The following is a 72,089-nucleotide window of genomic DNA, read 5'->3' as shown; positions in this document are numbered from 1 at the left end:
GGGCTTAAATTTACTTTGAGTGTTAGACTTAAAGAAAACTTTTATAAAATGATGTATCGGTGGTATATGTCTCCTGACAAATTAGCTAAAATGAGTACAGGTAAGTCAAACAAATGTTGGAAATGTGAGAAACAAGAAGGAACATTTTATCATCTTGGGTAGACTTACCATAAAGCTAAAAAAATTTGGATTCAAATTCATATGATAATACAAAAAATATTAAAGACTACTATACAGTTTAAACTGGAAGCCTTTTTGTTGGGATTAATGAATAAACAGTTGGAAAACCAGCATCATATTTTATTTTTATATATGATTACAGCAGCTATGCTTTTGTATGCGCAAAAATGGAAAAGTAAAGAATTGCCTTCAACTGAGGACTGGACTATGAAAATGAGTTAGCAGAGATGGCCAAGCTTACAGCTTTGATCGGAGATAAGACATTGTCTACTTTTTTGGCTAACTGGAAACCCCTTATTGACTTTCTGCATGAAATGAGGAATAGTAATTTGATGATCTGTGGTTTTCATTTTTAAGAAGATAAATCTGGGAAAAAATAAATAGAATGAGGCAGTAGTGGAAAAGGAAATCTTGGGGAGATTAAAATTTAAAGTATGATGTTTGCTAAAACAAGGTAAGTGTTGTAGAGAAAAATAGAAATAAAATATGTATTGTTTTCCTTTATTTTTAATTTCTGGGGTTGTTTTGTATGCTTCTTTTACTATCTCTTCCTTTTATTTCTTTGCCCTTTATATTGGACTTTTAACTCTATTTTTAAAAAAAAAAGACTAACCAATTTATTCATAGCATAAGCTTTCGGGAGCCACAGCTCTCTTTGTCAGATGCTGTGGTATACAAAATTCATAACCTTGTTGGACTTCTGAGCTATCTGATTGGACACTGTGGGAAATAGGATGCTGGAACATTGGTATGATCCATCATGGACTCCTGCTCTTATGTTCTTATGCTCATTGTGCATGAAATAGCAGCATCTGGAGTGCACCATTGTTTCTCTCTAGCAAGGGAAAAAATGCATGCAACATTTTATCCTTTGTATTGTCGAAGGCTTTCACGGCTGGAGAACGATGGTTGTTGTGGGTTTTCCGGGCTGTATTGCCGTGGTCTTGGCATTGTAGTTCCTGACGTTTCACCAGCAGCTGTGGCTGGCATCTTCAGAGGTGTAGCACCAAAAGACAGAGATCTCTCAGTGTCACTGTGCGTACACTCAGTGTACTGTGACACTGAGAGATCTCTGTCTTTTGGTGCTACACCTCTGAAGATGCCAGCCACAGCTGCTGGCGAAACATCAGGAACTACAACAGGAACTACCACAGCAATACAGCCCGGAAAACCCACAACAACCATTTTATCCTTTCTCCCACATTTTCTCCTTTATGCCATAATGTTAAATTGAATAAAGTGATTACCAGTAAAATGGAACAGTTTATTAATGAAGGCAATTTAAAGCAAGTGTTCATAAACACTTCGCAGTATAATTTGGCATTTGTTTTTAACAATTGCCATGTGTATTGCTCACGTCCACTATATATCTGTAGTACCAAGCATAAAAGCTGGCTAGCTTCATGAGGCAATATAAATTCATATGTTGTTAAAATCTCAAGTGTAGAGGATAGAACTGAGATTCAATTTAAAATGAATATTAATGTCCAAGATTATATTGTTCAAGTGAATGCGGAAGTCTACGACTACAGAGACCAACCTGACACTGTAGGACAGAAAAAAAAAACTACTACTCACACCATGACAGATGCTTGATATAAATCTTAAACCAGTTGTAATGGCTTTCGACAGCTTGAGAAACTCTTCGTCATCAATAGAAAAACGGTATCCAAAAGCCACAGCACAAATCACATTGCAGACGGAATTTTTGATGTGTAGCGAAGGGTCAAAGGGCTGTCCTGAAAATAAAATTATGTGCAGCCGTATCAACTTCTATTCTGCCTTTTTGGTTAACACTAAGAATGAATTAAAGAGCCAATGTCATGGAGCTGATAAGAGGACTGCATTTTGGATGCTCAGATATTAAGCTTATAGTGACCTTAGGGAAGCAGCTTTTTACAGTATAACCTATCTCATGGCATTTTATAAGGATAAAATGGGGTTAGGGGGTTCTGTGTCCCATTCTGAGCTCTCAGGAGAAAACAGCATTGTACAAACATGGTCCCTCCTTACATATACCTTGGAGGATGCTTTGATCAGTGAAGAACCAACTATCGGTGGGCCTTTTTGGTCCTGGCTCCAACTTGGTGGAATTCTCTATCTATTGAAACCAGGGCCCAGCAGGATTTGTTATCTTTCTGCTGGGTCTGTAAGACAGAGATGCTCCACCAGGTATATGGTTAAGGCTGGGCCAGGCCTCTGCCAGCCGTGTAGGAGGAGGAGGTGGATGAGTCAACCCTCCTTATCAAATCTGTCCATCACCCTGTGCGTGTAGTTTTAAAACGAACTAAGCAGCGACTGCTGCCACTGGGGGAAGCTATCTATTGTAATTTTGTATCAGACTGGATGATTTTATAATGCTTTTATATGCTTCCATGGATCCATGTTTAATTATGCACTGTGTTTTAAATGATCTGCCCTGAGCCTGCTTGCAGGGAGGACAGGATAGAAGCTGAACAAAATAAATAAATAAATAAATAAATAAATAAATAAATAAATAAATAAATAAAATACAAAGAGTTCAAGTTTCTACTTTTTTTTAAAGTTCCAGCATACAGTACTTTGCTGAAGAATACATGAGATGCAGGGGCAGGGCCAGGGTTTCTGGCACTCGAGGCTGCCCCTATGCATGAGGGCCCCGGACTGTGTGATGATGTCACTGTGTGTGACGTCATCACACAGCAAGCTGGCCCCATTGGCCAGCGGGCAGCTGAGATGGGGCGCGGAGGCTGCCCACGCTCCCAGTTGGGCACGGCAGGTGGCTAGGGAGGTGCACGTGGGTCCTCCCAGCCCTCCTGCTCCATTGTTCCGCACGCTGCCCTGGACGTCTGCTGCGTCTGGCCCATGGCTGCTGTACCCGGCCGGGGGCATGTGTTGGTGGCGGCAGCAGCACGGGGCGGGAGGGCTGGCAGGCTGCAGCAGCTGTGAGCCAGGCACAGCAGGCAGGTGGGGCAGTGCGTGAGCAGCTTCCCATCCCTCCTGCTCAACCACCAGTGCTGCTGCTGCCAGCTCCGCGGCCCACGCCTCTGCCCCCCAGCGCCCCCTCCAGCAACCCCTCGGGTGCCTCAGCGCTCGAGGTGGGGGCCTGCCTCAGTGGGCGTGCCAGCCCTGACCAGATGATAGCAATGACAATACTTCCTTTGAAACTAGAATTCACTTAACATATTAATGATGGATAAAAAAATTCTCCTTTTTAGGTTACTTTTAAGATTAAAAAGGTACAGCCGGCTGGAGAGGCACTGGGAGAATTTTTTAAAAAGAAGAAAAGTTATTTTATATTTGATAAACACTTCAAGCAGATTATTTCCATTCCAATGGAAAGGTGCATAATCACTCCGATATCTACATGTCCTAGAATAAAAAGGTTCCGATCTGGATCATCCAGGTAGCTTGATTTCGTCAGATATTGGAAGAATTTGGATGGGAGACCACTAAGCAAGGTAAGGGTTGCTACTCAGAGGCAGGTAATGGCAAACCAACTCTGAGCATCTCTTGCCTTGAAAACCCCCACAGGGTGGCCATCAGTCAACTGCGACTTGATGACATGCATGTAGGGTCAAAATAGAGTAGAATGTCTTTAGAAGAAACAGAAGCACTGAACGCATGGTTCAGATTCTTTGTATAGGGCCTGTTTTCTGGAAGATCTTTCTGCTCTCCTCCTTAATTGTGATTTTACTAGGAAACTTTCTAAAATTAAATGTGGAATGGGAGCACATGCAGTTTGCTCCAACTTCTACTTTATTTGCATCTTCTTCCTCCTCACTGTTGACACACATTGACAAAACTGGAAAAAACCTTAATGTGATTGTTAAGTTTGCCAGTTCTGCACCAGAAAATGGCATGAGATTTATGAGGATAGCGCTTGAGGAGGAGGGAGTTTTGGGGACTGATGTGATGTAACTTCTGGGTAACTCTCTAGGAATCCTCTCAATCTCTATGGTTTCTATGGGAAATTCATACAATGTCAACATTTCACTCAATTTTTTTCTTCTGCTTCTCAAATTATCAAGGGTGGGGGAGTGAGACGGGGGCAGGAGATTTCCCACTGCCATTGTGAAAATGGTAAGTCTTATGATTAACAACAACAACAACAACAACAAACATTTGATTTATATACCATCCATCAGGACAATTTAATGGCCACTCAGAGCAGTTTACAAAGTATGACATTATTATCCCCACAACAAAACACCCTGTGAGATGGGTGGGGCTGAGAGAGCTCCAGAGAACCGTGACCAGCCCAAGGTCACCCAGCTGGCTTCAAGTGGAGGAGTGGAGAATCAAACCTGGCTCTCCAGATTAGAGTCCTGCACTCTTAACCACTACACCAAACTGGCTGGATTGTACATATTCCTCAGAGTTCTTTTTTTTTATGCATCAGTAAAAGTTCAGCTGATTCTAGTTGCAATTATATCACACAATCAGATATCACATTAAGATTGCTTTTGCAATGTTTTATTGATGCATATACATGCATTGGTAATGTGGAAGGGGAAAGACATAAATAAATTGAAAGAACATAAAACTAAAACTATAAACTGCAGCAAACTGTAAGTGTATACCGCTTGCTGCAAAATTCAGAGATAGGAATCAAACACTGGAGAATTCTTAATGCATCAGACAAATAACACTAGGAGATCTGGTATTCCAGTGTCTGGGGAGAAACTGGGTATCTGGATTTGGAATTTGGAACTATCCCTAATTCAGATGGCATTTATAGATGTATAGATGATTTAATGTATGTGAAACAGATCAGATTTATAGATGACTTATTGCATGAAAAACAGATCAAGGGGAGTGTATTAAGCACATGGTTTTTCAAGGAGGAATTACCAATTTCTGTGCTGAGGGAGTGATTGTATCACATTCTTTATTAGACCATGATGGTTTCCCCATTGCTGGCACAGCTGCCCATACAGCACAACAGCAATGGAGATTTCACACGGCAGATTTCCCCTCGGTTTCTGCACTCCAGTGCCCCTGCAATGTTCATCTCCTTCCTTCAGTGCTTTACCCTTCTATCTCCACAATGGAAAGCACTAGAAAGTCAGTTTGGTGTAGTGGTTAAGAGCGCAGGACTCTAATCTGGAGAGCCAGGTTTGATTCCCCACTCCTCCACTTGAAGCCAGCTGGGTGACCTTGGGTCAGTCACAGCTCTCTCAGAGCTCTCTCAGCCCCACCCACCTTACAGGGTGTTTTGTTGTGGGGATAATAATGGCATACTTTGTAAACCACTCTGAGTTGGCATTAAGTTGTCCTGAAGGGTGGTATATAAATTGAATGTTGTTGTTGTTGTTATTGTTGTTGTTGTTATTGGGAAAATGAAAGCTGAGAATCCAGAGTGTATTACACATTATTATACTAATAAATGAGATTCAGTTACCAATTCTAAAAAAAACAAAAAGCCCCCAGCTGCTATCCTGGCTTTACTCTGATCTTCCCCAAAACTTCACAGCAAAGCAGGTCTGACGAAAATTGGAGAAAAGCAAGGAAAACCCTCAGAGGTACAAATATTATAATCAAATGAATTAATTCATGCATTCAACAAATAATGAAAAACAAGCAGACCACATTAAGATTGCTCCAGCCTGGGATATGGGTCAGCTACATTTCATACCCTTTGCACGTGCAAAAGTCTCAACAAGCTGGCAGGCCTCGTCTTCTATTTGGCGCTCCATGCCTTTCTTCCCCAGTCCCAGCTTCCGCATGATTATTTGCCCCAACTTCCGCTGCTGCTTCCAGGTGTGGCCATTTGAAAACACAATACCTGAGAACATAAAGAAACAAGGCGGCATAAGTACTCACAAGAATTCAGTAGACATCATCTGGTTTGAGCCACACAGGTACACATATCCACATGTTAACATGGCCGTTGTAGGAAAATTCCAGTGTAACACCACTGTTGCCTGAGTAACCCCATGAGATAATTGGTTTAGACCAGTAGGGCAGGGTTAGAATCTGGAACCCAGCAGCTGAGGAACAGGCTGGCTGCTGGGACCTTGATAACACTTTGCATACTCTTATCTAGTGTTCCCAGGTGCCCACCGGTGGCGGGCAAACTCCAGTATGTCCTAGGAGTAGAAAGTATGCCTGTAGTTTTAAGAGAAGTGCATCCTGGAAGTTGTAGTGCCTCACCCCACAGGGAGTTGTACTGCCTTACTCCATATGTTTGGCAGGCATTCAGAGCCCACCAAAACTTGTTAGGGCCATTTTCTCTTTTGTTCTTTCACATCTGGACAGGGAGATGAGTAAGTCATTGCTTTTTTTCACCGCATACACTGAGTCTACAAAGCCCTATGATGGACCTTTATCCATGAAAGATTCACTCTCTCCTATCATTATTGAGTAGAACTGGGTGAGGAGATTAGAGATGGGCATGAACCGGAAAAAAACCGAACAATGCAGTTCGTGGTTCGTCAAATTTTATAAACCACAAACTTTCACGAACCTGCCCCTGGTTCGCGAACTGGTTCATTTGGTTCATGAAAACGTCACATCCAGGTCAGAAAATAATCACTTCCGGGTCAGCAGAAGCTCTACAGGAAGTCCATCCCCTGTTGCCTAGGAAACTGATTGATTGGCACCAGGCTGTCTGCAGTCACGAACCAAAAAATGAAGCAAACAAACCAGCCTAAAGTTCATGGAGGTTTGTCAGAAATGGGATCTGATGAACCGCAGTTCATGAACCACGAACCGGCCTGGTCCGTGCTTAATTTTGGTTCATATTTTGGTTTGTGCCCATCTCTAGTAAAGAATCCTTGTATGTATGAAGTTACTGCCACATAACTAATCATATGGACCTTGATATAAACCCAGCAGACAAAGGAAGTAAGGGTCTTTGGAGTAGAATTAAGTTCTGAAGAGATATTTAAAAGTGGAAGTCTTGCTAATCTGAAAGACAGAAGTGGCCATTCCGTGCATAAGGAGCAATGTCAGATGGCAGAAAGGTCAAACTGGAGGGGTGAGGAGGAAACAAGAGCAGATTGGTGGATGTGGAATATGGGTGAAACTATTTTTATATAGATCTTAGTGAACTGACTGAAGTTTTTTGTTTAAGCTACCTTGTTTTTATTGTATTTATTACCTTCTGTGATCAGCTCTGAGCCCACGTGAGGGGAGAGAAGAATATAAATTGAATAAAATAAAATAAAAGTGAGTGGAGAGAGAGATCGGGAAAGAGTGGGTACAACAGCATGGAACTGGCTGGTCCACATATAAGGGAGAATTCAAATGTACATCAAATCAGGAGACTCTCTGCTTTGGAAAGCAAAACTAATCCCATGGAACTCAGGAGGAATATTTTAGGCTAATTTAAAGCAAAATATTGTATTGCCGTGGTCTTGGCATTGTAGTTCCTGACGTTTCGCCAGCAGCTGTGGCTGGCATCTTCAGAGGTGTAGCACCAAAAGACAGAGATCTCTCAGTGTCACAGTGTGGAAAAGATGTAGGTCATTTGTATCTACTCAGGAGGGGTGGGGTTGAGCTGAGTCATTCTGTAAGAGTTTCCCAGGGTGTGGAATGCTAATGGCGGGAGGCTTCACTGTATCCTGAGGAGGTTCTTTTGCATATGGATTGGTGCTTGATGTGCTAATCTTCTCTGCAGGGCTATTGTCGGGTGTGGAGTGTTTTGTTGGCCTGGTGTTTTTCAGAACTGGAGCCCATGCTCTGTTCATTCTTAAGGTTTCTTCTTTCCTGTTGAAGTTTTGCTTATGCTTGTGAATTTCAATGGCTTCCCTGTGCAGTCTGACAAAGTAGTTGGAAGTGTTGTCCAGTATTTTGGTGTCCTGGAATAAGATACTATGCCCTGTTTGAGTTAGGCTATGTTCAGCCACTGCTGATTTTTCAGGCTGTCCAAGTCTGCAGTGTCTTTCATGTTCTTTTATTCTTGTCTGGATGCTACGCTTTGTGGTCCCGATGTAAACTTGTCCACAGCTGCAGGGTATACGGTATACTCCTGCAGAGGTGAGGGGGTCTCTGCTGTCTTTTGCTGATCGTAGCATCTGTTGTATTTTTCGGGTGGGTCTGAATACTGCTTGAAGGTTATGCTTTTTCATAAGCTTTCCCATCTGATCAGTAATTCCTTTGATATATGGCAAAAACACTTTTCCTGTAGGTGACTGTTTTTCCTTGGTTGTTTGATTCATCCTGGGTTTGATTGCTCTTCGGATTTCATTTCTGGAGTAGCCATTTGCCTGAAGTGCGTGGTTTAGATGATTAATTTCCTCATTGAGAAAGCGCGGCTCACATATCCGTCTTGCACGATCCACTAATGTTTTCATTATGCCTCTTTTCTGTCGGGGGTGGTGATTGGAGTTTTTGTGTAAGTACCGATCAGTGTGAGTTGGTTTCCTGTAGACCTTGTGACCTAACTGAAAGTTTGCTTTGCGGATGACCGAGGTATCCAGGAATGAGAGTTTTCCCTCACTTTCTTTCTCCATTGTGAATTGTATGTTCAGGTGGATGTTGTTGAGATGATTCAAAAACTCCATCAATTCTTCCTCCCCATGGCTCCAAATGATGAATGTATCATCCACAAACCGGAACCATACACTGGGTTTGTGGGGTGCTGATTCTAGAGCTGTTTTTTCAAAATGTTCCATGTAGAAGTTTGCTATAACTGGGCTGAGTGGGCTCCCCATGGCCACCCCATCCATCTGTTCATAGAATTCGTTGTCCCATTGGAAGTAACTGGTTGTCAGACAATGATGGAATAAGGCTGTTACATCCTCTGGGAAAATCTGATTAATCAGTGCAATAGTGTCTTTTACTGGAACCTTGGTAATAAGGAAATAAGAGGAGAGACAGCCAGGATTCTACGAAAGGCAAAGCTTCCCACCAGCAATATAACACGCAAGGAGAGAAATGCCATCAAGACCCTCAATGCAGATCCAGACATCATCATTCTACCAGCTGATAAAGGCAATGCTACAGTGATCTTGAAAACGGAGGAATACAAAAAGAAGATTAAGGAACTCCTGGACCCCTCCACCTACAAAAAACTAAAACGAGATCCCACTTGCAAAATCACCAGGCTAACAAATGCGCTGATCAAGAATTCCTCACTACATCCCGGCACGCACAGCAAACTATGCAAGACTGAAGCACAGCCACCTAGACTATATGGACTCCCCAAAATACATAAAGATTCAGTCCCACTCCGACCCATTGTGAGTGCCATTGGTTCACCGACATATGAATTAGCTAGACATCTGGCAGATCTCCTGCAGGACCACATCGGGAAAACCTCGTCTTACATCAAAGATTCAGCAGATTTCACCAACAAAATCAGTTCTCTGAAACTCAATCCACAAGACATACTTGTCAGTTTTGATGTTGTATCCCTGTTTACCAAGGTTCCAGTAAAAGACACTATTGCACTGATTAATCAGATTTTCAGTTTTGTGGCTAATGGCATAGCTGATAAATGCCGGACAATTCTAATTTCCAGAACTTAAGGGCCATTTCACTCCAGTCTAAAAATAGCATGATACTCACAGAAGGCTGCTGGCTTCCTTGCATGATTTTTGACACAAAAATGGAGGCAGGCAGTGATGATGGCACTTTCGCGGCTGTCTGCCTCCATTTTTTAAATGGACGGCATCAAAAATCATGCGAGGAAGCCGGCAGCCTTCTGTGAGTGTTGCAGTATTTTTAGTCTGTGGGGAAACGGCCCTTATGGGGAAGAGAACGCTCCAACTGACTGAGACTTCCGGAACTTTCTTTTGCTTGATGATCTTCCAGGATTTCTCTGGGGAGGAGCCAACTACCGTCTTTTATTCTTCACCCCTCCCCTAAAAAATGCTTACCTTTTTCTTTTGTGATAACTCTAAGGAAAGGAGTCATTGGTCGCTCAGAGAAGCTTTCTGATTGGTTTATCAGCCCTTCTTTTACTGCTTGGAATCCAGAAAGAAAAACCACGGGCTTAGGCCCCATCCAGATTGTGTAAATATTACCATATTCTTCTGCCATCTGCCATTAAAAGAAACAAGGGCCACGTTACATTCAAACAGGGTTACCAGCCTCCAGGTGGGACCTGAAGTTCTCCTGGGATTACAAATGATCTCCAGTCTACAGATACCAGTTCCCCTGGAGAAAATGGCGGTTTTGGATGGTGGAATCCATTGAGTTACGTCCCTGATGAGCTCTGTCCCCTGCCCAAACCCCACGCTTCCCAGGCTCCGAGGCTGAATTAATATGAATATGTGTATGTCACCCTTCCAAATATCTTTGGCTCCTTGCCATGGGCATCTCTCTTCTCTGCCTGTTCTCTCTCCCCATTGGCCTTTCCCCCTCAAAGTCATGCTTCATCTTATCTACCCTTTCTTCTCCTAGGGATACTTTTACATCTAAGCTTCCTTTTATAGCCCCTAGATATTCCTTTAAAACTCCCCAGCAGCCCCATGCCAATCTGAGGGCCAAGCTACAAGTGACGAATGACACTTGAACGGCAAGTGAATTGCATGGAGGTCAAGTGAACAGGGAGAAATACACTTGCCGTTCAAGTGTCATTTGTCACTTGTAGCTTTGCCCTAAGATTGCAACAACTAAGCTGATCACCATTACAGACTGGAGGGAGAACCAGTCAGAGCCAGAGCCTCAGAGCCAAGCTACAAGTGACGCCTGACACAGGTTGGACACATGTCAGCTTCCCTCAAGTTTTGATGGGAAATGTAGGTGTCCTGGTCTTGCAGCTTGGCTCTCCGACTGCTGTCCAATGGACTTTTCAACTGTCACTTGTCCAACATTCCGCCAAGCTGCCTACATTTCCCATCAAAACTTGAGGGAAGCTGACAAGTGTCCAACCTGTGTCAGGCATCACTTGTAGTTTGGCTCTCAGTGAAGTAGCAAGCAACCAGTGGGCAAGGACCTTGCTGCAAGGTGGAACACTTTCCTTGAGGCTCCTGCGGGCCTGTCTCTGAGTGATACCCATCTCAGGTGTTATACGCTGTTCTCATGTTACCATATGCCTGTTCCTGACTAGAAAAGCAGCAACTCAGTATTTTATCTGTATTTTTGGCCTACAGTGACCCTCCCATACCATTGGGATGTTGTGGATACAGACCTGGTTGCCCCAGGGAGCAGAGGGAAAACTTAGAGCAGTGGAGTTCCCTGCAGTTCCTAGAACTACCTATGTCACATCAATATTTTTTTAAAAGGAAGTGACATGATGCTGTAGCGGGCATTGTGGCCTCTTATGGCCCCACTCTCAGCCCTCCCACTGGTTTCCAGGCCCCAGTTTGAGCTATGAAGACCTAAGCAGGCTCCACAAGATACACAGCTGCCTTCTAGAGGTGTAAAGTTAGTTTTTCCATTATTAAATATGTTGTAGAGGTAAACTGGTTGTAGTTGGGCTCTGAGACCTGAAATAGCTCCATATTAGAGTTCTTGTTGGTCTCATTGGAAAAACATACTGTTCCAGTTCAAGGTTTGTATGTGGACCTTATACCAACAGCAGCTCTTCAGGGTCTTTTCAGGTCAGATAGAAGGCGAGTCTTAAATCCTCCGCATGACAGCCTGGTCTATGTGTGGATGATTTTTAATTCTTTTTAAAAAAATAAGGCTTTCCTGGAATCTCATCCGATCAGGTTCTTGAAGGGAGAAAAACTACATTAAAATCTATCTGAATTTTTCTGTGCTTCCCATGATGGTCACTAGGTGGCAGAGGAGAACATTCCACAAGGGAAGGGCAACATTTTTATCCCTGCTTCCACTCAGATGGTGTTATACGAAGAAGCCTAACAGGAACAGACATTTTCAGAAAACTCCATCCTAATTCAGAAAAACTGACCCACAGAAAAACATAGGTTTCCAAAGAAGAATGTATGTTTCTCTACCTAGGTTTCCAGCCTCTGTTGCGGCTACAAGTACAGTCTCATTATGCCCTTCCTCTGCAGAACACAGGATGGCATATGTCAGTCTTCCCTCCTATATCTTACCTTCACAACAACCCAGCGAGTTCAGTTCAGCTGAGAGACAGTGATTGGCCTAAGATCTCCCCTGTGAGCTTTATAGCACAGTGGGAATTTGAACCGGGGTGTCGGAGATCCTAGTCCAGCATTACTACACCACACTGGTCCTGTTATACTGGCTGTCCTATTATATAGGTCTATGCTTTTGTTTAAAATGCTAGATGTTGTCCAAAGTCTTCTACAAAAGAGAATACAAAAGGGATGATCAGACAGTATACACTTGGACTTCCAAAAGGCTTTTAACAAGATACATCACCAAAGATTCCTGAATTGGCAGTTCTCTTAGAGTACTTTTGACATATGTTCTTCACGTGTTGGGAGATGCAATGTTAGCCGGGAAATGTAGTTTTAAATGACAGAGCCAGCAGAGATCTCTTGGGAGGGGACAGATTCTCTCACAGCCCTCTGCCATCTCTGGTGTTCCAGACTGTGTCCTCTTCCAGAGCCTTTGCCCTGCTAAGGCTTGTTTAATTCAAAGTTTCAAGCAGAGATGGCAGCAGGGCAAAGGCTCCAGAAGGGGAGACAGCCTGGCACACCAGAGGTGGCAGAGAGATGTGAGAGAGTCCATCGCCTCCCAAGCAATCTTTGCCAGAAGGGGAAGTGAAACTGACAGAGCCTTCCTAGAGCAGAAGATGAAATAAACAAACCCTCTGAGGAGCCATCTTTGCTGGCTCTGTAGAAAGGAGAAATTGACAAAGCCTTCCGATCTGCCTTTTAGAACTCAGCTTCCCAGCTAACATTGCGTCTCCCTTCACTTGAATGTCCTCGTATAATTCGTCTCGTGTGTTTTAGCTTTCAGTGAGAAAGGGAAGCTATAAACAAGCTAACTAAAATAAATAAAATATAAATATAGTTATGAGGCATGCCTGAAATGGGCTGTATGTGCCTTTTAATCAGTCCTTCATGACTGAGGCTGTATTACACAGTGAGAATTCTCTGTCTCCCTGGTATCACTGCTGGAGGCATTCGTACTGGCAATGGAGAATCCAGTAGGAATTTTATGAGGACTTTCCCACCATGTTCCCTGCATTTTCCTTCACTATGCCCGCCAGAGAGCTTGGGGATTTAAAAAAGAAACAACTATAATTGCTATTATGCTATAGCACATAAATGGAAAGATGCATCTCTTCAATGAAAAGGGCTAGAGACTTAATTTTTTTTTTAAGTAAGCTGGTCATTTAGATACTAGTAAATCATGTCAATAGATCATTATAACTTCATAATGTGATAGCACTAAAGTAACTGCAGGTCTTTTTTTTAAGCTTGAAATTGACATTGATTAACTGATTTAGATGAACCAGTTCTTTGCTTCTCAAAGTAATTTGTGACTCATAGTTAGGTGGGTGGCTGGGTTGGTCTGCAGTAGAACAGCAGGATTTGAGTCCAGTGGCACCTTTGAGACCAGAAACATTCTCTGGTTTTTCAGTGTTATGATTTCTAATGTCAAATTTATGCCCATTTATTCCTTGGTGTAGAGAATGATCTGTTTGTCCATTCTGGAGTGTAGAAACGCACTGCTGACACTTGTGAGTCATGTTATTAATCATCTGAGTAGTAATAATTGTCTTTTAATTATTTTACTGACTGCCGAAAGTGTCACCTTTCGAGAGTCAGAGCTCCCTTCTTCAAACACAAGAAGGAATACAGATCCTTGAGCCTTTATATTCCAGCCACAGGATGGGTGAGGTGTTAAAGAAAGGGCATGAGGATGTAAAGGCACAATGCAACTTGATTAGAGCAGAAATTAGCATTTGTGGTGAGATAAGAATCCTAAGTCCCTGTTCAGCCCCAGACGGTCTGTTGCTCTGAACTTGTGAATAAATTCCATTTCAGCAATCTCACATTGTAATCTCCTCTTGTTCAAGGACACCCATTTCTAGGTCAACAATGGAATGTCCTGGAAGATTAAAATGTTCTCCCACTGGTTTTTCAGTGTTATGATTTCTAATGTCAAATTTATTTCCATTCTTTGGTGTAGGGAGTGATCTGTTTGTCCATTGTGGAGTATAGAAGTGCACTACTGACATTTGTGACTCGTGTTATTAATCACCCGAGTAGTAATAACTGTCTTTTTATTATTGTACTAATAGTGTTTGTTTTTTAAGCATTTGCAATATAGGACGTGATTCACTAACTCTGTGGTTCATGGATAAATCTACTGATGGTTTACTGGATGCTGCTGCCTACAGCTTAGTTCTTCCTGCTATGTCGGGCAGGATTGAACCCCAGTGTTCAATAGTGTTAAATATTTAGATAGGGCTGTGCAACAACAAAAAATATTTTAATTCATATCTGAGTATCAGGGTTACCATAAATATTTGGTATTCCTGATATCAGAGTCAGATTCTCTAATCAGATTCAAGGCTGATATGTGATCAACACCTTCAACATTTCTAAACTACTACACTCTAGATGCCATGTACTAGAGTTGATGGCACTTTTAGAAGAGTAATTTTTCATGTAAGTATACAGCATGGAACTAACAATGAAAGGAAACTATATTTACAGTAAAAAAGTCCAGTAGCACCTTTAAGACTAGCCAGCTTTACTGTTGCATAAGCTTTCAAGAACCACAGCTCTCTTCGTCAGATGCATGGAGGGTATGAAGAAACTGGCTAGATATATAGAGATGGTGAGGGGAGGGGGAGTAGATGCAAATCAGTTTGCTTCTAGATTCATTCATATCTAAATTTGACTCAGTCAGACTTGGATTGAATAGAGACTATGAATGGTTAATTCATTATCAGAAGTAACTGATTTCATTATCAGAAGCAACTGATTTGCATCTACTCCACCCTCCCCTCACCACCTATATATATATATATATATATATATATATATATATATATATATATATATATATATATATATATATATATATATATATATATATATATATATATATATATATATATATATATATATATACAGTTTCTTCTTACCCTCCATGCATCTGATGAAGAGAATTGTGGTTCTGGAAAGTTCATGCTACAGTAAAGTTGGTTAGTCTTAAAGATGCTATTGGACTTTTTACTGTTTTGCTACTACAGACTAACACGGCTAACTCCTCTGGATATATTTACAGTGAAATCCTAAGCAAAGTTATTCCAATCTAAACTCATTGATTTCAATGGGTTTAGACTGAAGTAACTGTGTTTAGGATTTCACTGTTAGTTAATTAACATACAGGATAAGGACTAAGAGAGAGAGAGAGAGAGTCCTAGCTCCATGGAACTTCTGAGAAGGACAGAGCCTGAAAGTAGCATTTTGGAGACGCAAAAGAAAATGACAGATGTCAGAGGAAAGAAAGTAGAGATTCCCCCATTCCTATCTGACTAGGGGTAAAACTAGATTCATTCGTTCGTTCGTTCGTTCGTTCGTTCATTCATATATATCATTTATGGTCCGCCTTTCTCACTGATGCTCAAGGCAGATCACACAATATGAGATTAGTACAGTCAGTATCAAGGACAATTTCATAAACAATGCCATAGGGTAAATAAACAGAAGTTTACAAAACCATAGCATCAGCAGGAATCCAATATAGAGTTGAAGAAAATGCTGAAACAGATCATAAGCAATTCTAGCAATGCAGAGTTGAAGAAATGCTTAAACAGAACATAAGCAATTCTAGGACTGACAAGGGAGCACATATTTAAAGCAAAAGATAGTATGTAAGGCAACGTAGTGGTGAAGTCTATGGTCTCTAACTCATTCGCAGAGTTTTTAAAAGTGTTGGGTCTGGGACGGTCCCCAGACCCAACTTGGGTTCCCCACAGCCATGCAGCAGTTGTGGGAAATGGCTGTTAAAAAATAAAGGAGAGCCCAAATGACCTTAGAACGCCATTGTGGGGAGAGGAAAGGCTCCTGCCTCCCCCCTCAAGCCATTTTCCAAAAATGTCTCTGTTTTTACTGTTGCATGAGGAGTATTCAGATTGCAGATGCTATTTTGACATGGGGAAAAGGCTTGAGCGGGGAGGCGGGGGCCCTTCTTCCCCCAGCGATGGCATTCTGAGGCTGTTTGGGCTCTCCTTTATTTTTTAACAGCCCTTCCCCACAGCTGCTGTGTTGCTTCAAAGAACCCAAGTCAGGTGTGGGGAACCCGGACCCAACTCTTTAAAATCCTGTATGTCTACTTTGACCCTAGTGTTCTTATACCACCCCCTGCAGGGGCATCTTCTCGTCCTCTTTGTACATCAGACATTGCCCGTTCCAGTAATTCAGAGAGCCCATTTTCCTAAGTCATCTGCCATTAGATACATAGCTCATCAGATACCTAAATTTTTGATTGCACAATGACCACAAAGAGAACAAACAGGTTGTTTGATTGTAACTTGAGGTTCTTTGAATACTCATCTCTGCAATCCAAAAAGCACCACTCCTTCCCTTCTTCAGATATCTTTCCTTTGATCTGAGCATTTCCCATGGTCATTACGAAGCAATTAAGTAGAAAATCACTTGCCACTCCCTTTAGAACATAGGCACACCGCAAGGTCAGGAACACTTCCTTCATGCTGAGAGCTCCAGAGTGTAATTGAAATGAGCTCCACGCAGGTGTGTCTCCATGAGAAACAGCATCAAGTTTTTACCATAGGAAGAATACGATCCAAAATGCTTTTCACTTATCTTATTTAGTGACTATTAATTTAATGATTTAGAAAGAAATACCTTAATGAAAGTATCTTGAGAGAACTTCAGGCCGAACTTCCAAAGGCCCCCAAATATAGGAAGCTGGAGAGGCCCCGGAGGGTACGTCTTGTTTGACCGGAGCAATTTTACAAAGAGTACAATCAGGAGACATATCAGAAAAGCTCTCAGAATTCCACATATATCTAACATTATCTTGTCTTCTGTTTCTCTGCCTTGAAGTTCTTCTAGTACAGACAGATAAGTTGATTGTTCTTTCTGCATTGGTCTTTTGCTTCCGCACTCACATTTCCTCTTGTCTCAGGGTTTGTACTGATGACCTTTTATATATTCCACTGATTAAATGATGTAGACAGCAAGTAATTAGGAATGTAGTTCTTCAGCCAGGCATTATAGCATCATGTGTAACTCTCAGAACAGTTACGCTCCTATATATTATTCAAATAATTTTGCAGAAGACTCTCTGTGGGCAGAGTCTGAGCCTGTGGTGTCTGTTGCCTCCAATGTGTTTGCTTTTAATGAGTCCATCCTGGATTGGCATCAGATATAGGGGAGCTTAAACCAGAGTTCTATTTATTGGGAATTATGGTTAAAAATTGGAAAAAGAGTATGGTATTTTAATTCTATATACGGTAACAGTGGCATGGCTTTTATATGCTCAAAAACGGAAGTGCAAGGATCTACCTTCATTGGAAAATTGGATTGGAAAGAGAATGGACGTAGCTGAGATGGCCAAACTTACAGCGTTAATCAGAGACAAAACACTCTCTATATTCATGGCAAATTGGAAACCCTTTATGGACTATATGCAAGAGACAAAGAAAAATGAATTAATGGTTTGTGGGTTTGATTTTTAAAAATAAGGACCTGGGATATCAAGAAAATGAGATATAGGAAAAAGATATTAATGAAACCACAAGCTGATTGATACTAAAAGAGGAAGTGTTGCAGCAGGTGAAAAACTGTAATGAATTAATAACATGCTTATTATGCTTTTTACTTTTTTAAAAATACTTTGTATGTAGGCCACTGTTGGCTCTTTGTAGCTGTGTTTTTGTTATGTTTAACTTTCCTTCTTTGCTCTATCTTTTAACTTTTCCACAATAAAAATAAAGAAGAATCAAAATAAAAAAGAAATAGGGGAAGAGAGGGGTTGGCCAGCGCTTTTGTCCCTCTCAGCTCACACTACTGGATTCGGGAATTTTCAGGTATCTGAAAATTGCCAACCATCTTAAGGAAATAACAACTGCATCATGGTTATACATGCATACAATTCTGGAAATACCATATGTATGTGAGACATTGTGTTGGTTCAGACGTCTACTGGCTTCTCTCTTTGTAGACTCTCTGTAGCTCTTTTTCAGTAACTGCTTATATTCTTCCTTGTATGCATTCAGCTTTGCACTATGTAGCGTCAGCATCGATGCCTTATTGATATGGAATTTCATTTCTTTTTTGCCCAGTTGTGTGCTTCTCCAGCTGAAACCACAGCTTCTCCTGAAAGTATTTGAAAAAGTACCTTGTACCCATTAGAAGACATGGGCATGAACAGAGAAAAAAAATGAACATGGTGTTTGTTGTTTGTTGCCATCCACGTACAACAAACAACAAACACTGATGAACATGATCCTGTCACGAACATGTTCATTGTTCGTTGTTCATGGGGTCCAGCAGGCTTTCCTCCAGCCATCAAGATCCCTACTGCACCACTCCCAGAAACCTGACCTGAGCAGGAGGCAGGAAAGGTACCAATAATAAATAATAGCTTGGCCCCAGAGCCCTGGAACCTGAAGGGGTAGATCCCTATCCCATCACACACAAAGAAAATTCAAGCTCCAATGCACTCACCCTGTCTCTCTAACAGCAGCTGTCTCTCCCTGAAAGCCAGAGCTGGGAGCCCCACTCCCCCCTGGTCTTTTCCTCTTGTAACAAATTTGGAGCTCCAGTCCACACTTGGAAGGAAGACCTGCCTATCAAGCCACATTGGGCTTAGATTGGGGTTTCCAGGGCAACAGCAGGAGTTCAGACAGAGTTCAGACAATCCCTGCCTGAGTTGCCATGGGAATTGATTGCAGGTGCCAGACTGTCTGGCTTGACAAACAGCAACGAACAGCAATGAACTAACCAGATGCTAGAGGTGCGAGGAAAAATTAATATAGTTTGATATTAAAGCCAAGTCTCTCAATTAAGGCAAGAAGTCCCCCTAGGCACTCTAAACAGGAACATTGACTGTCAGAATTAAATAGTAATCAAGGATCCTTTGTTTGACCCCTCCAGAGCTTCTGACAACCATGGTCATAAACAGTGAGCCAAGACTGCAGGACAGTAACCAGAGATTCCTGAGTATGCATGCACACTTGAAAAAAAAATCACTATTTTTCAGATTTTCATAAGAGCATAAATACAGATATTCAATGATATTTGGGTTTTCTGATCCCATTTCAGAATTCACATTTCTGGGTTTCCCAGATTTCAGAATTATTCACGTTCTATTATTCCCTATCAGGTGACTTTTCGGGGGGCTGGAGTGGCTGTTTATTAACCAAATGATACCACATTTGCAGAGGAGCTAGTGTTGTTCTGTGTGTTATGTGCCGTCAAGTCGCGTCTGACCTATGGCAACCCTATGAATGAATGACCTCCAAAACATCCTATCATTAACATGAACTCAGGGTTAACATTGTTAATGACAGACAGCCCCATAAGAGTGCAGTTGTTTGGGAAGATATAGAGCTCATCTTGATGCTCTTCCACCTTACTTTTGCAGGACAGGTCTGCAGTCATAATCAGCAACTGGAAAAATCCCAAGCAAGCACACCAGGAGAAGGCCACTGAACGGCCCACTTAGTCCAGTGCCTCAGCTATCACTGTGGCTCTCACCACTTTAAAAGCCAGTTATTTGTTTCCAAATTCTGCCCTCATTTGTGTAACATGATCCTTTCCAGTTTTGCAGGAAGCACAGACCTCTCCCCACCCCCTGCCAGTGCCTCATGGTGCACAGAGACACAAAAAACACTGCTGGTGCCTCTTTCCTTTCTATGTGTAAAAGCTCACTGAAAGGTATCCTTTTTCTGAGAGTCGAAGCATTTCTGTGCATAAAAGCACACCGAAAAGGTCCTGAGACTGGTTGGTTGCCTGAGAAAAATAGTTTGAAAAATAATTTGGAAAAAAACCTGTGACAACAGAGAAGCACCTGCACACTGCTGTGATGAAAGAAGCGGCACTAGTCAAGAACACTCGAAAAAACTCAAAATTGAAAAATATCCCATAATGTTAGGAGGAGTTTCCATGATTACCAGCAGCCTGGACCAGCGCTTCCATTCTGGAGTGTCAAAAGTAAGATTTAAAACCAGTTTTTTCTGTGATTTTTATGACTCAGGATTTTATTTACTCACTCTCCTAGTAAACACTCAAACATGAATAATTATCACATGGATGGGGGCATGTTTTGTGATGCCTAAGAATCCTGGATTTGTTTTAACTATTCAGGAAAATCATGGTAACAACCCACAAGAGTGATTTTTGTGTATATTTTCAGCTCAGGCATTCTGGAATATGCACCCCTATCCCAGAATCTTCCTGACAATGTAAAATCCTGTAGAATTCAATCATAAACCAAGAAAGGGTCATCAAGCTGTCTCCTGGCTTTTGTTAAAGGCAATTAATCTGTCATTCAGATAATCCGATCATGCCACTTGAACAATTCTACTGTTCCCTGTTACCTCACCTGGTACTCGTCATCTTATGAACATATTTGTACTTCCACTTATCCGGGTTACGCATTATTCTCCTCTTACGAAATTTCAAAAATTCCACCAACAGGATCTTCACTTTTGATTCAATATCATCAAAGTGCCTAACTCTGCATTTAATTTGGCTATTGGTAGAGCTTCCCTTCTTCAGATATCTTTCCTTTGATCTGAGCATTTCCCATGGTCATTACGAAGCAATTAAGTAGAAAATCACTTGCCACTCCCTTTAGAACATAGGCACACCGCAAGGTCAGGAACACTTCCTTCATGCTGAGAGCTCCAGAGTGTAATTGAAATGAGCTCCACGCAGGTGTGTCTCCATGAGAAACAGCATCAAGTTTTTACCATAGGAAGAATACGATCCAAAATGCTTTTCACTTATCTTATTTAGTGACTATTAATTTAATGATTTAGAAAGAAATACCTTAATGAAAGTATCTTGAGAGAACTTCAGGCCGAACTTCCAAAGGCCCCCAAATATAGGAAGCTGGAGAGGCCCCGGAGGGTACGTCTTGTTTGACCGGAGCAATTTTACAAAGAGTACAATCAGGAGACATATCAGAAAAGCTCTCAGAATTCCACATATATCTAACATTATCTTGTCTTCTGTTTCTCTGCCTTGAAGTTCTTCTAGTACAGACAGATAAGTTGATTGTTCTTTCTGCATTGGTCTTTTGCTTCCGCACTCACATTTCCTCTTGTCTCAGGGTTTGTACTGATGACCTTTTATATATTCCACTGATTAAATGATGTAGACAGCAAGTAATTAGGAATGTAGTTCTTCAGCCAGGCATTATAGCATCATGTGTAACTCTCAGAACAGTTACGCTCCTATATATTATTCAAATAATTTTGCAGAAGACTCTCTGTGGGCAGAGTCTGAGCCTGTGGTGTCTGTTGCCTCCAATGTGTTTGCTTTTAATGAGTCCATCCTGGATTGGCATCAGATATAGGGGAGCTTAAACCAGAGTTCTATTTATTGGGAATTATGGTTAAAAATTGGAAAAAGAGTATGGTATTTTAATTCTATATACGGTAACAGTGGCATGGCTTTTATATGCTCAAAAACGGAAGTGCAAGGATCTACCTTCATTGGAAAATTGGATTGGAAAGAGAATGGACGTAGCTGAGATGGCCAAACTTACAGCGTTAATCAGAGACAAAACACTCTCTATATTCATGGCAAATTGGAAACCCTTTATGGACTATATGCAAGAGACAAAGAAAAATGAATTAATGGTTTGTGGGTTTGATTTTTAAAAATAAGGACCTGGGATATCAAGAAAATGAGATATAGGAAAAAGATATTAATGAAACCACAAGCTGATTGATACTAAAAGAGGAAGTGTTGCAGCAGGTGAAAAACTGTAATGAATTAATAACATGCTTATTATGCTTTTTACTTTTTTAAAAATACTTTGTATGTAGGCCACTGTTGGCTCTTTGTAGCTGTGTTTTTGTTATGTTTAACTTTCCTTCTTTGCTCTATCTTTTAACTTTTCCACAATAAAAATAAAGAAGAATCAAAATAAAAAAGAAATAGGGGAAGAGAGGGGTTGGCCAGCGCTTTTGTCCCTCTCAGCTCACACTACTGGATTCGGGAATTTTCAGGTATCTGAAAATTGCCAACCATCTTAAGGAAATAACAACTGCATCATGGTTATACATGCATACAATTCTGGAAATACCATATGTATGTGAGACATTGTGTTGGTTCAGACGTCTACTGGCTTCTCTCTTTGTAGACTCTCTGTAGCTCTTTTTCAGTAACTGCTTATATTCTTCCTTGTATGCATTCAGCTTTGCACTATGTAGCGTCAGCATCGATGCCTTATTGATATGGAATTTCATTTCTTTTTTGCCCAGTTGTGTGCTTCTCCAGCTGAAACCACAGCTTCTCCTGAAAGTATTTGAAAAAGTACCTTGTACCCATTAGAAGACATGGGCATGAACAGAGAAAAAAAATGAACATGGTGTTTGTTGTTTGTTGCCATCCACGTACAACAAACAACAAACACTGATGAACATGATCCTGTCACGAACATGTTCATTGTTCGTTGTTCATGGGGTCCAGCAGGCTTTCCTCCAGCCATCAAGATCCCTACTGCACCACTCCCAGAAACCTGACCTGAGCAGGAGGCAGGAAAGGTACCAATAATAAATAATAGCTTGGCCCCAGAGCCCTGGAACCTGAAGGGGTAGATCCCTATCCCATCACACACAAAGAAAATTCAAGCTCCAATGCACTCACCCTGTCTCTCTAACAGCAGCTGTCTCTCCCTGAAAGCCAGAGCTGGGAGCCCCACTCCCCCCTGGTCTTTTCCTCTTGTAACAAATTTGGAGCTCCAGTCCACACTTGGAAGGAAGACCTGCCTATCAAGCCACATTGGGCTTAGATTGGGGTTTCCAGGGCAACAGCAGGAGTTCAGACAGAGTTCAGACAATCCCTGCCTGAGTTGCCATGGGAATTGATTGCAGGTGCCAGACTGTCTGGCTTGACAAACAGCAACGAACAGCAATGAACTAACCAGATGCTAGAGGTGCGAGGAAAAATTAATATAGTTTGATATTAAAGCCAAGTCTCTCAATTAAGGCAAGAAGTCCCCCTAGGCACTCTAAACAGGAACATTGACTGTCAGAATTAAATAGTAATCAAGGATCCTTTGTTTGACCCCTCCAGAGCTTCTGACAACCATGGTCATAAACAGTGAGCCAAGACTGCAGGACAGTAACCAGAGATTCCTGAGTATGCATGCACACTTGAAAAAAAAATCACTATTTTTCAGATTTTCATAAGAGCATAAATACAGATATTCAATGATATTTGGGTTTTCTGATCCCATTTCAGAATTCACATTTCTGGGTTTCCCAGATTTCAGAATTATTCACGTTCTATTATTCCCTATCAGGTGACTTTTCGGGGGGCTGGAGTGGCTGTTTATTAACCAAATGATACCACATTTGCAGAGGAGCTAGTGTTGTTCTGTGTGTTATGTGCCGTCAAGTCGCGTCTGACCTATGGCAACCCTATGAATGAATGACCTCCAAAACATCCTATCATTAACATGAACTCAGGGTTAACATTGTTAATGACAGACAGCCCCATAAGAGTGCAGTTGTTTGGGAAGATATAGAGCTCATCTTGATGCTCTTCCACCTTACTTTTGCAGGACAGGTCTGCAGTCATAATCAGCAACTGGAAAAATCCCAAGCAAGCACACCAGGAGAAGGCCACTGAACGGCCCACTTAGTCCAGTGCCTCAGCTATCACTGTGGCTCTCACCACTTTAAAAGCCAGTTATTTGTTTCCAAATTCTGCCCTCATTTGTGTAACATGATCCTTTCCAGTTTTGCAGGAAGCACAGACCTCTCCCCACCCCCTGCCAGTGCCTCATGGTGCACAGAGACACAAAAAACACTGCTGGTGCCTCTTTCCTTTCTATGTGTAAAAGCTCACTGAAAGGTATCCTTTTTCTGAGAGTCGAAGCATTTCTGTGCATAAAAGCACACCGAAAAGGTCCTGAGACTGGTTGGTTGCCTGAGAAAAATAGTTTGAAAAATAATTTGGAAAAAAACCTGTGACAACAGAGAAGCACCTGCACACTGCTGTGATGAAAGAAGCGGCACTAGTCAAGAACACTCGAAAAAACTCAAAATTGAAAAATATCCCATAATGTTAGGAGGAGTTTCCATGATTACCAGCAGCCTGGACCAGCGCTTCCATTCTGGAGTGTCAAAAGTAAGATTTAAAACCAGTTTTTTCTGTGATTTTTATGACTCAGGATTTTATTTACTCACTCTCCTAGTAAACACTCAAACATGAATAATTATCACATGGATGGGGGCATGTTTTGTGATGCCTAAGAATCCTGGATTTGTTTTAACTATTCAGGAAAATCATGGTAACAACCCACAAGAGTGATTTTTGTGTATATTTTCAGCTCAGGCATTCTGGAATATGCACCCCTATCCCAGAATCTTCCTGACAATGTAAAATCCTGTAGAATTCAATCATAAACCAAGAAAGGGTCATCAAGCTGTCTCCTGGCTTTTGTTAAAGGCAATTAATCTGTCATTCAGATAATCCGATCATGCCACTTGAACAATTCTACTGTTCCCTGTTACCTCACCTGGTACTCGTCATCTTATGAACATATTTGTACTTCCACTTATCCGGGTTACGCATTATTCTCCTCTTACGAAATTTCAAAAATTCCACCAACAGGATCTTCACTTTTGATTCAATATCATCAAAGTGCCTAACTCTGCATTTAATTTGGCTATTGGTAGAGCTGGAATCCAGATAATTCAGGTGTATTAAAAGAGCATCATAATTAGACGTGGACACGAACAGCATTACGAACAGAAAAAAACAACGAACAGCCTAATCTACTGTTCTCGAACAAGCTGTTCATGAGGCCCTATCCTAAATGAACAGTTGGTTGTTGCAAGCCTCATTTGTTGCCTTCGGCAGCCGTTCAGCAAGCCTGACAGTCTGGCACCTGCTGCAATCAATCCCCTTGGCAACTGAAGGCAGGGAGGGACTGAACTCTGTCTGAACTCCTTCTGGCTTTCCTTCTGGCTTTAACCCTTCAAAGTACTTCCAGCAGAGAGTCCCGGTTTTGCCACTGTGAAGAGAAAACGACAGTCAACGAGGAGACCCGTAGATCATGCCTTTCCCGGGGTGCAATCTCTCTGAAACTTGGGTAGTCTTCAGAGGACAGTGAGGACTGTGTCCCCTGCAAATTTGGTGGGTATTGGACATTGGGAAGGTCACTTTTGTAACCCCTCAAACTAGCTGCCAGCAGATACTGCTGTTTTTGCCAGGACAGTGCCCTTTAAACTATCATCTGGCAGGCGGCGGGGGGGGGGGAATCCCCCCTGCCACCTGCCAGCTGATAGTTTAAAGGGATCTTTAAAGGGCCAAGTAAGTGGGTTTGAGGGGAGGGGGGCTAAGTGGGGTGGTTCGGGGTGACGGTGGTTCTGGCCCCCATGAATAATGAACAACGAACATCTCCGGGAACAGTTCATGTTCGTCCATGTTCATTGTTCGTTGTTCATGGATGGCACCGAACAATGAACAGGGTGTTCAGGTTTTTTTCCCCGTTCGTGCCCATGTCTAATCATAACCCCTTTGTGGTTGGATTTCCTCCAGAATTTTCTTTCAACACAAGTATGAATCCACTAGACCCTTCCTTTAGGCAAGGTATGTTTTCTTCTCTCCTATTCTGCTCACTTTCCCAAACTTAACCCTCCACTTCTTTCAACCATTTCCCCATTCCTTCGCTCTTTCATCTTTAGTTTTGGGCTGGTCTGCCATTCTGCAAGCTGGTCATTCCTCATAGCATTCCACACTTAGCTAGAGACTCTTTCCCTTTGAGACCAAAATCCCTTTCCTTTTGGTTCTATTTGGGTAACAGAAGCACTTTATTTCCTTATGATTTTAATATCAATGTTTAATGTAATAAAATATTTGCAGTTGTGAGTCAGTTGAATAGGCAAACAACAGGAAATGCAGGACTGGCTTGCTAATAGTGTATCCTAAGATTACGTACCTGGTAATAAAACCCACTGAGTAGATTTCAGCATGAGACTTGCTTAGGATTGCACTGTAAACTCCTTATATTATCCTAGAGAGGGAGAGTTGGAAGTCTGGATTTGAGGAAGGCATTTCCCAATCATTTATACTATCCTTTCCTCACAGACAATCACTTATTTTTCTGTCTGAGGACTCTCTGTCTGAGGAAACTAGGGCCCAGCGGGACTTGTTGTCTTTCTGCCGGGCGTGCAAGACAGAGATGATCCACCAGGTATTTGGTGGGGGCTAGGCTGCCCTCTCACCGGCCATACCACTGAAGACCATCCACCACCCATACAGGAGCTCATAAGTGTGGTGCAGGGCATGATGTACGAGCCAAGCCCTGTGCCTAAAATGCTGTATTTTAATATTTATATCCGCCAATTCAGAAATTTTATTGTATGTGGAGTAGTGTTTTAATGTTTATTTATAATGTTTTTATTGTTTATAAACTGCATGTTACAAATTGTATGCTGTTACACCACCCTGAGCCCGTCTGCTCTAGAAATGCAATAAATCATCATCATCATCATCATCATCATCATCATCATCATCATCATCATCATTGAACTACATAATGGGATTAAATTTTTTGTTCTTGAGTTCTTGCAAATATGAATGTGTAAGCAATCATTTTAAGTTCTCAAATCCAGAGGAAAATACTTGTGCTTAAATCCCTCTGAAACCACATGGGTCATGGTCATCTTTATTCTGTTGATTCCAGTGGAACCTAATCATATCTAAATTTCTTTGAATCAGTGATATTAAGTCTAATTTCCTAGAAGAGTGAAAGTCCCCCCTCCAGTAATTCTTACTATAGTCATTTTTAATCCACAAAATTGTAAAGAAATAGAACAGTGGCTTTTGCCAGTCCTTGATTCATTTATAACTTCCAATCCCATTCTTAGGAAAAGCAGCTGCCAAGGGAATCTCTCTGTTTCAAGGAAACAGTGTAGGTGATTGATGTTTTTGTAGGAAATTACAAATATTGAGAGATTTTGGCACGTCTCTCCCACATTAAGAGATTGTCTGCTCCTTACTCATCACCAATATCATCTGGTCTGATGTGTGTGTGTACGCTTGCTTACCATCCCAGCCTTTCTGTCCTGGTGCTTCCTTTCCCCCGGCCAAGTGGCCGACTCAAAATTTCACCGCGTACCACATAGGAATGTGGTTTGGCTGGTAGTGTGTACTTATCATGAGAAGTGACGGCATTTCATAATCTCTGTGCCAGTATCCTGCCTCCATCTGTCTTACCCACCTGTCAACAGATACAAATGAAATGTTTTGCCAACCTATTTACCATGCATGAAGTCCTGGATACTATAGTAGCTCAAGCTACCAGAATCGCTGGTTATATAGTACCAGAAAGCTACCCAAACCCAGTGCACTGATTGGCTGGAAGTAGAATCTCTGAAGACAAAAACTCCAATTGATACTATTTTGTTCAGGGGGAACTCTTCTAGTTAGACAGGTCCCATGTCATGAATATACCTGCTGATCCCCAGTCATTTCTCATCACCTCTTTGGAATTATTAGCTTGTGGTATGAAAGTTAAATCAAAGTACAAATGTGAATCCCTATTCTGAAGGTATATTTTTAGGCATGTTTGCTTTTAAAAGTGAAAAATAGAGGGGAAATCATACTAAGCTGTTTTTATCCATGACATTATTAAAAATCAAATAAAAAATTTAGACAATTCTGAATGTTAGCTTTGCCATTTCACATCCCTGGGAACAGAGCTTGATCTTTACTGAAATGCTGTGTCAGACCACAACAGCTGCACAGAAAAGACACAGGTGGGTTTGTTTGTTTTTCTGGCTTTTCTTTAACTGTAGAGAACCGTTTGTTAGTACGAGAGCCAGTTTGGCGTAGTGGTTAAGAGCAGCATGACTCTAATCCGAAGAATCGAGTTTGATTCCCTCCTCCTCTTGAAGCCAGCTGGGTGGCCTTGCGTCAGTCACAGTTTCTCGGAGGTCTCCCAGCCCCACCTACCCCATAGGGTGATTGTTGTGAGGATAATAATAACACACTTTGCAAATTGCTCTGAGTGGGTGTTAAGTTGTCCTGAAGGGCAGTATATAAATCAAACGTTACTATTATTATTACTGGTAGGAGAAAAAAACAGGAAAATCTTCCTATTCCTAAACAAAAGAGGGTTAGAGTCTATTTTGAAAAGTAAACAGAACCATGTGGGTCAGCAAAATGAAATCATTATTTTCCTGCCATAAAGCGTTTTTTTTTTCCTGGTTTTGGTTTGATGCAGGAAAAATACAGGAAGAAACAGGCTTTGGACTGACCTATACCTCTCACCTGTGTGGGCCATTTGTTTTGTAAAAACAAACTCCCAGTATTTCAGGCTAAAGAGAAAGGTAGAAAGGTAGAGAGCCAGTTTGGTGTAGAGAGCCATTTCAGGATAAAGAGAAAGGTAGAAAGGTAGATAGCCAGTTTGGTGTAGTGGTTAAGAGCACAGGACTCTAATCTGGAGAGCTGGGTTTGATTCCCCACTCCTCCACTTGAAGCCAGCTGGGTGACCTTGGGCGAGTCACAGTTCTCTGGAGCTCTCTCAGCCCCACCCACCTCACAGGGTGATTGTTGTGGGGTAATAATAATAACATACTTTGTAAACCGCTCTGAGTGGGCATTAAGTTGTCCTGAAGGGCGCTATATAAATCGAATGTTGTTGTTGTTGTTGTTGTTGTTGTTGTTATAAAAGGCATAGTTACTCAATGCACATCTGTCTGTGACCATTCTGTAGTGTTTCTCATATGGGCGATGTTGAGACTGGTGCCTGGGCCAAGTTGCACCCATAGTGTTTTGGATGTAATGGGCCACAACTTTATTGATTACAGCCATTGGAGCACTGGCCAGGCATAGGGCAACAGATCCACTGCATCAAACAGTGCCATGCCATTCGATGGTTGCTTCCCCAGCATGCCTGCGGGACACCTCAGGAGAGAAAAGACAAAGCAAAAAGCCATGAAAACTAACTAGAAAAACAATTTAGGAAAGTCTAAGGCAATCTAACTTGTTCCATTAATTAGCCCGGAGCAAATTAAGGCATATTTTATAATAATAAAGCCTTATTTATTATACTTAACATACAATTCTCCTAATATGCCTAATATTTATATATAGACTGTGACAAGGTCAGACTAAACAAATTCAACACCCTATAAACAGAGCAAATGACCACTTATTCAAAGTTCTAATATACAACAAAAGAATCTCTATTCAGTAAAGTGACCGTGGCAATTAATCCTTCAGAGAATAATATGCAATTAATAATCAGAAACAATCAATGATACAAAACTAGTTTCTAGACTAATATGTTAACAATTCAAGACAGTACAGTGGAATATATTTAAAAAGGTAATGAATATTCATAAATAAGTGATTGTGTCCAAGTTGATTCCAAATTCCTCTTGAGACCAGTCCTTTCAGTTGTGACCACAACGGATGGTCCAGTGCTTTTTTCCCATTTCAAACCATCTTTTTCAAAGTAGTCACAAAGTCTATGCCAAAGTCAGGCGTACAATAAGAAACATCAGCGAACCCTATGCCAGGCGTACAATAAGAAACATCAGCGACCCCCTATGCCATGTATACAATAAGAAACATCAGCGACCCCCTATGCCATGTATACAATAAAAAACATCAGCGACCCCTATGCCAGGCGTACAATAAGAAACATCAGCGACCCCCTATGCCATGTATACAATAAGAAACATCAGCGACCCCCTATGCCATGTATACAATAAGAAACATCAGCGACCCCCTATGCCATGTATACAATAAGAAACATCAGCAAGCCCCTATGCCATGTATACAATAAGAAACATCAGCGACCCCCCTATGCCATGTATACAATAAGAAACATCAGCGAGCCCCTATGCCATGTATACAATAAGAAACATCAGCGAGCCCTATGCCATGTATACAATAAGAAACATCAGCGACCCCCTATGCCATGTATACAATAAGAAACATCAGCGAACCCTATGCCAGGCATACAATAAGAAACATCAGCGATCCCTATGCCAGGCGTACAATAAGAAACATCAGCGACCCCCTATGCCATGTATACAATAAGAAACATCAGCGACCCCTGCCAGCCAGATGGCCCCTGCCCCTTCAGCTTCACCCCAGTTCCATTAAGAGTGAAAAGGTGGAGACAGTTGCCTAACGTTGTGACAAGCCACCCCCCATTGCCACTGGCACCAAGGTTGGAGGAAGAAAGTTCTGCCACCTCTGCTGCCACGTGGGCTTCAGGGAAGGAGCCCAGCCAAGCTTATGCTTCTCCCTCTGCAACAGCTCTTTGCCTCCACCCTCAGCCTTGCTCCCAGCTGCAACCCTGCCCACTGGTAAGTCAGCGAGCCCCTTTTGCCTGAAATTTTGAGGGGGGTTCCCTTGGGTGAGGGTTGCAAGCTCTAAGTATTTCATATGAATCAGCCCTCTGCTGGTTTGACTTCCACAACTGCCATGAGTTCAGCAGGTGGTCTTACGTAAGCTACTCCTCTCAGCCCCAGCTCCCCAGCTGTCTTGTGGGGATAATAATAACACTGACTTTTTTCATAGCTCTGAGTGGGGCACTGATCTGTCTAGATGAGGAGCATATAAGCATAGTTATTATTATGAACTGGTGTAGCATTGAGGTTAACTGGTTGGGTTGCAAATCAGGATTCTGCTGGATCAACTCCCACTACTGCCATGAGCTCAGCAGGTGGCCTTAGGCAATCCACTCCTCTCAGCCCCAGCTCCCCAGCTGTATTATGGGGATAATAACAACACTGACTTTGTTTACCACTCTGAGTGGGGCACTCATCTGCCTAGAAGAATGGTATATAAGCACAGTTATTATTATCTGACTTGCTCTACTTCCTTGAATCATATTCAGGGTTCTGGTATTAACCTATAAAGCTCTATGCAGACTGCAGCCAGCATATCTGTGGGACCGCCTCTCCCGGTATGTGCCCCAGAGAACACTCCGACCAGGGGATAAACAACTATTGGTAGTCCTTGGCCCCAGGGAGGCCCGCCTGCCTTCGACCAGAGCCAGGGCCTTTTCGGTCCTGGCTCCAACCTGGTGGAACTCTCTGTCTAGTGAGACCAGGGCCCGGCAGGATTTACTATATTTCCACCAGGCCTGTAAGAGAGAGATGTTCCACCAGGCATATGGTTGAGGCTAGGCTAGGCTAGGCCTCCACTGGCCTGAATAGAGGAGGAGAAGGGAAGATCAGCTCCCTCCCTATCTAGAGGCACCCAGCATCCGTTTTTAAATGGCAGTTGTAAGTGGAAGACCCTGACTAGCTGACTGCTGCTATCTGCATATTTTAAATTGATCTTTTACTGCTGTGCTCTTCTTGGTTTTAAACTGTTTTAAGGTGAACATTTTATTAAATTATATAATAATATATTATTATTATATATTATATAAATATATAAAAATTATTATTATTATTATTATTATTATTATTATTATTATTATTATTATTATTATTATATGTTTTAGTGATGTAATCTGACCCGAGCCTGCTTCTGCAGGGAGGGTGGAATAAAAGTCGAAAGTAATAAATAATAAATATATGAACTCAGGGCAGTTTATATGGTCCAACCTACTTCCATTTTGTCCTCGTACCAGCCCTATGATTTAGGACGGACTGAGGAAGCTCGACTGGCCAAAGTCACCCATCAAGTGGCAAAGTAGAGTTTTGAATACAGATTTTACGCCAACATCCTGACTTCTCCACCAAAAATTAGTGCCCACTCAGAGCAGCGAACAACGTCAGTGTTATTATTACCCCCACACTACAGCGGAGAGGAGTGGCTTACTCAAGTCCTCCTACTGAGTTCATGACAATAATGGGATTCAAACCAGCAGAGTGCTCATTCACAGCCCAACCACTTAACCACAGTATATAGCATTAACCATATGACAGCTAAACATGGAGCCAAGAACAACTAGTCTTTCCAGCTTTTCACAGGCATTCCCACTCAACTTTCATTCTCATTATTTCCAACTCCTGACTAGGGTTCTCTTCTCCAGCAACTTCTGATGCCTGAGTATCTCCCTCTGCCCCTTTATTCTTCCATCTAGTGGTCATTTTTGACAGGATTTTTTTTCAAATTTCTTCAGAAACTACTACAGTAGACTTCTTCAGATACATCTAGAATGTGAGTCCATCTGTCCTTATATCTTGGAGAGTGGAATGATTGATTACAGAAGCCAAATGATAATAGCCAGTGACTGACAAAGGCAGGTGTAATTGAATTGGGTGGGGTATGCATAAGGGTGGTGGGAGTGGAGAAATTACTATTGGTAATGAGACAAGAAGACTTTATCTTGATTTAGTCCAGGTGGATGCATTGTCTTGAGCTTCATTATCAGTTGCAATTCAGCAATCTCTCTTTCTATTCTCCCTTTGAAATTCCTCTGCTCCCATATTTATCCGAGCAACATCATCAATGAACCCAACAACATCAGCCATACCATGTTGGGTTCATACTCCTGCTCATCCTCCAATGTGATTTACACCATCACATGTCAGCAATGCCCCTCCACTCTCTACACTGGACAAACTGGTCAGTCTCTTTGACAAAGAATTAATGGACATAAGTCTGACATCAGAAACCAAAATCAGTTAGGGAACATTTTAACCTACCAGGACATTCAGTTGCTAACCTAAAAGTAGCAGTTATCTTGCAGAGGCATTTCAGCCATTTGACCGTAACAGTCAAGCAGCAACTCAAGACCTCTACCATGAGATACAGATATTGTATACTGATGACATCCAATTCCATAGATACAGATTATTTCCCCTAAAGGCTTTAAATAGAGGTTGAATAACATGGGGATAAGATTACACCCTGTGAAAGCCCATGAGATATTTCCTGCTCTGAAGATAGCTTCATCCATGGTCATTAATAGTTGATAGAAAAGGAGAATTGGCTTGGGACAGCAATAGTAAGTGCAATGGTGGTTAACCCAATTATTAGCAGTCTGACCTCCACTTCATGCTGATAGGGCAGCGTATCAATGGAATATCATTAATCCCTTCCTCCTATGCCATAAGTTCAAGGCACTGCCTAGCCCAGGGCAAGGTGCATGCCAACTTGGCAGGAGCTTGGAAAATTACCAGAACATGAGTCAGAGGCGGTTGACTGACTGACTGCCCCTCCATGCCCCAGAGGATTCTGGCATGATAATGCAGTCAAAATTGGCCAGGAAAGGAAAGGTTTCAAGATCTGACATAGACCTATTCCAGGTAAAAAAAGGAGAGAGATCATGGTACCATAGGGAAAAAAAACTCTTAAAGATTCACTTGTACACTCAGACCTTAGAGCTATGGGTGATGGAGCAGTTTGGAGAAGACGATGCAATAGAGGAATGTCTATTGCCTGAGGCAACAAGGCTTGAAGCCTTGTTGAGGCTTCAGTAGGAGACAGCACCACCTGTCTGTCTGTATTTTTAAAACTAAGGCAAGTGGACAGCATGCAATTGGCTTCCTTTATAACGACTTGCATATTTGGGTTAGCTATCTAGGCTGCTTGATTTTGGAGGCTCAAGGAGAATGTTGTCTAAAAGTGTGTTTGGAAAAGTGTTATGTAAGTATGCTTCTGCATTACCATCTTGTAAATAGTTTTATTGGAACTGGTTACAATTTGATTCTGCTGGTAAATTTTAAAACTTAGACACGTTATACCTAGTAAATGTTTTTTGGACAATGTTTTGCATTGTACAAAAATAAAATAAATAAATAAGGCTCTTTTGATATGTTGCATATTGTACCCAGATCTGCTTAACAGACCCAATAGAACAACTTGACAAGCTCCAGTTAACGTTCTTCCGCAAAACACTTGCACTACTGCCACATTTAGCTTCTGCAGTTGTATGGCTTGAATTAGATTCCATCCAAAGATTTCAACACTGATCTGGAAAGCCATAATCAGCTTTAAATACAGGCTGCAAAGCTCTGAAGACCTCCCAGTCTTTACTAGATCTGTAGCCCATGAGTGCTGTTGGTGAAAGTGGGAAAAAACTGTGGACGTGGAAATAAACTGACTAGGTGCATGGAATATAAAAACTTTAACTGAAAGAAGGTGAGCACTACTTGTAGAAAAACTGCTTAACGAGGACTGGGACTCCCTTCAAAAGCAAGCTGTGCAAAAATGCTCCCCACTCCATGTGGAAATTAAGTATTCTACTCAGTTTGACTTGCCTCGTTATTTCAATATACTGGCAGTTACAAAACTGAGGTGGTTATACATGATCACATGTTGGAACTAGAGATGGGCACAAACAGAAAAAAAACCCCGACCATGTTGTTTGCTGTTCGTTGCCATCTGCGAACATCGACTCACAAACAACCACAAACATGGCCCTGTTTACAAACATGTTCCTGGTTGGCTGTTCGTGGGGGCCAGCAGGCTCTCCTCCAGCAATCATCCAAGTTTGGTCAAGATCCCTACTGCACCACTCCCAAAAACCTTACATGAGCAGGCACCAGGAAAGGTACCAATAATAAATAATAGCTTGGCCCCAGAGCCTGGCAGCAGCCCTGCAACTTGAAGAGGTAGATCCCTATCCCACCACACACAAAGAAAATTTAAGCTCCCATGCACTCTCTCTATCAAAATGCCAACAGCCACTATCTCTCCCTTTCCACTGTCTCCAAATGAAGCCAGAGCTGGGAGCCCGCCTCCCCCTTGCTCTTTGCTCCCTTGTAACAAATTTGGAGCTCCACACTTGAAAGGAAGACCTGCGTATCAAGCTAATTTGGGCTTAGATTGGGGTTTCCAGGGCAACAGCAGGAGTTCAGACAATCCCTGCCTAAGTTGCCAAGGGAATTGATTGCAGGTGCCAGACTGTCTGGCTTGATGAACAGCAATGAACGAGGCTTGCAATGACCACCTGTTCATTTAGAATGGGGCCTCACAAACAGCTTGTTCGTGAACAGGTTTCGTGGGGTTTTTTTGTTTGTATTGCTGTTTGTGCCCATCTCTAGTTGCAACACATTGGAAAACAGCCCAGATGAAGGGCTATTACCTCAAGATATCTTCAAACCACCACTTATGTGACTGCCCTTTGGCTATAGCTCTCCTTATCTCATACTTTTTTTCACTGCCCAAAGCATACAGTAGCTAGGAATACATTTCTTTAAAATTGGCTACTGAAGTACTCAACCATTCTTGACTCTTTAAGATTAAGATTGCTTCTGAGTAGCCTTTGCAAAAACTGCATAGTGGACATGGCAAACTTTTGTTTTACTGTTATTTTTAATTCTTAAGTTTTGTTTACAGTGTACGGCCTATGGGCTGTTAAACTTAAATAAACTGAAACTGAACTCATCGGGCTCTGCCAGAGTTGGTGTCTACATAGATAGATAATAATAACATTTTCCCTGTCGTGATCCGGAAGAGGGCGGCATGAAGCGCCTTAAGGTTAGTCATCTGGAATTGGCCCTTGAGGTGAACAGCTGCCTGGGCTTTAACCTTATTTTTAAATATATATTTTACTTTTTTTAACTTTTTTTTTACAAAAAAATCATTTCAGATTAGAAAAACAGCAACAAAAAATTGCAACAATGGAAGCAGGTCTATATGTAAGCTTCAATGAAATGTCTTTGTGGAGTCTGCAGTGGAGGGCTTCCTTTCTTGGTGGCTCTACAGGCCCTTTTGATGTGCCCCCTCTTCCTGCCAAGCACTCAGCATCGCGGAATCAGCAGGTTCTACACTAGTGATTGATTGATTGATTGATTAGATTTTTAGCCCACCCTTCCCACAAGCAGGCTTTGGGTGGTTATAATCATAAATAAGTTACAATAGATAAAACCAATAAAATAACATCTCAGTGCAAACGTGAATATCAGCATTCCAGATGGGGCACCCTTCCCCCTTTCCCTGCCCACCATACAAAAGGTAAGAAAAGGGTGGAGGTGTGGGTTGGTGAAACCCGCAGGGCAACCTGCTGTAGGTTTGTGGTTCGATACGTTTGTGTCGCGTCACTTGAGTCTGGTGAACCTCGTCATCATCTTCTGAGTCACTGTTGAGGCTTTTATGATGGACCTGTTCCGCCTTCTTTGGTAGAGGTGGACTCCGCACCTGTCAAACCTCTTTGGTCGACTGGTCAGCTGCCTCCATTGCAATTGCCTCCTTGTAGGCCATTTTGAAGTCGAGATTCTTTTTTGCGAAGAGCCGTCTCTGTAGTTCTTCGTCCTGGAGGCTGCACACCAAGCAATCACTGTGGGCTTCCTTGAGATTGGCAAATTCACAGGGCCTTGCTGCCTTCCGCAGGGCCATGACAAATGTAGCAATAGATCCTCCCAGAGCCTAGTCATACTTGTAGAAAGTGTAGTGGCATGTGATTCTGGATGGTTGCAGTGCAAAGTGATATTTCAGCTTGGCTTTGATCGTCTCGAGCGACACCTGTTCAAGCTCTTCTGATGCCACTCAAGCACAGGCAATTTTGAAAATGGAATGGCCACAGACACTGAGGAACATGGCTTTCTTACGCTCTGTGCCAGTAATCTCATTAGCCCTGAGGTGGAACTGGGATTGGGAGATGTATGAGTTCCAGTCCTCAGAGGCTGCATCAAATGGCTCAAACTGGCCCTTGGTGGCCTTGTTTTTTATTGCTCTGGAGTGAAGAGGGTACGCATGCTGGCCTGGCTGAGGTGACAATTTCTCACTGAGCATTGCACAGCTGCATAGCCACCTTTGAGCCCATCCTCATTGCCGGTAATAAGTATTGTGATTTACAGCTCCTATCAAATATCTTTATTGAAGCTGGAAGCAGACAGACAAAAACACCCAGCTCACATGCGCCAAATATATACACGAAACCCCACACCCCCTTTCGAGCAACAACCAATGCAAACACACAACTAGAATCCTTAGTTTGCATCAAGTATTTACATAGTAACTTATTTCCAGTATGGTGATTGGTCTTCATTGTACAGATCTCATTGGTCGCTGCCAGCATGAAGCAACCAATAGCAACGAAGGCTTCAGGAGCCTTAGCTCAGCCTGAAGCTAAGTCAATACATAACACTGCATGGCTAAGATGGAAAAACTACTGGAATATGAGTATAAGGCCAGACGAGCTTCAGCCCCCACCCCAGAGATGTACAGAACTGAATAACAAAAGGGTCTCCAGAAGCTCTTGAATTAATCTCATCATCCACCCTCCCAATCTTTCCTGATCCCATTTCCCCACCTGAGTTACTCAGGAACTGATAAGCCTCACCCATCTGGTCACCAGGCATCTTCAATTAATGTTTTACACCTTTAATTCCTCTCAGGTAGGCACAATCAAGCTTTCCCAGTCCTATTGTTCCACCTCCGGACAAAACCATCAAGGTATTGTTTTAGGGCAGAGACTCTTAGTCCTGGCTTAGGGCATGTTTCACAGTATATCTGACTGTCCTGCCATGTGCTCAGTGTGTGTTCTGGAATCTCCCCCTATACAATCTCAGATTATTACTGAGCTCCCTTTCTCGAGATGCTGGCCATTCATGCTGCTCCTCCGCACAAACTTCTTCGCTCTCCTGGAACTGGTAAATATCACCCAATCCTTGAACTTCACTTCACACTTTCCGAACTGTTTCTTTAGTTAGCTCTATTTGTGTTTTGTGTATATATTTTCTGTGGGTATTTTATGCCATTTGTGTTTTATTATTTTATAAATAAAAAACCTTTTTGGTTGAACATCTGCTTCTTTATTGAAAAAGTTTTCTGGAAGAAGGAATCCTCGTATACATAGGCACGAAAGATCCCTGTTACCCCTCCTTTCGTAGCCTCTCCTTGCACTCTAATTCCCCCACTTTGCAAGGAGACATGATTAGGTAACAGATTTTTCATGAGCCATGGGAGGAAATCATACCGCTGCAGGAAAGAGTACAAACAAACTCTTGAAAGCAACTTAAAGACCAACTAGATTTCCTAGATGTGTGTCAAAGAGTCAAAGCTCCCTTAGTCAGATACGGGAAGTGGAAAAAGGAAAGATTTCTTATAATCCAGGCAGAGGGTGGGAGGGAAATTGAGGTTAAGAGTGTCAGGAAGCTAGCTATATTAAAAATTGTAATTAACTTCTTAGAAAATGGGTGAGAAGTACAGAGAATTAGCAGGAAGATTTATCAGTGGTGGTGACTGATCATGATGAACTCTGATCTTCTGAATCAAAGTAGAATTACCAGTTTAATTTTAGGTATAGTGGCATGAAAACCATTCACACACACACATATATACACACACTTATGTAAAATGTACTTCAATGATGAGATGGTGGAGGGTTGGCTCCAATGCTCTGCTGTGTCACTGTAAAGTCTTGTTTCCGTCTCACTTGCCAAAGTGGGCGAAGGTTGAACGAATTCCCCTTCTCTTTGGCTACCACTTGTGCTGATTTCTTGCCGTTGATTCTTCCTGATCCATCCCGAGTTGGGGAGGGGGCGTTGCAAACATGCTCTATTTTCCCCTTTTCTCACACACATGCTGGTAGACTAAGCTACCCTGGGGGCTGTCAGCTCTAGATGCGAACATTAAGAATGTCATTTGTGCATAAAAACATATGAGAGCAAATAAAATAGCAGCTATGTCATCACACTGGATCTGCTTATTTCTGGAGTGAACTTTGCAGCTTTTGTGTACAATTGATAAGGCGTTTGGTTACTTTTAACGTAAACCCAATGTGAAGTCAATTGACCCAACCGAGGATTTAAGTACGGGCATTTCCATACCACTTTAAAGAAAAATCAACTAAGGTGACATGGAATGATAGCTTTTGCCCACCTCAGTGTTCCTAGACTTTGTACATTTCATCAGCACTTTCTTACTTTCTTTCCTAATTTGAGTTATCATAATGATAGATTGATTGTTTTGATATTCCTGCTCAGTGTGTACATTTCCTTTTTTAGTAAAGTCATTTTCAAAATCAGACTTGCCATTTCTAAAAGAAAACAGAATGCACAAACAGCTGATAAAGGTTACCACAGAGTTTATTCACTGAAGAGGCACACGTTTTGTCTTTGAAAGGTGTATAGATATAATAAACCAATTTTAGTTTTGTGTATGATAAGCATTCTGTATTGAGATTTTCTGCACCTAAGCAAACCCTATTGCATATATTAGGAATAATAAATAATAATAACATTCAATTTATATACCGCCCTTCAGGATGAATTAACACCCACTCAAAGTGGTTTACAAAGTATGTTATTATTATCCCCCAAAACAAAACACCCTGTGAGGTGGGTGGGGCTGAGAGAGCTTGAAGTTGTGACTGACCCAAGGTCACCCAGCCAGCTTTAAGTGGAGGAGTGGGGAATCAAACCTGGTTCTCCAGATTAGAGTCCTGTGGCTCTTCACCACTACACCAAGCTGTTGAGATAATAAGCAAGCAATGAACATCAGCACAGAGCTGAATTCCTTCTCTAAACAGCTCCAATCAAATGGGGAAACTAGAGGGCAGCATGAATGGACTACAGCAAGGATCAGCAGAATGTTAGATGATGTGACAATGAATGAGAATCAAACGGATACAAATAAATACGCTTCTCTTTGGATTGTTGTGGCTTATGATCCATTACTGCGGGGAACAATACAGATCTTATACGGATGGGGAGGGGTAACCAATCGTACAACAGGCTTTTCGTTGATTCTTTTCACTCCTTCTGGTGGCCGAAAGGTGAATGACCTCAGCAGGTTGGTGAAGAAGATGAAGAGCTCGATCCTTGCCAGCTGCTCACCAATACACTCACGGGCCCCTGCCAAGAGATTAGGGAAATATTATGTTTACTCTACATACTCCTAATTGTATATTTCCCTGACCAATAGCTAGTTTCAATTTAGAGAAGAGAATGTGAGCTTATAAAGCCTATTTCCTCTTCTCAAAGTAGCTCCAGAACTATACCCTTTACTACAACCACCATTCTTTCCATAACCACTTTTGATCACTGGATCAGAACCACACTGTGGGCTGATTTGGGTCAGGGTCCTCCACTAACTGTTCCCGGACATGTTTGTTGTTCATTGTTCATGGGGGCCAGAACCCCCCCAACCCCCCCACTTAGCACCCCTTCCCCTCAAACCCACTTACCTGGCCCTTTAAAGATCCCTTTAAACTATCATCTGGCAGGGGGGGATTCCTCCATGATGCCTGCCAGCTGATAGTTTAAAGGGCCCAGTCCTGGCAAAAACAGCAGTGTCTGCTGGCAGCTACTTTGAGGGGTTACAAAAGTGACCTTCCCAATGTCCAACCCCACCAAATTTGCAGGGGACATAGTCCTCACTGTTTTCTGAAGACCCCCAAGTTTCAGAGAGATTGCCCCCAGGGAAAGGCATGATCCATGGGTCTCCACGTTGGCTGTCATTTTCTCTTCACAGTGGCAAAAATAGGACTCTCTGCTGGAAGTACTTTGAAGGGTTAAAGCCAGAAGGAAAGCCAGAAGGAGTTCAGAAAGAGTTCAGTCCCTCCCTGCCTCCGATTGCCAAGGGGATTGATTGCAGGTACCAGACTGGCGGGCTTGCTGAACAGCTGCCAAAGGCAATGAATGAGGCTTGCAAGGACCACCTGTTCGTTTAGGATGGGGCCTCAGGAACAGCTTGTTCAAGAACAGCAGATTAGGCTATTCGTGGTTTTTTTCTGTTCGTAATGCTGTTCATGCCCATGTCTAGTCCTGACATCTCCATGAGCTTTAGAATATAAAGCAAAGAACATTTCCTCTACAAATCTCTGCCCAGTTGTGCAGCAGCTACATAATGATGTACTCAGTATTTTTGAAAAACATGGCTGAGATTAGGATGGAGAATGATGAAAGTCCACCCAAATTTCCTTGCATGTGAAATACTAATCACTGCTAACTAGCTTACAGCACACTTCACACCTATAAGCAATAATGTGAAATATATATTCCAGCAATGCTACATATAACAAGAACCACAAAAGTAGATATAAAGAAAGATAGACAAAGGGAAAGAAGATGCTGAAGCAGTTGATTCTTTGGGATTTTACCCATTTTTTCTGCTAAACTCATGGAAGAATATTTCCTCCTGTTACTTGGCTGCAAAATGGAGAGGGGCATTGCTACATGAAAAGAGTGATCACTAGGGGTGTGCAAGGAAAAAACTTTCGGCTTTCTTGTTTCGGGATTACCCGAAACAAGATTCTCTACCGTTAAAGCCGAAAGCCGAAACAAGAATCTCTTTCGGGATTCGGGATTCGGGATTCTTTCGGCATTCTTTCGGCATTCTTTCGGGTTTTTTTTTTTGGGAAAATGCCTCCGTCTTTCAGGACGCCTGGAGGAGGCATTTTCCCACCTAATAAGCCCAAAATTGGTGGGGACCTTCCTCTAACCCTTCTCTAACAACCACCCAAGTTTCAGACAGATTGGACTTTGGGGGGCCATGTTATGGCCCCCAAAGCAGGTCCCCCCATCCTCCCATAAGAAAGCGAAGGAGCAGCATATTGTTAGCATGCTGCTGCTGATCTTTCTTCATTATTTCCTATGGGGAAAAAATGAAGAGGCAGGCTTCCTTTGCCAGGGGTGGCATTTTGCATGCAAAATGCCCCCCTACCCTCAGGGGCCCTTCTCCCACCCCTCCTCCCACCCCCCACCAAGGCTCAGCCTGCTCCCACTTGGAGGGGCCATTTCATGGCCTCCCCAAGTAGGTGCTCTAATCTCTACCACTGACAGCTGGGGGAGGCTTGTGTTGCCAGGGGTGGCATTTTGCATGCAAAATGCCCCCCAACCCTCTGGGGCCCTTCTCCCACCCCTCCTCCCACCCCCCACCAAGGCTCAGCCTGCTCCCACTTGGGGGGGCATTTCATGGCCTCCCCAAGTAGATGCTCTGCTCTCATCTCTACCACTGACAGCTGGGGGAGGCTTGTGTTGCCAGGGGTGGCATTTTGCATGCAAAATGCCCCCCAGCCCTCTGGGGCCCTTCTCCCACCCTTCCTCCCACCCCCCACCAAGGCTCAGACTGCTCCCACTTGGGGGGGCCATTTCATGGCCTCCCCAAGTAGGTCCTCTCAGCCCCTAAAGTCCACCCCTTACAGCCCCACACAAACCCAATTCCCCCCCCAGCTGCCACACACAGACCCAAATCCCCACATTAGCCCCTCACAGACCCAAATCCACCCCCACCTGCCCCACACCCATAACCCCAGGAACAGGCTGGCAAAGGCCAGCCCTCTCCCTTTGTTCCCTATGCTGGGAACTTCTAAACTCTCTTTCCCTGGGCAATTCTGCACAGCCCAGGGGTGCCACAATGGTGGGCACACTTCTGAGTGCCAGCTGGTCCCTGTGAAAGAGCACCTGAACCACAGACACCCTCCCTCAAATTCCCCCACCACCTACAGAGATGGCTGGCCAGCCAGCCCCATTGTTCCCTATGATGGGAACCAACTGCACAACAAAGAATAAAACAAGAACAACACAAAATAAAGTTTTAAAAAAATTATATTCTCCCTTCCAAAGTACAAGTAGGCAAAGCATTATGACACATTACACCAGCAGTCCCCCACACAGAAAAATTAAAACAAAACTCACTTAACATCAGAGAATCACAAAGCATGATTCCTGTCAAAAACACTTTATTTCTTGAACAGCTTTAGGTTACACAGCAGGGGGGAACACCAAAGGGCATGGCAGCACTATCTTACACAAAAATAACACAACTCGCTTCACATTAAAGAATCACCCCAAAAAATTGCTGTCAAAAGCACTTTATTTCTGTAACTGCTTTAGGAAGGCACCACAGAGCAGGAAAGCAGTGTACTACACAAAAATAACACAACTCACTTCACATCAGAGAATCACACAAACACAATTGTTGTCAAAAACGGTGAAGTGGGTTGTATTATTTTTTGCAGTACATTGCTATCATGCCCTGTTGTGCCCTCCTACTGTGTAACCTAAAGCTGTTCAAGAAATAAAGTGTTTTTGCCAGGAATTGTGTTTTGTGATTCTCTGATGTTAAGTGAGTTGTGTTATTTTTGTGTAAGATAGTGCTGCCATGCCCTTTGGTGTTCCCCCCTGCTGTGTAACCTAAAGCTGTTCAAGAAATAAAGTGTTTTTAACAGGAATTGTGCTTTGTGATTCTCTGATGTTAAGTGAGTTGTGTTATTTTTGTGTAAGATAGTGCTGCCATGCCCTTTGGTGTTCCCCCCTGCTGTGTAACCTAAAGCTGTTCAAGAAATAAAGTGTTTTTGACAGGAATCATGCTTTGTGATTCTCTGATGTTAAGTGAGTTTTGTTTTAATTTTTCTGTGTGGGGGACTGCTGGTGTAATGTGTCATAATGCTTTGCCTACTTGTACTTTGGAAGGGAGAATATAATTTTTTTAAAACTTTATTTTGTGTTGTTCTTGTTTTATTCTTTGTTGTGCAGTTGGTTCCCATCATAGGGAACAATGGGGCTGGCTGGCCAGCCATCTCTGTAGGTGGTGGGGGAATTTGAGGGAGGGTGTCTGTGGTTCAGGTGCTCTTTCACAGGGACCAGCTGGCACTCAGAAGTGTGCCCACCATTGTGGCACCCCTGGGCTGTGCAGAATTGCCCAGGGAAAGAGAGTTTAGAAGTTCCCAGCATAGGGAACAAAGGGAGAGGGCTGGCCTTTGCCAGCCTGTTCCTGGGGTTATGGGTGTGGGGCAGGTGGGGGTGGATTTGGGTCTGTGAGGGGCTAATGTGGGGATTTGGGTCTGTGTGTGGCAGCTGGGGGGGAATTGGGTTTGTGTGGGGCTGTAAGGGGTGGACTTTAGGGGCTGAGAGGACCTACTTGGGGAGGCCATGAAATGGCCCCCCCAAGTGGGAGCAGTCTGAGCCTTGGTGGGGGGTGGGAGGAAGGGTGGGAGAAGGGCCCCAGAGGGCTGGGGGGCATTTTGCATGCAAAATGCCACCCCTGGCAACACAAGCCTCCCCCAGCTGTCAGTGGTAGAGATGAGAGCAGAGCACCTACTTGGGGAGGCCATGAAATGCCCCCCCAAGTGGGAGCAGGCTGAGCCTTGGTGGGGGGTGGGAGGAGGGGTGGGAGAAGGGCCCCAGAGGGTTGGGGGGCATTTTGCATGCAAAATGCCGCCCCTGGCAACACAAGCCTCCCCCAGCTGTCAGTGGTAGAGATTAGAGCACCTACTTGGGGAGGCCATGAAATGGCCCCCCCAAGTGGGAGCAGGCTGAGCCTTGGTGGGGGGTGGGAGGAGGGGTGGGAGAAGGGCCCCTGAGGGCTGGGGGGCATTTTGCATGCAAAATGCCACCCCTGGCAAAGGAAGCCTGCCTCTTCATTTTTTCCCCATAGGAAATAATGAAGAAAGATCAGCAGCAGCATGCTAACAATATGCTGCTCCTTCGCTTTCTTATGGGAGGATGGGGGGACCTGCTTTGGGGGGCCATAACATGGCCCCCCAAAGTCCAATCTGTCTGAAACTTGGGTGGTTGTTAGAGAAGGGTTAGAGGAAGGTCCCCACCAATTTTGGGCTTATTCGGTGGGAAAATGCCTCCTCCAGACGTCCTGGAAGACGGAGGCATTTTCCCATAGAAAAGCCGAAAGAAAGCCGAAAGAATCCCGAAACGTTTCGGCTTTTTTCTTTCGGCTACCCGAAACGTTTCGGCATTCCCCGAAACGTTTCGGCATTCCCCGAAAGAAGCCGAAACACTTTTGTTTCGGCATTCTTTCGGCATTCTGAATGCCGAAACGCACATCCCTAGTGATCACCATAGTAGAACACAGGATTTTCATTATACCCCTGATACCTCCAGCTTTGGAATCTGAGGTCGAATGGCCAAGGAAGATTTCTGCCTAAAATATTGACGGCTTGCCAGCAGAATAAGCATTACTAATCCTTTTGGCCAGACTTTATAATGCCTCTATCACATTATATAAAATTTATTATTTATTTTATATGCTTCATTCATATCCCTCCTTTATCCCCAATGGGGACTCAAAGCAGCTTAATGCATTCTCCTTTCCTCCATTTCATCCCCAAAACAGCTGTGTAAGCTCTCTCTCTCTCTCTGTGTTATGTGCCATCAAGTTGCTTCTGACTTACGGCGACACTATAAATGAAAGACCTCCAAAATGTCCTATTATCAATAGCCTTGCTCAGATCTTGCCAACTGATGGATGCCTTCCTCTAATCCTACTGCCTTTTTCTTTCCCTAGTATTATTATCTTTTCCAGCGAGTCTTGCATTCTCATGACCAAAGTACAATAGGCTCAAACTTGTCATTTTAGCTTCTAGGGAGAATTCAGGCTTGATTTGATCTAGAACCCACTTTGAGTCTCAGTGAGAAAGGCGGACTACAAACAAACAAACAAAACTGTCCTCTGAACTACATTTCAAATGAATCAATTTTCTTTCTGTCAGCTTTCTTCAGTGTCCAACTCTCACATCCATAAATGGTAAGGGGAATACTATAGTTTGGATTATGTCCCCCAAAGATACATCCTTATCTTTAAGGATCTTGTTTAGTTCCCTTCACAGCTGCTCTTCCAAGTTTCAGTCTCCTTTCAATTTCTTGGGTGCAGTCTCCTTTTTGCTTGAGGAGTGAGCCAAGGAATAGAAAATCTTTATTTCAATTTCTTCATTGTCAACCTTAAAACAGTGTAATTCCTCAGTAGTCTTTTGTCTTCTTGATTTTCATCTGTAATCCTGCATTGGCACTTCCAGTAATCATTTAAAGTCTTCACTATTTTCTGACAGTAATGTATTGTCATCTACATCTTTCAAATTGTTAACGTTGCTGCCACCAATTTTCTTTCCACCTTCTTCTAAATCTAAGCCAATTGTTTCCCTGTATTCTGTCCTGACAGTAGTCTGTTGTCTAGAGTACAAACTGCACATCAAAACAATCTGATATTGCTACACACCCATTTCTTTTAACACCATGCATAGCTTTTCATAATTTACATATTCAAAACCTTTGCTGAAATCTATAAAACACGCTGATTTTCTTCTGAAAGTCACTGGTATACTCCATTAGCCATCATAAATTTCCACTGTGATCTCTAGTGTCTCGTCCTATTCTGAATCCAGCTTGAACATCTGGCATTTCTTGTTCCATTATGGTAAGAGTCTTTGCTGTAGAATTTTGAGCATGACTTTGTGTGGGAAATTATTGCAATGGTCCGGTAGTTGATGCACTCTGCGGCATTCCTTTTTTGGAAGTGGAATGAAGGTTGAGCATTTCCAGTATGTAGGTCATTGTTTTGTTTTCTATATTTGTTGACAGATTCTTCTTAAGATTTTGATGGACTCTGTTTCTGTAGCTTGAAATAGCTGTATTGGTATGCCATCTGCTCCTGATGATTTATTTCTCCCAATTGCTTTGAGAGCAGCTCTCACTTCATTTTCTAAGATTTCAAGTTCTTCCTCAAAAGATTCTTCTTTGAAGTAATCTGTCAGCCTTTCATCTCTTTTGTATAGTTCTTCAGCATTCCTTTATTTTGTCCTGATCAGATATTGTATTTCCATGTTGATCTTTCAGCATCCCTATCTGTGGTTTGAATTTTCTTTTGATTTCCTGGATTTTGTGGAATGGACCTCTTTTTCTTGTTGTCCTCTTCTATTTCTTTGCACGGGTTATTATAGTGGATCTCTCTGTCTCTCTGTGCAAGTTGTTGAAAAGCTGCATTTAGAATTCTGATTCTATTTCTGTCTCCTTTTAGTTTTGCTTCTCATCTATCTTTATCAATGTTTAAAAAGTTCATCTGTCATCCATCTAGATCTCTTCTCTTTTGGGTACAGGAACTGTCTTTGCACATTCTTCCTTGATAGTACCTCTGGTTTCAGCCCACAAATGTAACTCAAAATACAATTCTGTTCTTTACATGGCCTTTAAATTCTTTAGGAATGTAATTTAGATTATATTTTGGCATTATGATTCTTTTAGTGCTTTTCTTCAGCTTTATTCTAATTTTTGAGGTAGGTTAGGCTAAATGTGTGGGACTGACCCACCTAAACCCAACAAGCTTCCATGATAAGAGCGGGAATTCAAACCTAGGTCCCCAAGATCTTAATCTGACACTCTAACCTCTACAACTCTACGAAGAGAAGAGAAGAGAAGAGAAGAGAAGAGAAGAGAAGAGAAGAGAAGAGAAGAGACTCTCATTATCTCCAACTTGACGTCACTTGCCTTTACCTTTCATCCACACATAAAATATATGGTATTGACAGGAAGGCTTCATATTTTATGAAAGGTGGATCAGAGACTCTTATTATCTAATGAACACTTCTCCAAAACTATACTAAATACAGTAATATTTTTATATTAATAGCAAGCACTAGTTTGGACTTCTACATATACCTGCTCCGAAGGGAAGAAATTCTTTTCTCTCCACAAAACTTCCATTCTTATCCAAAAAATGGTTTGGGTTGAACTCTTGAGGGGTTTCCCAATGCTTGGGATCAAAAAGAATGGAGCGAACATCTGGAATTACAGTGGCCCCCTGAAAGGAATAAACTGTTGGTTTGGAAGATATCCAGTATATCATATATTTTATTATTTATTTTTTCTTTTAATTTACAATATTTATAGTCCACTTTTCCTCACTGAGACTCAAGACAGATAACGTAGTGTGAGTCAGTACAGTTAATTTCAAATATATTTCAATAAACAGCAAAACGGTATATAAATGCAAATTTGGAAAGCATTCAAACTAGTAGGAATCTAATACAGAGTTGAAGAAATGCAGAACAAAGCATAAGCAGTTCTAAGACTAACCTATTAAACAACCTATCAACTATCCAGTTGTATCACAGCAGTAGACAGTACACAGAAGTAAAGTCTAGTGGTGTGCAGCTCAGATTGGGCATCCAGTTAAAAATTCTGAATTTTACCCAATTTGGTAAAATTTAGTATTACCAGACTTAAAAGGGAATACCGAATCAGATGCAGTATTACTGAATTTATGTTTACCATATCTATTTCGTAAAATTAAATAAACTTTGGAAACTGCAGCTGGGCTGTTCCTTGCTGTTCCTTTGCTAAGGAACAGAAACACTGAGGGAGACTACATCTGATGCCCAAAATGTGTTCTTCACGTGTCAGTTTCCCACAAATTTCCATGGGAAGCGTAATCAGAAAGAATGGCCGCTTAATGTGATTCTCCACTGGGGAGAAGAGTGATGGACGGTATTCGCTCTTTCTCTCCCGAAAATTCTCTCTGTTCAGGTATTCCTCTGGGAGTTCAAGGGCAGGGGAGGCATGTAACAGGAGGCAGGAAATCTGGGGCAGCTTTTTGAAAGAGAGAGAGAAAATCTGTTATGCAATTTTCCACTGCGAAGAAGATGGTGCTGTTGAAGTTGAGGACTATATTGAGGAGGGCTGCCCAGTTAGCCAGCAGCCAGCCCCACCCACATGTCTGCTTCCCCATGTGGTGGTGGTGCTCAGTGCTCCCTCCTCCTCCCACCCCAGTCAGGAGGGTTTACAGCAGCCTCAGCCACCAGCTCCTGCTCAGGGACCAAGTGAATGCTGTACACACTCTGCCACCTACCTAGACTGAGAGCTGAAGCATAGTATGCTTGGCATCCTCTGGGCACCCCCTGAATGCTCTACAAGGAGGGAGCACACTGCTGGTGGCCAGAGGGAGCAGAACGTGATGGTGGCAGCCAGAGTGAGCAAAGCAGACTAGCTCCAGCCCTTGGTCCTAGGAAGATAGCAGAGCATCCACAGTGTTCATTTGGTCCACGTTCTACTTAGTACAAAGTTGTATTAAGCAGAAAGTTGTATTAAGTACAAAGTTGTATTAAGTACAAAGTTGTATTAAGAAGAAACTTGATTTGAACTTAAATTGCCTTGCGAGTTCTATTCCTGATTTGACCTATAGAACTAACACAGATGGGTTATAAAAGTGGCAGTCAATATGGGCAAAGAGAGATTTTATTAAACAATAACAATTATAGTGATGTCAATGAAGAGATTAAAAATGCTGTAGAATAGTACAGTTGCTAATATGTAAAGGATGAAGGGACAAGAGAAAGAAATGTTGCTGTGTGAATTCTAGACTCCCAGAGCTGTTTGGAGAATATGGAAAGTTTACTGGAAGCACAGGCTGCATGGAAATTGGGAAACTGGAGTGACTGAAAAATGGAAGTAAAAGGCATGCTCCTGCTAGCTCCTGATAATATCCGAGCTGTACTTTTCTGCACTACCTGGAATCTCAAAGTTGGCTTTGCATTACAGTACTCAAGTCTTCTTGATGTTAATGAATCCAGCTAGCCAGATCAGCTGTGTAAAGGTAGGGGGCCATCTTCTGGGCTAGACTGAGTTTGTAGAAGACATTTTCTTGCAACTGCATTAACTTACTGTTTTAGCGCAGCTCTGGATCCAGTATAACCCCAGGGCTCTTTACAGAGTCTGCATGGATCAACTGTACCCCATTAAAAGACAGAAGTACAATGTCCTTTGGTATTATTGCCTTCCCAACCAGCAGCACTTCCATCTTGCCTGTGTTCAGTTTCAATTTGTTCACTTCCGGCCAACTGACTACAGCGGTCAGGCAGTGACTTAAAACCTCTACAGCCTTAGATAGTTCATTGTTTGCATTGTTCTTTAATTTTTATTGAAATGTTTTCTAGAGAGCTGCTGTTCCACAGTGGTTATGTGGTTCAGCTGCAAATCAGCACTTTACTGGTTTGAATCCCATTACTGCCATGAACTCAGCAGGTGGCCTTGGGCCAGCCCCTCCTCTCATCCCCAGCTCCCCAGCTGTATTGTGGGGACAATAATAACACTAACTTGTTCACTGCTTTGGGTGGGGCACTAATCTGTCTAGAAGAGCAGTATATAAGAGCAGTTATTATTAGATATCTTCTGCTTTATGATTGTTTATATCGTGTAATCAACCTTGAGCCTCCACAAGAAAGGCAAATTATAAACAAAGCAAATAAGTAAATAACATTTTCCTGTTACCTTACGGATGAAAAATCCCATAATGTTTGCATCCTTTGAACATTGTCTGGGAAATCCAACCAATAAGACATATTTGAAACGCTGGATCTCATGAATCACAGCACTGGTATAGGGTAGTTTCTTCCAGTCTTGATAGGAGAATAATTGAGAGGAACTCAAAAAGTCATCTATCTCCTTCTGGACTTTTTCTAAAGGAAATTAATCCAAAGCTTTATTTGGGACGCTGCACTGGAAAAGTCCTGAGAAACATATTGCAAATGGAATTATTCCACATCATTTCTTTAAAGAAGCCTGGCTGTCGGCTCAGCTATGAGGACCAGGTGAGAAATCCTAGCAGTAGACATGGGCATGAAACGGGAAAAAAACAAAATGAGAAGTTCGTGTTTCATCATGTTTCACAAATCACAAACCACGAATTTTCATAAAATTGACCTGTTTCATGAAACAATTCATTAGTTTTGTGATTCATCAAAACCAGGGGCATTTCAACTCCTGGACTTTTTCTAAGGGAAATTAACCCAAAGCTTTATTTTGGACACTTCACTGAGAAAGCATTGAGAGACTTGTATTGCAAATGAAATGATTCTGCATCATTCCTTTAAAAAGCCTCACCTCACCTATGAGACCTAAGTGAAGGATCTCAGCAGTGCCATCCTAAGCAAAATTGCACCCTTCAGATGCCATTTAAGACAATGGCCTTAGATGAGCATCGTCTGAGAATAGCAGTGCTAAGGCATACTCCGCTTAGTTCATGATAATAATCAGTTGCAGCGTTTTGCGCTAACTGGATTCTCTGAGTTGACTTCGATGGGATAACTTTGTAGGGTGCATTAGAGTAGTCCAGTCTTAATGCTACCATAGCATGGATCCAGGTGGTCAAATTGGCCCTGTCAAGGTGCGGGGGGGGCATCTTCATGGGCTAGACTCAGTTGGAAGAAGGCATTTTAAGCTTCTGCATTAAATTGCTTCTCTAGCAGCAATACTGGTGGATCCAGTATAACCCTTAGGCTCTTAATCAAATAAGCAAGGATCAATTGAAATCCATCAAAAGTGGGGAGAACAACGTCCTTCAAGATCTCCAACTTCTCAATCAGCATCACTTTTGTTTTGTCTAGGTTCAGTTTCAGTTTCTTCATTTTCAACTCATTGACCACAGCAATCAGGCGGCAACTCAAGACCTCTACTGTTAGATACAGAGCTGGGTGTAATATGCATATTCATGACATCCAATTCCACAACTACATATGAGTTCTCCTAAAGGTTTACATAGAGATTGAGTATCATGGAGGGCAAGATTACACCCTGTGGAAACCAAAAAGATAAGCCCCACGCTGGAGTTAGCTTGGGCCACGGTCACTAATATTTGATGAAAAAAGAAATATGGAAGTGCAAAAACTGCTAGCATGTGCTCACTGGCATACAGAATCTCCTTGACTGGGCAATAAAAAGAACTGAAGAAGGATAGTCAGCCATGGGACTGCATGGCACAGGAGATCTATGAGTTGATCTCTCTCTGTCTTCTTTATAGTGTAAAAGGAGCCACAGGATCGGGATAATTGGCTTGGGACAGCAAAGGTGACGGTAGGGGATGTTAACCCTACCCTTGTGGGGTTAAGGTTTACAATTATAATAATAATAATAGCAACATTTAATTTATACCACCCATCAAGACAACTTAGCACTCACTCAGAGCAGTTTACAAAGTGTGTTATTATTATCCTCATAGCAATCACCCTGTGAGGTGGGTGGGGCTGAGAGAGCTCTGAGAGAGCTGTGACAGACCCAAGATCATCCGGATGGCTTTAAGCAAAGGAGTGGGGAATCACATCCGGCTCTCCAGATTAGAGTCCAGCCACTCTGATAAGGATGATCCTTTATTTTGGTAGATATTTGGAATTCTTTCAACATCTTGATTATCCAGGATGATGTATAAATGGGTTCACTTCTGAAGGAAAATTCAAGGACTGCTATGGAAAACTATTTAATGGGCTTGGCATGAAGTTTCCCCCAGGATAAGGCAGTAGAAAAGAGCAGACGGCGTTGTTTGAGCCAGGCCTCAAGAGCAGCTGGAAGTTCTTCTCCATTCAGTGCCTACATTGTGCTCTACCTCTTGCAAAGCAGTCATAAAGAAAAATGTCTCTGAGCATGTGCAGATCTGGAATCCATTGTCAGTGCCAGGGATCAGCTCAAAAAAAATGAAATGCCTCTGACCGCATGCAGCGTGCTTTCCCTGCATGAATGAATGGCTGCTGTAGTGAGACCTTATGGAGGAGGAGAACATAGGAAGAGGAGAAGCAAAATATATACAGAAGGAAAAAAAAGTTAAAAATGCATGCCTATTCTTCCTGGTGTTTGATTATTAATATACATTAGTAATGCAATCCTAAACAGAAATACCCCATTCTAAACCCATTGGTTTCAATGGTGTGACTCTACTTAGGATTGCACAGTAAATCTAACACAAGTAAACTTTGAGGGATAAAGGAAATAGCACGGACAAAACTGGAGGGATTTTTCAAGCAATGGGGACTAGTATGAAATCTTCACATAACTGTAATTCATTGCATTAAAAAAGCCAAAGTTAACTTCTCTGTCAACATCAAAGGGGCTTTTGCTCACATTGCATATTTTCTCACCTTGGATATCTGGGTGATTCGCCATGAGGACTAGCGCCCAGCGAAGTGTGTTGGTGACTGTTTCTGTTCCTGCAGCAAAAAGGTCTACAATGCACTGGGCCAGGTTATCTGTATTGTAGGTAGAGTTGGAATCCTTCTTGCACTGTTATTGACAATGGGAAAAGTAAAAAGGAGTTTTATAATGAATACTAAGCAGTTTGCTATTCTTGTCAAACCCCTATTCAAAGTTCCAGAAAACTGTATCTGAAAATGCTGGAGACGGAACAATCAGGTCAGTGAAATAGGTCCTGTTTCTGCCACAGCTGGTGTCAGCATACCTTGGGATGGGCCAGCTGCCTGGGCCCACACCTTCTTTTTTAATATATATTTTACATTTTTTCCAGAATAAACAACCAACAATAAAAAAACATAACAACGGAAGTGAAAAGTCTACACATAGGCTTCTATAAGAGGTTTCCAAATACATAAAAATAAATTCATATGCAGTCATCTATATGCCATGTGTGCAAATCTTGAAAAAGTTGAAGGTCCTCAATAGATTGAACTACAGGAGACGGGCATTGTCTCTCCAGTTCTGTAAAATAAGTATTTTAGCTACAGTAAGGGCACGGACAGTCCGTTTTTATTGATCATTGGTTAAGCTCCAGGAAACAGGCAAATAACTTACACATATGTAAACATCTTCAAAAAATCAATGCATATACTAATACAAAATAAATATAAGTAATTACTTCCTCCCTAAAAGACCGAATAACTGGAAATAACAACAACAACAACAACAACATTTAATTTATATACCGCCCGTCAGGACAACTTAATGCCCACTCAGAGCAGTTTACAAGGCATGTCATTATTATCCCCACAACAAACACCCTGTGAGGTGGGTGGGGCTGAGAGAGCTCTGAAAGAGCTGTGACTAGCCCAAGGTCACCCAGCTGGCTTCAAGTGGAGGAGTGGGGAATGAAACCTGGCTCTCCAGATTAGAGTCCTGCCGTTCTTAAGTGACTGACCCAAGGTCACTCAGCTGGCTTCAAGCGGAGGAGTGGGGAATCAAACCCGGCTCTCCAGATTACAGTCCCGCACTCTTAACCACTACACCAAACTGGCTCTCATGTCCAAACCTGAGAGACCTTACTTGTAAATTGCAACTCCACCAATTAGAGATCACACTTAATCCTCTATTAAAATGGCATTGCGGTGTCCAATATACCCTAATCATAATTTCTTTTGCTGAATAAGTCACAGTTTAAGATCCATAGAAGCAATGGGCATAAAGGTTAAGTCTATATCCCCCTGCTTTGGGTAAAACTGGACAACTGAAGGCCTTCCGGCAGGCCCCACTGCTGCTGACCCCATTGCTCGTTCACCTGTTTGCAGTCCACCACCCATGCTTTCGCTACCATTACTGCTGGGGAAAGTGCAGCTGTAACCATGGGAACCACGAGGGCTCACAATCAGGCAGCAGAAATACATACAGGCAGGGGAAGGAGGGCAGGGGAGTTAAACACCTCCAGACTGGCAGCTCCTCCAGGTAAGGGTAGTGGTCATTAAAGAGGCAGGGATTTCTGACACGGTGCCTCCCACAAAGCTCTGTCCCTCCAAGTAGGCTATGTCCCACTATTAATATGCATTAGTACCAAAATCCTGATTTGGAATTAAGATTTGGAATTAGGACCCATCAGATTCAGAATTTAGAAAATCCCAGTGTCTGAATATCCAGAACTGCATTAAAATCCATATGAATTTTCCACCTTAAAAAAAAAAAAGGCAAAACACATTTTTCAAGGTTGGCCTCAGTCCCCTGATCCTTTCCTAATTCCTGTGCCATCCTCAAAGAGTTGAGAAGATAGGGCAAGTGCACCAAGCAGCAGCCGTTACTGCCAGGCAGCAATGCCAGGGCATTAGGAAATGACTGCAATCTGGGCATGAACCCTGAACAGTAGAAATGATGCCAGGGAAGCACTGGGCACAGCACAGTAGAGCAGAGGATAGCAAGTGCTGGAGTGTGGGCAAATACCCTGGGCAGCACCGGCAGGCAAATTGGAGCAGCGGACCATTGTGGCTGGGTGGAAGCTACCCCACCAGCTTCAGGCACAGCAGAGTTGAATGCCCACCAATGATCCTGTGCTTCACACTCACATTCACAGCAGTCATGTGAGGTTGATTAGGCCTGGAGAGAGAAAATATCCCATGTATGCGTACGTGATGCAATGTTGACTCAGCAATGCTGAACACCAAGCCAGTACTTACTTTCTCCATGTGAAGTAGGTAGTAATCGATTAAATCCTGGGGCTCATGCATGGCCTGATGTTCCTTGTGCTTTTCTATCTGTTCCTTTGCAAAGTTAAATACAAAACTGCGGGCGGCAATTGCCTCCTTGTGAGGTCCTGGAAGGTATTTCATGAGCCATGGGAGGGTATCGTACAGCTACAGGAAAGGTGGGGGGGAAAGCAAAGTCCTGTGAGTACCACAAGGAGGCTCTGCAATATAATTCATAAACCAAACCTTTTGGTTCCTACTTCAAACAAATCACCTCGATGTTTGTTTTCCTGAAAGGCATATTTGGGATGTTTCAGAAGAGGAACCGTGGGGATTATGGATTGGTCCCACCACCTACCATTTGCCATAGGGGACCTGGAAGCTCTAACTGTATTAGTGAATGCTTAGGGGGTAGAGTTCCCAGGTGCCCACCAGTGATGGGCAATCTCCCAGGGGTTTGCCCCATTGACTGCGGTGGCAAGCCCCCAGAGATTGCCCACCACCATCAGGCAACCCGGAAAAGGCACGCTTCCGGCAGGGCGCAACACTTCCAGAAGTGATGTCATTGCAGTGAACACAGGCATGCTTCTGCGCTTCACTAGGGTCAATTTTGACTGCAAAGGGGACAAAATTAGCCTCATTCAAAGTGGAGGAGCATACCCATGGCCAGCATCCAGGAAGTGATGTCATCGCACAAGTGACAGTAGCGTGCATAAATGGAACACGATGGAGGCAAAATGTAAGTTCCATGTCCCCCCTCCTGTTGGGAGGTTATAGAGACCTGGAAAACCTATTTGGGAGTCTTTAGGTGACAAAGCATATCTAACATGGTACAGAAAAAAGGAGCTCACAAAATGGAAGAAGGTTGCTGTAAAATTTGCAGCAGTGAATAAAGCGCCTCTCAACTTGAGGAAGTCTTCATCTTCAATAGAAAACCGTCGACCAAAACTCAGAGCACAGACCACATTGGTGACAGCATTAGTGATGGGTAATGCAGGGTCAAGTGGTTGCCCTGAAAAATAAAATAACGAATGCCCATATTACTATGCATTCTGCCTCTTTGGTTAATAGTAGGATTTCATAGTGGAGCTATTCCCAAGAATGTGAGGTCTCTGGATTCTATTTTTTGTACTAGAAAACAAGTTTAAAAATATTAATTTGTATTTTAAAATGTAGATCATATAAAATTTAAATCCTGCCAGTCTTAAAAGTTGCAAGAACAGTCAAGTGTGGTAGTGCCATGGTAGTGGGAATGATAGACAGCCACTGTAGTCACTCATGCTGTTAGAGCATGAGATGGTTCCTAAGGAAGAAAAAGCTTAAAACAGTCAATGAAACCACCACCTTACTAGATGAAATTGAGGGGGATTTGGGAGAATCTCTATTCCAACCCCTCATCAAGAAAAATAAAGATTGGGGCTACTCAGGGAAAGTTGAACCATCAAAATCCTATCCAGTGAAGTAGCATGCTCCAGCGCCAATTAGGAGTGGAGTCCTAACTAGACATAGGCACGAACAGAAAAAAACCTGAACATGGTGTTCATTGTTCGTTGCCATCCACGAACAATGAACATTTACGAACATGACCTGTTCATGAACATGTTCATTGTTCGTGGGGGCCAGCAGGCTCTCCTCCAGCCATCAAGCTCCCTACCACACCAATCCCAGAACCCCTACCTGAACAGGCAGCAGGAAATGTACCAGTAATAAATAATAGCTTGGCCCAGAGCCTGGAAGCAGCCCTGAAACTTGAAGAGGTAGATCCCTATCCCACCACACACAAAGAAAATTCAAGCTCCAATGCACTCTCCCTGCCTCTCTTTCAAAATGCCAACAGCTACTGTCTCTCCCTCACTGTCTGCAAAATCAGAGCTGGGAGCCCCTCTCCCTCCTGCTCTTTGCTTCCTTGTAACAAATTTGGAGCTCCACACTTGAAAGGAAGACCTGCCTATCAAGCTAAATTGGGCTTAGATTAGGGTTTCCAGGGCAACAGCAGGAGTTCAGACAGGGTTCAGGCAGTCCCTGCCTCCGGTTGCCAAGGGAATTGATTGCAGGTGCCAGACTGCCTGGCTTGACGAACAGCAATGAACAAGGCTTGCAATGACCACCTGTTCATTTAGAATGGGGCCTCACGAACAGCTTGTTCACGAACAGCTGATTGGGCTGTTCGTGGCGTTTTTTTAGTTCGTATTGCTGTTTGTGCCCATCTCTAATCATAACCTATTATAATTGCCAGGAAGAAGGGCATATACAAGCACATTGTCCTAAATTAGAAATGGGAAAATCCTACAATCCAGCCAAACCAGTCAATGTAGTAAAACAGGCAGAGACTGCCACAGAACAGCTATCAGACCCTAAGCCAGAAACAAGAATACCAGCAGATAAGCCAGCTAGGGTATTGCAAGTATGGCAGGTACAAGAAGATATAAACAGGGACTATCTGGAAGCTGAGGATGTAAATGCTGAGAAAATTATAGGCTGGAGAGATAAAGGGGCTGAAATCACTTTAATAAAATCCCATTTAGAAAGGAAAGATCAGTACTTACTTGGAAAATCATGTATGATCAAAGGAATAAATGACCCAGAATTTGAAGTGAATTTGGCAGAGAACCCAATCGGATATAAAGTCTTCCAAGAGATATAGCTCATGGGAATATGGAAGGAGTTGGATATTCCAGTTTTATTGGGAAATGGCCTGGCCTCCCAAATAAAAACTGTAATATAATTACCAGAAGTAGGCCTCAGGCTTCAGAAACACAGACGTTACTATCGAAGAGTAGACAGTAACAGAAAAGCCCAGTGTTAGTGAAGCTGCAAGCACCTCAGGCTACAGAATTTCTTGCTGAGCAGAGAACAGATGAAATCTTGAAAGACTTGCGGCTAAAAGCAAAAAAAAAAAAAAACCCAGGAAGTGACTGTAGAAACCCCTTGTACATTTCAAGTACTAGGCCAGAGATTTTACAGGCTGTCAATGAGGTAAAAATGTTCTGTTGTCTGGGAGAAAAGAGTTTGTGATTCCCCAGGAAGTGTAGGCTGCAAATACTACAGCTAGCGCATGAGATGCCCATGGTAGGACATCTAGGCATCACCAAAACCTGAGAGCGGGTGCAAGGGAGATTCTACTGGCCAAACATAAGCAAGGACATCCGAGTTTCTACAAGTCCTGTGTTGCATGCCAATTGGTAGCCAAAGCCCAAGACAAAACTGAGGGACTGTGACCGAAGCCTTCCCGAAAATAAGAGTGGACGTAGTAGGAGCTATACAGAGAGCCATCCAGTGTGGAAACCAGGGCTTTTTTTCTGGGAAAAGAGGTAGTGGATCTCTCTATTATCACATGTGCGCACACATGTGCGCATGCACTGCCAGAAACACAATGGCCACCAGTCATGTGATCTTTCTTCAGAGGTGCCGGATCTGAGATCCAGAGAGATCCCGTTGAAAAAAAGCCCTGGTGGAAACAAATATATCTTGGTCTTTGTAGATTTTGCTATTTACCCCCTGGAAACTGGGTACTCATTTTACCGACCTCGGAAGGATGGAAGGCTGAGACAACCTTGAGCCGGCCATCTGAACCTCTGAGGGACATTGAGGCAATGCCTCTGAGGGACATTGAGGCAAAAACAGTTGCTGATGCTTTAGTGTCAGTATTTGCCAGGCTAGACTTTCCTCAAGGGATGGTCACTGATTTAGGAACCACCTTTATGTCCTGAGTCATCAAGGACATCACTATGACACCATATCACCTGCAAGCAAATGCCCTCAATGGACGGCTCAACGGCACATTAACTGAAGACATTTGCTGCCAAACATCTGAATGAGTGGGAACAGCGACTTCAGTGTCTACTCTTTGGATACAGGAGAGTTCCAGATTCATTTCTTTCGAGCTACTCTTTGGAAGTCAGGTGAGAGGATTGAGGGACTTCCTGAAAGAAGCTTGGATGGGCAGAGAGGACATCAAGAGTCTTGAGACGTCGTCACCAAGAACTCCAAGAGAACCTGCAAGAACTGCATGCAGCTGCTGCAGACGAGATGCGTCGAGCCCAGCAGAAGCACAAAAGCTGGTACGATGCCAAAGCCAGAGAAAAAGTCTTCAGGCCTAGAGATCAAGTCCGTGTGTTGAAGCCCGGCAGAAAACACACACTTCAGAAGGACCTTTTTCAAGTGGTGCATAAGGTTTCTAATGTAAATTATATGGGGAATGTGAATGCGGAAGGGGGCCTGTGTTAACTGCATGCTCCAGGCACAAATATGATGATGTCGCTTACATAAGTGACATTGTCATGCCAGACATGGGAGCACATGCGCTGCACATGGTCCTGGGGTGCCTACTGGTGGCAGGAAATCTCCAGGTGGCCAGAAACCTCCTGCCAGTCACCAGGGACAGGCAAGCAAGCAAATAAATTGCCTGGCGATTGCCCGCCACCAGCAGGCACCTGGGATCCCTACTCATGAAGGGAGCTTGACTATCAAAAGGTTGTACTTTGGAAAATCTTGTTAGTCTTTAAGGTGCTACTGGATTCAAATTTTGCTCATCTAGCAGTACAGGATTATAAAATAATGGGATAGTAAAAGCTTTGACTCTTGAAAGCTCAAACCTTGGAAATCCAGTTGGTCTTTAAGATGCTTTAAGATGCTATTGGACCTGGATATTGTTTTTGCAAGAGAAATTCATGAGTTAAAAGAAAAACAAGAATCCATAGACAGAGTACTACTAACTGGGATAAATGATGGAGTAATCTCCTAGTAAGAAGAGCCCTGTGGCGCAGAGTGGTATGCTGCAATGCTGCAGCCCAAGCTCTGCTCATGACCTGAGTTCGATCCTGGTGGAAGCCGGGTTCAGATGGCCGGCTCAAGGTTGTCTCAGCCTTCCATCCTTCCGAGGTCGGTAAAATGAGTACCCAGTTTCCAGGGGGTAAAGTGTAGATGACTGGGGAAGGCAATGGCAAACCACCCTGTAAAAAGTCTTCCAGGAAAATGTCGTGATGCGATGTTCCTCCATGGGAATGACTCAGTGCTTGCACAGGGGACTACCGTTACCTTTAATCTCCTAGTAAGGGGAGGAAATGAAAGGGAGGGGAGACCCAATCCAAAATGAATGAGGTAACCAAAAAGATTGAGAAAAACAAATCCAAAGGAAACAGATGGAAACAATAATGCAAAAAATGGAAAACTAATACAACAATATTTAATAGGACGTAGAACAATAAAACCATTTTAAAAACAATATATGTATGGTTCTAGAGTTTAGCTCCTTCACCTTGACTGATACAAATACAGAACAAACTATATCATATGCACAGGGATGTCATATGGATAGTTTCCAATTATATAAATATCACCAGGCCGAACACATTTCAGCCAAGAGGACTTCCTCAGTGGTCCTGAATAAATTGCTACACGCCACAAAGTATAATAGGCCTAACCAGGCACAGAATGAAACAGAGAGATGCTATAAAATAAATGTTCATGGAAAGAGTGGATGCGAATCCCAACTTTCCACTGAAAGTGAATGTGTATGCCTCAGGCACAATTATAGGAATTATGTAATGCTGAAAAACTGGTGCACCTCTCTAGGCCAGGTTAGAGGAAATCGTATCCAACAGCAATGGCAAAGTGTCTCCTAGTAACACATACCCTTTGCATGTGAAAAGGTGTTGACAAGCTGATGGGCCTCCTCTTGTATTTTGGATTCGACGCCTTTCTTCCCCAGTCCCAGCTTCCGCAGGGTAAGTATTGCAAACTTCCGCTGCTGCTTCCAGGTGTGACCGTTTGAAAATAGAATACCTGAAGATACCAACGAAAAATTATAACAATGCATGTAAAAGTGTTTCGAATTGCTAGCCTGGAACTACCAAGTGCATTGCCTATGTACTCCTAGTGAATACTGATCCTTTATAAACTGCAATGTTGATCTATAATTGTTCTCTGTCTCCTAGAGTTATATCTCAGGAAAAAAGCCCTGACAATAAGCTTTCAGGCATTCACAGGATGAACAATGTCCAGAAATTTAGGGCTTGTTCATACAGTAGTTTTTATGGGAGCCAGTTTGGTGTAGTAGTTAAGAGCACAGGACTCTAATCTGGACAACCGGGTTTGATTCCCCACTCCTCCGCTTGAAGCCAGCTGGGTGACTTTGGGTCAGTCACAGCTCTCTCAGAGCTCTCTCAGCCCCACCCACCTTACAGGGTGTTTGTTGTTGTGGGGATAATAATCACATACTTTGTAAACCACTCTAAGTGAACATTAAGTCGTCCTGAAGGGCAGTATAAATCAAATGTTGTTGTTATATCCCTATCCATCTACTAATACAGTATATAAAACAATTGTAGACATGCCTGTGATTAAAGTTTTTGTAATTGCTCTGTGGTAGTACAATAAATTGCTGTACTCACAGGAGCTGCTGAACGTAACACTGCTTTATTCTCAACCAACAACAAACTAACACATAAAAGGAAAGGATGTAAGAGAACAATATAGGGGGTGGAGTTTTCCGCCATCCCATAATCAGGTTCCAGTTAACTCTTTACTACTGATTTTACTTAATGGCATCTCTACAAATTACAATTCCTGCATGAAACTCTACTGTTGCTAGGGTTGCCAACCTCCAGGTAGTGGCTGAAAATGGCCTGGAATTACAACTGATCTCTGGGCCACAGAGATCAGTTCCCCTAGAAAAAATGGCAGCTTTGTAGGGTGCACATGTAACCCTTGTCCACTAGAGGGAGATAAAGTGTTGGGGTATTCCTTATAAGGAAAAAAAGGCGCAATTTTCCCTGAGAGACTGGAGGGCCTGAAGCTGCAGGGAGAAACACTTTCTCCTCAGAAGCACTCCTTTCTATGAACTCTCTATTAATGTTTTAGGGCTCCTGCGAAGAACAGAAGGCATCTCAACGTAGAGCACAGCTACAAGTTGCTTTAATTCAAGGGACTGACCACCATACAGTAGTCAAAAAGACTGAGACCTGGGTCTGCTTGAGTAAAACCGGCCTGTTTTGTTACATGATTGTTATTATATATGCTTTATTATTGTATTGTTCCAAATAAGATGGTTTTTTCAAGTTTGTTCATTGTAATCATTTATAAACGCAAGTGTCACAAGGTGGGATCACACTGTCATAGACATGAACTCTCCCAGTTCTTAAATTAGATAAATCTATTTATTTGATATTGCTCTTGAACAAAACAGGTTACACACTCTATATCATTAAACTCCCTGAGGTCCGTCTCCTCCCCAAACCTCGGTCTTTTCAGACTCCACACCCAGAATCTCTGGGAATTTCCCAGTCTAGAGCTGGCAACCTTAACTGCTGCATTTGTGCTTCCCACAAGATTTGCCAGTGGGTTGCTGTGACAACATCTGTATGCACCCTAAATCACTCCTTGGATTGAAATTATCAAAGGAATATTTCTTCATCTTGACCAGTGAGTAAATACATCTAAGGTGAAAGTGCATTCCTTTTCCTAGTACCATCCTTCTGCCACCCTCAGTCTCTATGCATAAAATACCCTTAGGGTCTCCCACCTGCAAAAATTCCTCCTGTCAACGCCTCCTCAAAATCCATGCCTTCTTCATTAGATCATATTCCTTCTTTCAGGATTATAAAATCCAGTAAGAACGGTTGTGATATCACCAGGTTTTCCAGTCCCCTGCCATGGGTGGGGGATCTCCCGCTCCCACCCCCCACCCTCGCTTACCTGGCTGGTGGTGGGGAAACACACCTCCTGGGCATGCTTCCAGGTGGCACAACACACTCCTGTGTGCTGCAGCAACTGGATTCAGGCCCACATTGGGCTGCTGCGGAGCACAGCAGTGCTCTCACTCTCCGTAGCAGCCTGAATCAGGCCAGATTTGGCCTGGAGGTGACGTCATCACCCAGGCCAGGAACAGGGGACAGTGAAAGGGTACGTACCAGTCTTCCGCCTCTCGCCAGGAGGACAGAGGGATCTGGCAACCCTAGATATAATTGATTATTATATAGTGGACTTGGAGCCTAGTGACACAGAATTTATGCAGTGCAGTTATTTCTTCCACCAGCCACTAAATAGAGATCTCAAGCTTTCAGATTTTTACGTTGGTATTCATACATTGGAGCTTGTTTTTGTTTTGTGTGAAAGTCTTCTAGGACTTCTCTGAGGAGATAACCATGAAAATTGAGTTGCCAGCCTCCAGGTTGGGCCAAAGGATCTTCCAGAATTGCAACTGATCTCCAGATGACAGAAAGCCAAACTAAACATGATGGCAGATTTGTGGCCACCACAGGTTCAACATCGCCATTTTAAAGTGATTTTAAAATGCCGAAAGGGCTTGATCTTGATTGGACCTGCAGTGTGGAGTTCTCCCTCATGTCCAGCACACATAGTCAGGAGCTGAAACGCTTGAAAAAACACAATGTGAGGACAAAGAGCTCCACATCACATGCCTAGGCAGGATCCTGCCATTGCAGCACTTTTACAGCACTTTGAACTGGTGACGGTGACCCCTCTTGGCCATGATTTCACTGTAATGATTAATTTGGCACAGAGATCAGTTTCTTGGTGAAAGTGGTTTCTTTGGAGGGTGGACTCTATGATATTATACCTTGTTGAAGTCCTTCTCTTCCCTAAGTCCCACATTCTCCAGATCTCTATCCCCCACCCCCAAATCTCTAGGGGATTTCCAACCCAGAGTTGGCAACTTTAAATGAACACTTTTCCCTCTTCAGAAGGACTTACCTTTGTCATCTCCAAAGGCTTTAAACAAAGGAGTTTCTGGTCGATCATCAAAATATTCTGAATGTTTGACCACGCCTTCTTTCACTGTTTCAATTCCAGAAAATACCACCACGGGCAAAGACCCTGCCCATATCGTGTAAATGTTTCCGTATTGCTTTGCCAGCTGCCATTTGGACCAAAAGAGAGAAAAGAAGCGTTATCTTCAAGCAGACAAGATGATTCCAAATGACTATGTTGACCTCATCCTTCCTCGTCTCTTCTGCTGCCCTGTGAAGCTCTTCTCTGCCTAGTCTCCTTCCCAGTTGTCTCCTCTTCCCTGCTTCTTGCCTTCTCATAGCCCCTCCTCCATGCTTCTTGGACACTTCCTTTCCAAACGCCCAGTTGCAATTCCTGTGGCACAGTCTGTCCAAGGGTGCTTCCACCACTGGTGGGGGGGGGGGGTTGTTTGTTTACCCAGAAGTACCCTCAAAGATATTTTGGGTGGTTTGATTTCATTTATAGAATTTATATTTAGCCTTTCTGTCAAATCAAAGACAGCAAGGAGGATAACAATTAAAAGCTGAACATTATAAAATTATCAAAATCAATTTTAACACCAAGAGTAAAACACATTTATTAAAAAAACAAATGTCTGGCAATTAAAACATCATGCAGGGAGAAACGGACATTGAGGGAACACCAGACAAAATTTTAAAAGTCTTTATCCATTGTATTGTCGAAGTATTGTCGAAGGCTTTCACAGCCGGAGAACGATGGTTGTTGTGGGTTTCTGGGCTGTATTGCCATGGTCTTGGCATTGTAGTTCCTGACGTTTCACCAGCAGCTGTGGCTGGCATCTTCAGAGGTGTAGCACCAAAAGACAGAGATCTCTCAGTGCCACAGTGTGGAAAAGATGTAGGTCATTTGTATCTACTCAGGAGGGGTGGGGTTGAGCTGAGTCATCCTGTAAGAGTTTCCCAGGGTGTGGAATGCTAATGGCGGGAGGCTTCACTGTATCCTGAGGAGGTTCTTTTGCATATGGATTGGTACTTGATGTGCTAATCTTCTCTGCAGGGCTATTGTCGGGGATAGAATGTTTTGTTAGCCTGGTGTTTTTCAGAACTGGAAACCATGCTCTTTATCCATGTCTTTATCCATTGATGGAAGATGGTGATAGAACGGGACAGATGAAACAGAATTATTCAAGTTGGCATTCTTGTAGAGGTAGGAAAGCTGTTGTGTAATGTATCAGCTCATGAGGTGATTTTTATTAAGGATAAAGTTTTTCCTACACTGAAGGTCTTGTTACCTTAAATAGATATGTTTGCTTACGTTGTTATTTATTTATTATTTATATTTCAATGTATATACTGCCCATCCCCAGGGGCTCTCCCCCACCCCTCCTTTTCTATATACCTAGCTTAACGGCGTTATTTTGTTTTTTAAGGAATAATTTCTGGTAGATTCAAATAACCTATCTTGTAATCCACTCACTCATTGATTGATGTTGTCATCATTTATAACCTTTTACAGATTGACTGAAAACTTTTTTATTATTTGATTTGAAAGGGGAAAGACATCAGAGTAACCCAATAAAAAGTTAAAAGGATAAAAAAGTACTCTCACTAAACAAGCAAGAATTGAAAGGTGAAAAAAAATTAAAAAGAAATGGAGGGAAGAGTTAGCCCTCTTGCAACCAAAGCCCCAAAGCCCCTTGCTAAAGCACAAGCCGCTCTCGCAACGTGCAATGCAAAAGAAAAACTTCCACAGCAAGCAGTTGCTAACTCGTGCTCCTGCCCGCAAACTGAAGCCACACTTCACACACTTTCTCTTATATAGGAAATTCTAATAGGTGCTCTCTGTTTGGCTGACAGAGCTGCCAATCAAGGTTTCCTGGGCTGAGATTGGTGTGTTCCAAAAGGGGAAGGTGACTTCACACCGTTGCCTAGGAAATTGATTGAGCAGCGATGGCGGGAATCCTGGCATAATGGGCCAACGGACAGACAGACAGAATGCCCCCAAATTTGGCACATTCGTAAAAAAACATGTGCCCACAGCCCGCACATTTGTGAACAATGAACAAGGTAAATGTGGGAGAATTAGGTCCATTATGTGGTCTGTGCCCACCACTAGTTGCTACCATCAAAAGGCAAGGGCACCTAAAACAGGGCCTCAGAAAATAATTGTAGTTGTTGGATGCTTTTTTCTGGATCATGTTAAACTGATATTACCAAATTCTCACTGTAATTTTACAAGGTGGGTAGACCTGGCCACCAGACCTGCAGAGGCCAGGTCAACTCACCGTAGTTTTGTAAGTTGAGTAGACCTGACCTCTGGACTGACAGAGCCCAGGTCTTCCTGCCATAGATTTTCAGGACAGGTAGACCTGGCATCCATCCTCTTAGAGGCCAGGCCGATAGGAGGGGAGGTGGGGGAATGCACTTCCTGGGGCACATTCCCTGATGGCACAGCAAGCTCCTGCATGCCACAGTAGGGCAGTTTCAGCCAGAAACAGGCCCAATTTGGCCCACTGTGGAGTGCAGGAACACTCCAGGGCCCTCTCTGCCCCCCTGGCAGCACTGCTGGACTCCACAGCCACACGGACTGGGCTGAATCTGGCAGCTGCGGGGTGCAGGGATGCTCCGGGACCCTTTCTGCCACCAAGCAGCTCTCACAGGCTCCACGGCCACCTGATTTGACTCGAATCGGGGCCGAATTGGGCAACTACAGGGCACAGGAGTGCGCCAGGTCCCATTCTGCCCCCCCCCCGTCCCGCTGCAGTGCTCCTGGGCTCTGCAGCAGCCTGAATTCACCCATACAACAATTCATGCTTTAGTACAAGTAAAACAAAAAATTCTGGAGCAGGGAGGCTTTTTTTCTCTAACCTGAGATCTGGCAAGAAGGAGCTGAGTGGTACAATCCTTCCAATTCTTTCCCAGTTAGTTGGGGGGAGAAGGTTAGAGTCAGCAATATGCTGCACAATTGCCAAAACAAAACAAGGAAGCTTTTTACCACCAAATTATAGAATCCTTCGAAATTTCATACCAAATTGGTCATATCAAAAGCAGTTAAAGGTAGAAATAGGTTTACCACTTTAACCAATGGAGATGTCCTTCATAGCTAACAATGGATCCAAATCTGCCATAACAATTTTCAATAATACATTCAAAATTACTAACAAAAAACCGAATTGATAATAAATCCATACAAGAACATTCCTGTGCACATCCTTAAATGGCCACTTCCTCTGCTTTCTCTAGAGATGTGTCTTTTATGAATTTATGCACAGCTAGTACTTGATTGATATATTTTAGGAACTGTTGGGCAATTGATGTATGTTAAGTGATGCAACATTTGGAACATCAGTTCTTCATCTCCTGGTTTTCCTAAGACATTTTCCGCATGGGCCTTTTTCATCTGTTCAGGCCCCAAATGGCACCAATTTCTCTCCAGAGTTCTGCATGCACAGTCGACATATCCCAGTACAGTTTCCAAACTGCTTTGCAGACTTTTTTTGCATTCCACACAGAGAAAGGCTGCATCTGCCACAGAACTGATCTTTCCACAGCTTTTCTGCAGCTTTCCCCCTTGCATACATACCTCAATATTTTTTTTCTAGTAAAATCAAACGGAGGCTTTTTTGAAGCGCAGAATCTTTTATTTGGTGTGAGGCTTAGCCCTGCCTTTCACCCACCTCTTTAGTTCCCTGCCATCCTGATTGATTGAACAGCAGCTAATCCAGTTTCTTTCCTTAAAAAAAAAAATTAAATAGCAACATTGCAACGTTGGTTCCTCTTTAAAAACCCTTGCAACTTCTAAGGTAAAAACTCTGCACTATGGCTAATAGAGGTGGGCACGGACCGCAAAACAGACCTACATTTGACACGGTCCAGCCCAGGTTCATGGTTTGTGAACATGCGGTTCATGGGACTCACATTTTTCATGAGCTTTGGCCCATTTGGGCTGGTCCATTGGTCTGTGAGTCCAGACAGCCTGGCGCCGATCTATCAATTCCCTAAGCAGTGGAATGGACGTTAACAGACCTTCTACAGCCTTGAGACCACAGCAATCCTAGCCCTTAAAAACATGATAGTCAGCGCTGGCTGTCAACCAGAGAGTGCCCATTCTTCTGTATTGAGCAAGGAGCAAGAATTAATTCTCTAGGCAATGGCTCAGAAGGTGCCTGTGTGGTGAGTGAGGGAGCTCTTCCCCCACACTTTTCTGTTTGATTTTGCTTCATTGCAACTTTTTGGCGCTTCAAGCCAATGCAAGTCAATTGGCATTTGCGACTCCTAGTATCAACTGGAAGTTTCCTGTGGCAGCCACTTTGGGGGTCTGTAGCTCAGACCTCCAAAATACAATCTTGGCCAAACTTGGAGAGTAGCTGGAGGAGAGGCTGCTGAAGCTTTGCTGTGAGTTTGGCATCTCTGAGTGCAAAGGGGGCATTCCTACGGTTCCTGGAACTGACAGACTACAGACCAACAAACTGGTCCACGAATGGGGCAGGTCCATGAAAAGTTCATGGTCCATGGTCTGTAAAACATGACGGAGCATGGGCTGATGGTCCGTGAGGGTTTTTTCCAGTCCTTGACCACCTCTAATGGCTAATATAAAAGAACTCTGCAGAGAGCCCTGAATCCTCCGTGATATTGTAAACATCTCATCTGTGCGTTCTGTACTTTTTAGTCCATTCTTTTTTGAGTTTTTTTTTTAGTTTAAACAGCAAGACAACATTGGTGCCATTTAAAACACACACACACACACACAAACCTCTTATAAATTCTTCAGTGATCAAGGGAAGAAACTGACCAGTCCTCAGTCAATCAACTGAGGAAACTCAGCTGAGGAAACTACAGCCAATCAGCTAATGAAACAGACGTGTTCCTCAGGAAGCCTGCAGCAGAAATGGGGCGTTTTTCCAATGTAAAAATAAAAAAACAGACACCACTTCAGTTTGACTCCCTCCGAGTGCAGAATTAAAGAAATGAAGCAGTACAGGGAGCAGAACAGATGAATAAAGCAGATCCGATCCTCATAGACTGACTACACAGAAAACACAATGTAAAGTTCACCATGTGGAAGAGGCCTATGTCAGTCACAGGTACTGGTATGAAGGAAAGCAGAGATCAGATAGGAAAAGTCCAGCTTGCCCACTTGCCACAAATTTTGTTTTTAGAAGTTATATGTGCACAACCCACCCACCGCCATCTTCTGCAGGTGTAATTTCTTTGGTTTGAGCATTTATAGGGAGGTAATGAAGAAACTGAAGGAGGGCACTCTCTGAGACAGGGCTGTGGCTCAATGAGAGGTCATCTGCTTCGCATGCAGCAGGTCCATTCCTCAGCATCTCCACTTAAAAAGGATCCGCTAATAGGTGATGTGAAAGACCTCAACTTGAGATCCAGGAGAGCTTCTGCCAGTTCCAGTAGACAATACTGATGTTGATGGACAGATGGTCTGATTCATTATAAGGCGCCTTCATGTGTTTATGTGGACAGACCTGTTCTTGAGAGGAAGGGCCAAAGTGACTAACCCTTTTTCTGAAATCCCTAACGTTTTTCAAACACAGCTTGATACTGAGGCAGAATTCACACATGTGGCTGCATAGAGGACTGCTGGAAAACACATCCATTTCAAATACATTTCCACCATAGGAAGAATAGACTTCAAAACGGTCTTTGTTTATCCTCTTAGTCAGCAACTTAATAATTTTAAAAGGCATACCTTAATTAAAATATCTTCAGAAAAGTTTGGCAATACCCGCCACATTCCTCCAATGAGAGGAAGTCGAAGAGGTCCTGGAGGATAGTTCCTCTGTGACCAGAGTTGTATCAGAAAGCGCACGATCAGAAGGCACACCAGCACTGCTATCAAAATGGCCCATATCCACGGCATTTTGTTTGTCTTTTTCTCTTTTTTGTATCTTTACAGTATAACTCAGATGACTTTTCTCCAGTGATCCTTTGCTGTCCTCGAGGATGTTGCTGCTTCTCTTGTTTTCTTCTTCTAACACCCTTTTATATGTCCCCATTATTAAAGATAATCTAAAACCTTCTTACGCCATAACATTATCTTGGAATGTAATTGTCAAGGCATGGATCATGGCGGCCTTATTGATACATTAATTTCCATATATAGTATTTAAAGAATGGCACAGAAGTGAATTTAATTAAATCCCAGTGTAATCTGAGTTTAGACAAGCAAAAGGCCCATTTCTGCCACATCTGTCATCTGCAAAAAAGTATTTATCATATGTTCATGATTTATATACAATATCAGGGATGCACAAAAGCAATTTGTTTGTTTGTTTGTTTGTTTGTTTAGTAGAGTTTTGCACTTTGGTTCTGAACTTTCTCAGATATCCAGAGAAAATCTGTGTTTTCTCATATATATAGGGCAGACAGTCTCCCAGTGGCTGCAGGGTATCCCCCACTTGCAGCTTCCTCCCCCGCCACATGGACAGCAGGTGGTAAAGGCATGGGGAATGGGCAGGGAAAGCAAAACACCTCCCAGGCAAGCCCAATCCTTAAAGAATCAGCCCGGCGCGAAGCAAGGGAGCATTCCCATAGCCAGCATGATGATGTCACTCCTGGAAGCACACAAGGGAGATCTACAAGATATGTGCAGGGTTGCCCCCTCCTGCTGGGAAGATAAGGAGACCTGGCAAAGCTACTTATATATTCACCTCCAGTTCCTGAATTTAAGGACTACCTGGATTTTTTTCCTGAAAAAAAAAGCCAATACAGCCAACTGATGCATATTATAGCCATAGCACAGCATGTGTATGTTACATTTTTCTGTGTGGTAAAGAATTCAGAGTGTTTCTGGTTTCTCCACAATATCCATCCATCTTGCTGCCTCCTCTTGATGAATGAGCATACATACAACTTGAAACATAAAGAAGAGTAATGTTGGATTTGCAGACCCATGCTGGAAGATGCCAGACACAAGTTTTGAAAAAAGTATCCTTTTCTTGGTGCTCATTTCACAATGCTCTTTTATGCCCTGATCCACTTCTACATACGCAAATTGTTAATGGAAATGGATCACAATTGAAGAAGGAACAGAAAACATATGTTAATCTGGGAGGAGACGGTGAATTTTTCAAAAATCTGGGTACATGGCTCTCAAATATCTGTCAGACTACGGATGACAGGATATGGCAGGTAGACTCCTACACTTTAATGTAATAGTGATAAGAACTGTTCAGTAACAAACACTTTGATAATGGAAACAAACTCTTTGAAAATGGAATTAAGATCGGAATATTCTTTTGAAATGGAATGAAGATAACAATACTTAGAAATAATTAGAATTTAAATCTTAAAACTTTCTGCAATAAAATATTTGCTTTTTGGCTTTCTACAAATACGAAAATGTAAATAAAATTTTAAAGTTTCAAATCCTGAAAAATCTTGTTTTGTTTCTATATTGATGGAATCGCTTTGATGAATTACTTAAAATAGTCTTAAACCCCGTTAGCTAAAAAGCTATCTAAAATGTATATGAAATGAAGGATTTTTGTTGGTGAAAGTATAACTTTCCCATTCCCTCCTCCCACTGAATCCCTAAATGCCTCCCAGTTCTGTTCCTGAGGGACATGAGACCATCAAGAATGGTGAGTGAGGTCAGCATTCTGCCTCAGGAGGAGGAACTGGCCAAAATCATTCTTTCAACATGTAGAAATTTTAGATGTCTAACCTAATATTTCTAAAAGTAACTTGCTCTGAACCAAAACCATAATTTCTCCAAACTCATCTCAGGAGATATTCAAACTGAAATCTAATGTATTAGATGAGGAGATTCATATAATCTCTGCCCAATATTTCTTATTTTTTGTATATTCCTACAAAATAGAAGTATAGTTTTTCTTAACTTTTCCAATATTTGCCCTGTCATACATTATATATTTAATTCCAAACGAGGCAACACAATATAGATTAATAGATTCACAAAGTAAAGACAGATGGGATTTTCTCTGCAAAATTGAAGGAACTTCAGGAAAATCTGAAATCTTAAATAAAATACATTGGGAGATTTAAAAACGCCAAAACAATGCCTGTAGCTTTAATAAAATACCCACTGAGCTCTCAGTTGCCATTTTGGAGGTTGCTAAGCAACTGTAATAATATTGGTTAGCATTCCAAGCCTTGGTTTCCATACAGCAAAGCCACGAGGGGTGGCAGGGATACACTTGGATGGACTCGGAGGCCAAACAGCCCTGGAAAGGGTCATGTCACCCTCCCTTGTCACATCCTGTGATGGAGGAGAATTTACTGGGGAAAGGCCCAGCAGTGACCACAGGAGACTCACTACCCATGTCACTTATCCCATCTGACTTAGTGCACAACTTAACTGAACTTTTTCTAGGGAGAACTTGTTGAAAGGGCATGGAAAGCAGAAGACAGGTAAAGGTGTGTTAGCTGATGGTTAGGGAGGCAAGAAGGGAGTGCCTCACCAACTCAGGCAGCCTCCCA

At 42.7% G+C, this 72,089-nt stretch overlaps 2 protein-coding genes across 3 annotated transcripts in view; both read right to left on the bottom strand.

Annotated features, from left to right (window-relative positions):
• LOC129332244 (cytochrome P450 2J2-like) overlaps positions 1–10,149 on the bottom strand; it is a 25,729-nt gene extending 15,580 nt beyond the window's left edge. Inside the window, exons 1-3 of the mRNA XM_054983207.1 lie at positions 9,987–10,149; positions 5,798–5,947; positions 1,759–1,919 (exon numbers count right to left, since the gene is read on the bottom strand). Of these exons, the coding sequence (XP_054839182.1) occupies positions 1,759–1,919; positions 5,798–5,947; positions 9,987–10,149 (474 nt within the window). The remainder of the gene's footprint in view (positions 1–1,758; positions 1,920–5,797; positions 5,948–9,986) is intronic.
• Positions 10,150–39,100: 28,951 nt separating this feature from the next.
• Positions 39,101–69,578, bottom strand: LOC129332139 (cytochrome P450 2J5-like). Of its 2 annotated transcripts, XM_054983004.1 has the most exons (9): positions 69,337–69,578; positions 63,634–63,796; positions 60,556–60,705; positions 55,773–55,933; positions 54,913–55,089; positions 52,663–52,804; positions 50,027–50,214; positions 47,420–47,561; positions 39,101–39,886 (listed from the first exon to the last, which is right to left on the bottom strand). In XM_054983004.1, exons 1-9 carry the CDS (start codon positions 69,505–69,507, stop codon positions 39,696–39,698), a joined length of 1,485 nt encoding a protein of 494 aa, XP_054838979.1. In that variant the 5' UTR covers positions 69,508–69,578; the 3' UTR covers positions 39,101–39,695. The 2 variants fall into 2 exon arrangements, with proteins under 2 accessions (XP_054838979.1, XP_054838980.1); XM_054983005.1 differs by lacking the exon at positions 54,913–55,089.
• Positions 69,579–72,089: the final 2,511 nt, after the last annotated feature.

The sequence above is a fragment of the Eublepharis macularius genome, chromosome 6 (assembly GCF_028583425.1).
Source record: "Eublepharis macularius isolate TG4126 chromosome 6, MPM_Emac_v1.0, whole genome shotgun sequence".
Taxonomy (NCBI): domain Eukaryota; kingdom Metazoa; phylum Chordata; class Lepidosauria; order Squamata; family Eublepharidae; genus Eublepharis; species Eublepharis macularius.
The sequence above is the reverse complement of the archived record's forward strand: the minus strand, read 5'-3'. Positions and strand labels throughout refer to the sequence as shown.

Bases quoted from the DNA above. Each gene is read 5' to 3' on its own strand.
- LOC129332139 (XM_054983004.1), bottom strand. From the start codon at position 69,507: ATGCCGTGGATATGGGCCATTTTGATAGCAGTGCTGGTGTGCCTTCTG. The intron at 55,934-60,555 runs GTATGTGTTACT...TTTATTTTTCAG, and splicing joins CACCTTTTCACATGCAAAGG to GGCAACCACTTGACCCTGCA. The intron at 50,215-52,662 runs GTGAGAAAATAT...AATTTCCTTTAG, and splicing joins GAATCACCCAGATATCCAAG to AAAAAGTCCAGAAGGAGATA.